The following is a 72,089-nucleotide window of genomic DNA, read 5'->3' as shown; positions in this document are numbered from 1 at the left end:
TGACAGAAAAAAAATTCAGTACTTACCTTAAAAAAGACTCTACTTAAGTAATACCAATAAAAATTGAAGTTTGTTTTTTTTTTTAAGGGGAGGGAGAAGCTATTCTGTTTTGTTGAAGTAAAATACAATATGACATTTACAAAATCCTCTTATTTTAAATAAAAGGATACTTTTTTAAAACTAGTCATTGAAAGGGGAGGAATGTTGTATTCTAATGAGATTAAGCTTTTAAGGAGGGGCGGGTGGCTGACAGCTCTGGAAGACCTGTCCAAAAGGGGTAGGATGGATGTGACTTGCTGCGTGGCTTTGAGACAGCACTGCTTCATTTCTGCACTTCAGAAGTATGTTCCTTGCTCGGTCTTTGGTTTCAGTCTGGAAAGAGATGATACAAGCAGCAGTGTCACTCATAGTTTCACAAAACATTGTATAAAAAAAATCTGTCTGTAAAATATCTCGCTGTAAGATGTCTTTTCTTCTGTTAGCTGACTTATACAAGAGCTGGAAGAGAACAAATTGTTTTACTGCTCGTCAGTTCCTGACATTTATTGTAGTTGTATATGAAGAGTGATAACGAAAGGAGAGAAAAAACTTTACATACTGGGACAAGAGGAAGGTCAGATTAATATTGTCTGCCATGTGGTTCCTGCCCAAGAAACAGAAAGACCTGAGGGAAAAAGGGACGAATGTGATTTGTTGTGTCAGAAACACAAGTCTGAAATAGATTTATTGGTATTGTTCAGCACATAGATGAGTTGTGACACTGAAACATTTACTTTCTGAAGGAAATCTGGGGTGTTTGTTGCGGGTTTTCTTGGAGCCAGGAGGCACCTTGCTTCTGTCCTGCCCTGATTATCTAGAAAATCAGCTGTTGATTTTTTTTTTTTTAAAGTATGTTCTTGAAAAGTGACTTTGCTCTACAATATGGTATGACTGTATGCTTTTAGTATTTAATGCAACCAACAAAATCTGTTTGTATGGTTAAAAAGGACAATTCAGCAGCAGTTGCAGGAAGGCCTGAACACCTCTAATCCGCACCCTCTCTCAAAGCGTGTCTCTCATCCCTGTGCATCCGTCATGGGCACAGCAACTGCAGCACAAAGCCCACTGGATGCTAACGTGCCTATTGGGAGAAAACTTTCTAAGCGCCGGTCCCCATCGAAGGCGTGTTCCCCAACGCCGTGCGGTCCTGCGACCTCTTTACTCCTCTGCAGCCCCCGAAGCTGCCAGCGGCTGCTACTGGCGCTGCTGGTGGCAGAGCAGAAAAGACACCGAAATATTATGTTGTGAATGCACGGGAGGCAATCTCCACAGCGAAAGGGCGGAAGGCTGGCACCAAAATATACGTCTTGCGGTAGGTGTAAAAATGTGCGCTCCCCAAGCGGCGTGGTGAGGTGCGGGGGTGCCAGAGGAGGGGGAGGCAGGAGCAGAGCAGAAGGTGGCATCGCCGTGTACGGCTGCCTTGCGTCCGCCTGGGGCGAGCGGGGAAAGCGATGGAGCTGGTTTCCAGGCACCTGAGCTCTCGGTATTGCCTTATCTCATTTAGGCATCTAAAATTTACTTCATCGTTAAGGAAGATAAACAGCTGCAGAAGCACCTCTGACCTATCTTTTGCATCTTTCCGAGCATTAGATGCTTATTAGAGAAACAAGGATCTAATGCTCGTAAGAGTCCAGGGCGACTAGCTGCAGTGTAGACAATTCCCTTCCAGACTTTCACGTCTGGGGTGCATATCGACCAGGCACAGAGCCGTAACCCCTGCTATTTCTCAGTAAATAACGTAAGTGGCAATCCCAGCAGGTCCCTCTGAATGCAGGGCCTCAGTGAGCCACACCAATCAAACCTGGTTAAATCTGTCTCTGGTTTGTGCTTTCAAATTTCCTCAGGTACTTTCACTCCTAAATGCAGCAGTTCAAACTGCAGTTTTACAAGTACACTAGAATGCTTTGTATCTCTGGAAAGCTGGGAAAAAAATGAGATAATGAGAAGTTTGTCCTGTGATGAGCAGTTTGGATAAATATTACCTGCCTTTTCCTCCAGTCTTTTAGCTTCCTTTTCTCAGTTCATGGACAGAATGAAAAAATATGATTTTTTTTTTTTTTTCAGATCAGTTAATGAAATGAAGTGGGAATATGCATGTAGTGTTTCTGTCATATAAATAGTCACTGCTTTTCTGCATCGTTTCAGTCTTACAGCTACCGTGCAACCAAGGCACTTATTTTTTTTTATCATGTTTATTATTTCACTCAGATGTAACATACAAGAACTCAGTTTCAAATGACATCTTACCACTATCCATGTGTGTTAGTTTACCTTTAAATTCGTTGAAGAAAATTAATGTATTATTAGTACGAAATGGATCAAATTGTAACTCTGATGCTCTGGAGTCATAAGAGATTTGATCCTGCACCACTGAAGTCAATATGACTGCTGCCATGTACTTAAATCAGAACAGGAGTCTGGTCTTTTGGGGCTTCAGTAGAAAGAGAAATTAGAATAAGGTTAATTAAATACAACATAAATCATTGAACAAAAACATAAAGGTAGACAAGAGAGAGCCTAGAGAAACACAAACTGTGAGAACAGGATTAAGACAAGTAAAAAAAAAAAAGGAAAAAAACCATTTTCTACTATTCTGAATTTTAAATAAAAAATACAGATGTGTAATACATATGTATTTATTGTATACCTGAACTACAAATGGTTTTCTTTTGAAACTCTTTGGTCAGAAAGAAATGAAGTGGTAAGTATAAAAATCTCAGGCATTCCCACTTCCCCAAATCGGTGACATAAGTGAAGACATTAACCAGAGTGCTAAAAGGCAAGGTTCTCCTCCTCCTCAACCTCAGTTGGTTTTTTTTTGGTTTTTTTTTTTTTTTTTTTGATAACGTGATATCCTGAAATTTTGGGGGAAAGAAATACTGAGTGTCATTTAGTAAACCAGGCTCAAGGCCCTTTTCTAATCAATGGTCCATCACAAATACAAAGGGGAAGGTTGTTCCACTGTCCCCTGAACAGGCCAGAATGAGGAAGACCAGCATCAGAGTATGCCATGGGCTGCAGTCAGGGCAGAGCTGTGCAATGTGAAAGAACAGAAAGCAAGAACTCAAATCAAGTGATCTGTCATAGAAATGCCACGCTAAAATTACCAATATCATGTCTGTTGTCCTTCCTGTCTCTGTCTCTCTCTGACTTAAAAAAAAATCCCCACTAATCCTGGACCTGCAGTAAACTTATGGTCGCTCAGATTTTTGTACTAAGCCATTTCAGGTAGTTTTTGGTGGATTTTCATTTTTCAGTGAAAAAAAATTCTTATTGGAAAATGCCTGGCCAGTGGCAGCCTTTATAGGAAAAGCTTCTCCCTGGAACTTGTGAGTAAAGATTGGAATAGATTTATCAGGTGAGAGCAAGACTTAAGCTTTTTTGTTCAGTAGATTTCCTGCAAACTCTTCATGTAAGAGGACACAAACAGGGAATCGTGTCTTCCCCTGACAGAGAAATATCCTGTTGCTCCTTATTCCTATGTCTGAGCAAACACACACAGATGTACACCCTCCTCCCGCCACACATGTTTTTCTATCTATTAATCTAACCAGATCTATCTATCTATCTATCTAGATTAGCCTGTATGCCTATTATCTAGTCCTAGGAAAACAATTTTTTTTTTTTTTATAAAAAGGAGAGTTAGGACTCCTAACTGTATCAGGTGTCCATCCTAGAGGCATTGAACCCATCTGCATATTTGTCGCACTTTTCTGATCAGTTTTCCACTCTGTGCTTTGTCGTTGGTGCTCTGGTTCTGTTCTTCTGGCCCCACTGGAATGTCTTCGCTTCACAACCTGGGAAATAGCACAAGCTCTATCAATACATTTGTCATGTTTAACCCCGGCTGACAACTAAGCACCATGCACCAGCCATGATACAGAAGTATAGGAGGTATGATTAGATGGACTGAGGATAGAATAATAGAAAATAAGGATGGAAAAGAGGTCAAGAGATGATCTACCCTGCAGAAAGACCAGAGCAGTCTACCTCTTGCTAGACCTTAGAAGGTGATCTAACTTGTTCCAGCCATCTTTCAAGGAGAAAAAAAAAAAAAACACACCACCACCAAAAAAAAAAAACCAAAACCCACAACCAATTCTCCATACAGCATTTCATTGTTTAACTATTCTGTCTGCTATAATGAATTTCCTAATCCCTAATCATTTTGCAAATTAAGCCTATTGCTGCTTATTCTAGCTAAAGTGAATATGACAAGACAGTTTATCATCATAATCTTTGAAACTAACCTTCCATGTATTTAAAATCTGCTGTCATGACTTCTTTACTCTAAACTAGATAACTCAGGTCCTTTAGATTTTCTTCAGAGATCATGTTATTTAGTTCTCTGTTCTTGTTCTTGTTGTTTTTCTCCAACTGGATCTTGTGTTACTGGCTTGCCCCCCTGCATTTGTATCGGATCCAAATAAGAGGTTTATTCCAAATCGTAAAGTATAGATATTGTACATACTAGTGTAATATTCATAGCTTGGTTCTCTCTTGCTTTGGTTTTGTTGTTTGGGGGTTTTTTTTTTGTTGGTTTTTTTTTTGTTTTTTGTTTTTAGACATGTTCAGTCTGTCATCCACTATACCTCCCAGATCCTAGACAGATGCTCCCCATTCTCTGTTTGTACAGATGATTATTCTTACCTTGTTTAAAACTCCACATTTATCTTCATTGAATTACATCTATTTTCCCAGGCCACTTCTCTAATTTGTCAAAATTATTTTGACTTCTAATCCTGTCCTTCAAAGTGTTTGCAACCCTTCCCAGCACGGAGTGATCTGCAAGTTTTAAAAGCTGTGTTGCTACTCCACTATCCAAGGTCACTAATTAAAGCACTGAATAGTAATGGCCCCAGAACATTTGCTTCAGTTTGGGAACATAGTATCGACATGACTCCTTAAATACATTTTTCCAAACGGATATCTGGAGAGTTTACTTTCCCCCTTTAACCAGTACCTGCTGCGTATCACATGGTTGTCCTACTATTTACTGAGAAGCCTTGCTTTCCTAATGCTCCTGACTGGGTGAACCATAGTACATCTTCACCAGGCAATGTTCCTTTTTGCTTTCATCATGGCTGTAAAATCACTGAATTTTGCAATCTGTGGGTCCTCCCCCAGTATTTTTTCTAATTGATAAAGTTTAGTCTGTAGATGAGATTAAGGCAGGAACTAGGAGATAACCATTGATTACAGCAGGGGGTTATTTATTTATAAAAAGGGGTGTTAAAACCAGGGGAAGGAGAAGAAGTTCCTAAGAAGTCAGGTGATCTCTTCTAAACTTCAGGCTTAATATACTGCCAGTGTGCCAAATTTTTTATCCCATTTTTTATCTGTTGCTCCTCCTGACAGGATAGTTGTGCCCTTATGCTTGGGAAGTACCAATCACCCCATGGGTGCTAGTATAATGTAATCATTAACAATAATATCAAAGATGCATTATGTGATAGATTCATTAATTTATTTTCTGCATGACATCAATAGATTTTAATGTTTGGTAAATACAGGCAGTCAAATTCTTCATTTAGACAGCATCTTTTTTTCATATTTTAATTCACAATATGTTACTTGTACAGAGAAAGATGGAGAGATCTGTCATCTGGAAAACTAAAAAATTTAAAGACAGCCAACCCTGGAACTGAATTTCTTTGGTTGCCTTGTTTATGATCCGTTGTATCATGAGCATGTCAGATAAAAATAACAGAATATTTCAGTTTTTTTGTCAGGAGTAATTTCTTTAAAGTAGTCTTTGTTTTGAGTTTGTTTTCATTCCACATATATATTTCAAACAGAAAATCATAAATAACACTTCTTATCATAAAAGCACTGTTACGTACAAAAGGAGAAATCAAAATGAAACAGGTGGCTATATCAGGCATGAGATTCTGATCAGTGTCTGTGTCTTACTCTGTATTTCTTATAGTAAATTGATCACCTTTGGCAATAAGTAGGTAGAAGGCCACTGAAAATGGTGGACATATTTATAATTTTAAAAACACATTCTGCTTATGCAGAAGCATAAAGCAGCACAGGCTACTGACCAGTATAAATGCAGGGTTTTATTATTGCTTCCTTCAGTGTCTCAGCCCCTTCACCCTCTGGTATTTGCAACAGTCGCTTTATTGTAACTTGTTATAAATTAACTTGAAGGCACTTCTCTGCAGAGAAGACTTTTTTTCTCTCTATTCATACAGCAGTTAACACAATGTAGACAGAACCTAAAATGGAGCCAGCTGGGAATCAGAACTAGTGAAATAACAATATCAGTAATAATAATATTTTCAGTTATTACCACTAGAAGTTAGATATTGCACACTCAAGGTTTAGGACCAGAGGAATTCTGTGCCAAAAAAGGCTTTGCATAAAGAATGACCCAAATTCAGCAGTGAGTCAGATATGGTTATACAGAATTCAGAAAATCTAAAGGGCTTTGGGTTTGGCACATGGCTCAGTTTGCACTAGTTAATCTCACCACTTAATATAAATCTCCATCTACTTCTTATACACTGACGGTACTGAATGCTAATTATGACTTCTCTTTCATGGGAACCTTATGTTTTGCAAAAGAAATTAGACTTCGGTTTGTAATTTTTTATTATTATTTCCTCACTGTGTCTCAGACTATTTCTGTGGACATATGAATAATTTTGCTAAAAGAGTTGGATGAGTGGAAGACTGTAAAATATATCTCATTCTGTAATACTTATTTTGTCTATACCAGCTGGACTGATGGAAAGAATCTCTGTTAAACTCTGAATGAATTCACTAACAGTTATCATAGCTATTAACAAGATAACTGGTTCCAGCTTTTGCACAGAAATAGCTACTACAGTTTTTTTTCTTCCCAGAAAAGTTTCCTCATCACAGCAGTGAAAGGGGTAAATGGCTTTTTTGAACATCTCTGGTCACACACACAGGGTACCTCTAGCTCTCTGTCTAATAAGACCAATTTTCATGGTGGTGTGCTTCCAAACCTCATAAATATGGCCAGAAAGGATGCTTGTTTAATCACTAAACGGTAGAGGATACCATATACCTGTCCACATATTTTAACAGCTTTCCAGTTCACAGCTGGCTTTCTTGTCATTCTTTCTAGGATATCACCCCAAAATTGCTGTGGTAATTGTGAGTATTGTTACAAGGAGACTGTCTAGCTAGGTGCTGCTTAACTCTCATGTGCTTCCAGAAGACAAAACCCCATATTAAAATGTTTTGGGCTTTCCCCCCCTGCCCCTCAAAAAAAAAAAAAAAAAATTCAGCTGTGATTGCTTAGACAACCAATACAGGAGTAATCCAGTAGTGTGAGATACGAGACCAAAACGTACTATAACATTTTGTAAAGACTTTAGCATTTTGTGTTGATAGGTCCTCCATATGACAGCTCTTTGTTTGCAGTACGTGACCTCCGTTATGAAATGTTGGTTCTGAAGAGCCATTGTACAGCAAGCCTTTCAGCTCACAAAGAGGGATGGCACAGGCCACAGGGAGCTGCAACCTACTCCTGCATTTTATAAAAGCAATTTCATTACTGTTACGTCCTTCCCTACATGGTGTTCAAATTCTGAAACAGTGAAAACTATCCCTATTTTGCTCAACTTAGTAGTCTGATATTTCAGAAGATGCTAAACTTCCTCAAGTTGAATATGTTGTGAAAATTTATTTTCCCATTTTCTTAGTGAAAATAAAACCTTTTTAATAATTTCTAAGAAATGCTGCTTATCTTTGCCAAGTTTTAGTCTCTTTGGTGGATCAGTGTGCATACTGTTTTCTCTTATGTGAAATGAGAAATATTACTGGCACTAGTTTATATCTGTCAGAGTTAAAAATACTATATTTATGTCTCATTATAATCCATTCACCAGCTTCCAGACCCTGGGTGCCCTGGGAATGTCAAAACTCCACATGTTGTCTCTGAATGGTGGATTTTGCATTTGGATATCTGGAATAGCTGAAAAAGTGTTAAAGCACATGTGCTATAACAAGAGAACTCCCTGTTGACTGTGTAGCTGCAGGGGTTAGCTCAGAAAAACACATTTTTCCCAAATGCATGGCATAAATTAAACTCAGCAAATTACTTCTGTACCTGCTTTTCTATTTATTTGATTTTTTTTTTCCTTCTCCCAAAGAGAAGTGAAATGTACTCATTGTCTAAAATATCAGGTTTTGGCTGAATCACAAGCCCCCATGACAGAGGATGAACCACTGCCAATAGGTCTTGCACGTCTCAGGATCTGAGCTTTGTGAAAGAGGAAAGATTAGAAGAAATGCATAGACTGGCGGTTGATAACAGCGCCTCAATTACAGTTCAGGTTGCATTCAAAGTTTTTGCAAATCTTGATGCTCAAAAAATAAGAGTTTAGAGTTTAGAATTCAAAAGTTTTTTTCTTCTTGGAAGCCAGGATTTTGCTTTGGGAATATCTGATCTGTTTTCATATGCCTGAGATGACATACTATTTTAATCCTGAACTCATTCAGATAATGACAAATAAAATAAGGGTAAATATCTTTGTCAATAGTTACAAAGACAATTTTCTGGCAAACTTCTTACTAACACGTGCATTGAATAGGACTATGAACTAAATTTAGGTTCATAAGTGCTATTGAATAGAGTAAGATTAGAATTTTGCAACCTGTATAAGTTATTGAAAGTCATCAAATGTTCTGTATGTATACTACTAGAAATCAGAAATAATTACATTTGCATTGGGGGGGAGGAAGGGAGCAATACATTACAGAAACATAGCTAAGAATTTAGAAATGCATATGCTTTTAGCAGTGGAGATGATGAATCACTGGATGAAACCACACACGGGAGAGGACGGCTTCTTTTCTGAGTGGGTCAAGAATGGATGCAGTTATAGAAACTCTCTTTGCGATGCAGCATAAATCCAAATTACTGAGCTCAGCACTGGTGTAACTGGATGAAATTCCAGGGCTAGCAACAGAGCAAGTGTCTGACTACGTGGTGAATTGGTGCCTTCCAGATAGAGAATCTAAAAATTTAAGAAATCCACAAGCCACATACTCTCACAGGAAATGCATGCCATTTACCCAGCATGTGCATGGGTATCTAGAAGTTACCCCCCATAAGTAAAGGCTAAAGGTTTCTATTTCATTTTGTTTACAGTCAAATCCATTGTGAGTCAAAAGCCCATTCAGGAATGATCTTCATTCTCAAATAAGTTGTACTATCTCTCTGAATGAGATGAACATTTTAGGTGCATGCAAACACTAAAGGACAAATTGCGATCCATAATTTGTCCTACTGAAGATAAGGGAAAGTGGCAGCAGATTATCTACTGCCACTTGATAGTGCTAAAGACTACTGCAAATGTAGCTCTTTGTTTGATTAGAAAGGTGGTTTTAGTTTTATGTTTTGTACATCTTGCACAGAAGCCCAATACTGTGTAAATGTAACAAGGATAATCATATAATGTGAGGGGTAGACAGTGGAATACATTAATGTTTTACATGCTGCATGGTGATAGCTCCAAAAAGCAAGACTTTCTGTTAAAAGCAATGAAGTAAGGAAAAAAAAAAAAAAATATGTGGAGATATTTTTATGCAGCAGTTGGTGTTTTAAGATATTTAATACAAATGCACAACAATGTATTTTGAAGTGACTCAGACATCTCCTCAAAACTTACAGTGCTGCCAGCTGTCTTCAGAACACTGCGAACGTACAGAATGTAAAAAGCTTTTTTTATAAATAACCCTAAATCTGAAAACCTATCTATTTTCATTTTAGAAAACTGTTTTTCCAGACTGAAAGATTAGTCCCAAATGGAGAGAAGTCTTCAATTCCTCTCACAGAGTGTATTTCACATCACTCACCCATACACATTTCTGAAGAGAATCTAGGTGACAAACTCTTACCCTGTGAGACTGTCAATTCTAATCTATCACCCGAAATACATATATACTTTATAAAGAGAGATTCAGAAACCTTTTGCTTACTTTTTTTTTTTTTTCCTTTAAACTCTGGAGTTACACTGGAGTTTAGTGAAACTTAAATCTATTAGGTTTTCTCAGTGTGAATCTGTTTCTTAGGGCCAAGATGAAACAGATTTCTCTCTCCACAATCCTAAATGCTAATTCATTAAACGGGAAGACCACACAGTTTCGAAAGTAAGGAATGGAAATTGCAATATCCATTTTATATCATAGAGCAGGTATTTGTGCTATGTTAAATTTTAGTTAAATTTGGAGGGAGGGGGGAAAAAAATAAAAGTAAACTGACCTTGATACCTCATCATTGAAACCTAGCTCTACTGAAGTCAATGGAAAAAATTCAGCCAAGTCTCCAGAGACCTAAGGGTCCTTGTGTCCATTTCACAGTAGATACGGTAGAAATTCACAAATAATGATATTCAACTTCTCCAGAATTCTGGAGCCAATTCCATGCCATGCTAAAATTACCTTAAATCTTAATTTGAAATTTGATAAAACTGTGTGAGCATTTCCCATAGAATTCTGTGAACACTTTCATATTCTCATTCTAGAAAAAGCAGATTTCTCATAACTTTGAGGATCATAAAATATTCCAGTTTTTGTGTTGACGTTCAGTGCATGTTCTTGCATGTGAGATTAGCAACGGAGTAAATCATATGAACAAAAGCAGAGTATTTTCAAAAAGAAATTATCTTTATTTCTGACATAGTATTCCTGACTATTTTCATTGGAACCCTGATGGAAAGAAGAATGAGCTTCAATCAGGGATAGTCATTCTTGAAGCATCTTCAGAGCCAACCACTGCCCACAATGGACTTGACATGAGGAGGTGGCCAGAAAAGCAAGGGAAGATAGATCTCTGCATGTTCCCTGCTCAGTTGCTGAAGTTGATAAGCAGTGGAAGAAGCAAGTCACTTACAGAAGAGAAAGATCGGTCTTTAGTAGGCAAAGGCAGTCTTGGAGAACTGTGTTCAGTCTTTGGTTTTATGGAAAAGCTTCTATGTCCTGATGAGTGGGCTCCAGAGTTTTGCACAGGTAGCCGCTGCTTCTATGTGTCTCCTACCCCATACCATCTCTCCCAGCACCTTTGGGTTCACAAGCATCGAGGCAGAATTAACTACTTGTTACCTGGAGCAGAATGATGGGGGCAATAAAATGATAGCAGAAGAGGAGCCTAACTACTTTGCCCATCGCTGGCATAGAAGGCAGGACTGGGGATCTGGCAATGGGGACACAGAGTGTCCCCTTCCAGGTCAAGGACTTCTAAGGTACTCTGCACCCCATCAAGTCCCCTTCGAGCATAACACAGAAATAGCAAGAAGGGATACTCAGCGGTGCTTGTGTGGTGGTCAGCAAATCATCCCCTCTACAAGTTCATTCATTTTGCCCTTCCTTTTCTCTTCTCTTGCATTTTGAACTCTGTGGATCCTTTTTTAACAAGCCGCTACTCTAACTGCGAAGGATGTAAACAATTGCAGCCAGCCCTGTTATTTTGAATGGAGAAGACTCGAAGGCACAGACGAGGTTAAAGACTGACCTCAAGCAGAGGAGGAGGGATATGCTGTTTGGAGAGCATGGGAGAGTGAGGATGAGGCAGCATCTCTCCTAGGAAAGGGGAGTGGGATAGTTAGCACTGCTGTTCTGCGAGCTGGTGGCATGGGCTCTGCTTCTCCTTGTGACTTTAGGGCTGCCTTTTCCCACCTTCCTGAAGGAGTCAAGGTATCTGCTGACACAAACCATTGCTGATAAGCAGGGAGGCAGAAAAAAGGGAGACGATGCCACCGTTGACAGGAAATCAGAGTGCTTGGCATTGCCTCTCAAGAATTGCCACTGAGCCCTCAAGGGAGGGTTGTGCGACAGCACCGTGAGCCAAATAATTTGGTCTATGGTCAGAGGGAGCCTGAGCCAGCTCTGATCACTCCCATCAACAACTGACAGTGATGCAAAGCGGTGTCAGGGACTGCAGATAGCATATTGGTGAGCACCGTACCCCAGCCAAAAAGAAATGAAGAATTCTGACTCGGGCATGGGCTTGGACCAGGCATTGTAAAAAATCCTGGGTACTAATACAGAACAAAAGAAAACACTGAGCTAAGAGCCAAGTGTTAACACTTCTATGCACTGAACAGGGGAGAGTTCTGGTGGAGAGCAAAGCATGATCACCATCATGCAGCTGAAGAATAACATAGGGAGAGGCAGTGAGGATGAGGTTATACTAAGGCTGCAAAAGCAAATTTAATTCTAGCATTTTGCTTCTTTAGGGAGATTGATTTTGCAAGCTTAGTGATGTTCTTTGAATGTAGTTGTTCATAGTAGTGTTGTATGATAATAAAACATGGGATAGTGTGAAATACTACCTTGCTAATGAGTATCTGCTTATAGCAAGTACTTAGCTCAGTGACCCATTTTCTCATTAATTTCCCAACAGGCTCAGCCACTACACCCATACTAGTGTGATTTATTGTAGAGACAAGTCTTATTGTGCAGGACCTTTTTCCAGGGCAATTTTGATAAGTGATTTTATTTGATATCATTAAATTTATTTAACTCCCAGCATAGCAGGAACTCTTCATACCTTGTAGAACTGCTACTGTATTTTGGATGGTTTTATCTTCTGAATAAAAGACACACCAAACTGATACTCTCTCATCTGTGTTTCAGACTATGGCTGGGTAGGTATGTCCATACCTGAAGTTGGTATATCTGCTGCAGGGGTCCATACTTACTACTGTGATGTTATGATGACAATATATAAGCATCATGACCCAGAACTCTAGTGCTGTTTGAGTGACAGTTTGACCATGGCAGGTTGGCCCACAGATTTCTAGTGTTGATTTATTTAATTCTAGGAAAAACTCAATGAAAGCAGGTGTATTTAATTAATCATCTATGTTTCAAACATTCAACAGTTTTCATTTTGCCTGTCTCTTGCTGCTGCACTAATAAAAGCAAGCTGCTGTTCTGTAGTTTACTTATTAAAAAAAATGGGAGACAGTGCGTATTTAACTAATTTCCCTCAGCCTCTTGTTTTCTGCTTTGTGTTTTCCCCTGCTTTTCTCATCATGCTGGTCCCCATGGTGAATGTGCTTGTAGTCAAAGCAGTGAACTCAGTGCTACAAGGATCATGAATTCCTCAGTGGATAAATGCAAACTGTTGTTCTCACTTTTGTCTCTATTTCCCTGTTTTATTATAAAACCATATTTTCATGTAGAAGTTCAGCACAGGCTTGTATGCAGAGATTAGATCGAATCCAATTTGGTTTGGTAGCATTCTGCATACAACATTTGAATATCAAGGATTTGTTTGAATGCTAGCTGTTTAAATATAGTCAATATCTGTGCAACATTTCAGAAAAATTCTGATCTATCTAGGGGCATGTGTAAACCTACTACTGAATTATTATTTTTTCAGCTGCTGATTTTCAGGCAGGATGTAATTAACTCTTAAGAGGAAAACTGTGTAAGAGAACAAAACCCAAGGAGTTTTAAAATTAACAGAAATACTTCTGACTTTTCATTTATATCTTGTAACACTTCCTAGAAAATGTTTGCAGGGGGAATTGTCAAGAAGTAGTCACAAAGGGGTCTATTAAGTGAAAAAATATAATGACTTCAGAACTTTAGGATCTCAATGACTGAAATTAACTTTCAAACATTTTATTAAAATTCCTTTAAAATTGACTTGAGTTATATGCTCCACTGCAGGTACAACTAACCTTTTTGCTGCCAAAACTTGTCATTCTTTAGTTCTGTGAGGTGTGGGGAGCTCAACAGTGTTCTTAACTCAGGCTTACCAGGCCTTCATTTCCAGGGAAAAAATGAAGAATTGAAGGGAAAAGTTCAGAAATAATTGCTGCTTTGAAAAGGCAACAGACTGAGATACTTCATACCACAAAAAACATCAGTTAATAGAGCCCAGTGGTAAATATTTCAAAATTTCCACTCAAGCTCCTGCAAAATGATTGTATATCAAATTTGTCAGCAATATTACACTCTCCAAAATACATATATGAGTTTATTGAGACCACCTTAAAAGGATGTCCATGTGTACATCCGGTCCTACATTTTTGTGAGCCATCTGATATTAACATTATTGTCCCTTGTATCTTTTTATCTGAAAAATAACACCATCTTGAAGGTAGGAAAATAGCCTTGCAATAGCCAACACAAGTCCAGTTTTGGGAAAGCTGGGATCTGCTCTTGGCTCTGTGATTGACTCAGGTTTTGTTGCTTAAAGTCTTTGTTTCCCAATCTATAGTAAAGGAAAATCAATACGTCCTTACCTCACAGGGGTGTTGCAAACCTAAATTCATTCGTATGTGGCAACTGGTACAACATGATGGAAACTCAATATAAATTGTTACATATATTCTGTTACCCCCAATGGAAGGCTTTGGTCCATGAAATTGCTGCCGTACAAGCGGAGCTGGACAAATAGCAATGGGGAAAGAAAAAAAAAAAAAGCTTAAGATAAAAAGTTTTAGGCCTGAAAATGGAAGCTAAATCATGAATGTTACAAAAACTATGACATTTTAAAAACCTGACCTCTCTCCAAAGGAGATGGGTGGTTTCCATAGGCATGGTGACAACTGAAAAGTAACGTAAGTAGGAAAAAGATACGCAATATTTACTTCTGGATAATTTACTCAGACTAATTTCATATTAGTTGTTAGAAAAACATGAATGCTTAGCTGAGGATTATTATCAGCTTGGCATGGGTAAGCTACATCTGTGAAAGGAGCCCATTTTGCGAAGTTCATGTCTATATAGCATTCACCCCAAGAGCCGACTTAGCTGAGCCCTTCCCCTGCGGAAAAGCGCTGCAGTTTCCATCGTAACAGACGGGAAGATTTTCTGGCCCATTTCCATAGAGTTTTCTTCTTGGTTACATCTGCCAGGGTCTCTCTACAGATGCCCTCCTAGCTTTGATACAGGTCTTTCTCCTTGAAATTGTCTGTGCTTCTTATCCATGCTTTTTAGGAGGATATTCTTGTCCAAACATCTTGCTTGTTTATTGAGATTTGCTTTGAAAGTTGTGGAGAGCAAGTTTTGGAGGTGTGGGCAGGGGGTGTTCCTGTCAGGGTTATGGGCTAGCTGTTCAAAGGAGACAATGTTTTATATATATCTATGAATGCCCTTGGTGGGTTTTCAGAAGAGCTAATAAAACTGGCTGGCAGGTGAGCTCTACCTCTTCCATCTATTGCCTGCCAACCTGTTCCAGCTATTGCTTGCTAGAGCCCTTTGAATCTCATGTATTTTCCTCTCATTTTGAGCCTGTCCTAAAGGTGGATCCATATCCCTGTAATTTTTTTCCCTCTGCAACATTTTGTTGTGGCTGCGCGTACCGATGCCTTTTAAAGTTCTGTGCATCTTGAGATGGCCGTTGATCCTTTGGCCACGTGGTTTTGGCAAGGGGATACTTTACAGGACCTGCGAGAGAAGAGTGGTTTTCCATGTGGCGATGAGCGGCTGTACGTGCCCGTTGGGGACACGTGTCCTTCAGCTGGGGACATGTCCTTCAGCGCTGTTGTGAAGTGCTGACAGTGGGGCACTGCGGTTGTCTGAAGGCTCTGCACGGAGTCATACCGACGTGGTGGCCTTTGGTCCACGCAGACATCGCGAGGTACGCTTGGGCTTGCAGTGTCTACGCCTGGGTCGAGAGTCCGACGCAGAGGCCACAGGGTCTATCCCAACCCTTACCAGCTCTTAAGAAGCCATGGCAAATTATTTCAATGGATTTCATTGTGGACATGCCCACATTCCAAGGACGTGAGGCAGTGCTTGTGGTGCTGAACACGTTTACAAAGGTGGCTATTTTTGTTCCACTAAAGAGGTTGTCCCTAGCCCCTTGGACCCCGCGGTTGTTTTTGCAGCGTGCATTTCACTGCCGTGGGCTGCGTGGGGATGGACCAAGGGATCTAGCTCACTTCCCAGGTCTGGAAGCAGCTTTTGGGTCCGCTGGGGGTGCAACGTAGTCTTTACAGCCCGTATCACCCACAGTCCAATGGCCAGACCAAACAGGCGAAGCAGATCCTGGAGCAGTATCTCTGTTATTATATTAACTGCCATCAAGATGACTGGGTTTGTCTGCTACCACCGGCAGAATTTGCCTACAACAGCAGTGTCTGCTCTTCCAAGTAGCAGACCCCTTTTTATGTGCAGCATGGTTTCCAGCCCCATGACCACCAAGCTATGCTGGGGTGGCTGCCCAGGGGTTTTCCCTTGAGGATGCCCTTCAGCAGCTGCAGTGTAGACATTTTTTTTCCTCAGGAGCAGCTGGAAAAAGCATAGGCTGCTTACAAAGACTATGTAGATAGGCACCTGCAACCAGCTCTGGACTTTGCAGCTGGGGACTGTGTTTGGTTGTCCAGCTGACACGTTGTTTGGTGGATCCTTGTTCTAGGTTGGACCACTGTTACTTGGGGCCATGTAAAATTGTGGACCAGGTTAGGCCAGTTGTGTTTCTTCTGCAGCTTCCACATGCTTTCAGAAGTCACCACCTTCTTCGCACCTCCCTGCTAAAACCTGTTCACCCAAATCCCTTCCAGCAGCAACCTTGACCTCCACCTCCAGCGGTGGTGGTCAGAGGGAATATCACATATGGACTATTTTGGATTCCAGGGTATTGTGGGGTAGCCTACAGCATTTATTGATTGCACAGGGTATGACCATAGTGGGAATTGTATGTAAATGTATAAGCAGGAATTATCCAAAACTGAAAGCTAGCTGTAATTAGAAACTATAAAAGTTTAAGATGTAATTAACCCTTGAAATAATGTGACAATTTATGTATTTCAAATCTCACCAGCTATGCTGCGGAGAACCACCATGTTACATTAGGCATGCAAAGAAAATTCTTGCATTTCAAGGGACAAGTGGCAACCCTCTCTGGCAGAACTATCAGTAGTTATTACAATAGTAAATGCTATGGAAATAGAAGGAAATTATCCATATGTTGCACAACAGAAATTAACAAGAGCGTTGCATCCAAATGGTAATTGGCAAGCAGGGAAAGGCTGAAAAAGTGATGTATATTATCCTGTTTAAGGTGTATTTTTTAGTGTTATGAGCAAATTCTGTGTCAAGTAAAGAACACAGAAATAAAGGGAAAAAAAAAAGACCAAAGAGTAACAAGCAACGAGGTGTTGTAATTACTGTAATTTAAACATCTGAAGATGACATTGCATCTTTGAGCTATCCCAAAGTTAATTTTCAACTGGCAAAAAGCTGCAGAGAAAATAAATATGTACTATTTGTAATATTGTACAGATCATTCTGAAAAGGAAAAAAGAATACCCAGACATAAGTATAGATGTGAGCTATTATTTTAGAAAGATTTTAAAAAGCATTGCTCTACAGTAGTTTAATATTCTCATTCTAAGTACTATTTGTGGAGGTTGGTTCTTAAAAAAACCCACAACTTGCACCGAAAGGCCTGATTCTTCTGTCACACCCACTTATTTGAGCTTCTGTGAAATAAAGAAAGAGAACAACTTTTCCCTCACTTGAATTATCTTGCTAGGTGAAAAAGCCTCCCTTGGTTATGATTTACAATGCCAAAAAGGGGAAATGCTCATCTAATAAAGGCAGCACAGAGCTGGGCTCTTACATGTTGGCTTTCTCATCTCCCATCACCGACTTTTGCAATACATATTGGAATGTGAAAATAATTTCACATTCTTCATTTTGAGCCATGGAAGCCACTATTGAGATGCGAGCTTCATTTGGGGACTGTTTGAATCCTGCATGGATGTTGTTGACAGAAGATGGTCTCTTTCGCTGTCATCTCTTGTTGATTCCAAAGCCATCTCTAACAGAGACATGTTTGTCATTCCTACATTTTCAGAGGGTAAAATTTATTCCAGTCCCACCAAATAGTTCAATATTAAATACTGGGCTCAAGGCTATTTCCCTTATCTATCTAGTACATTGTTACAAAGATGGGCGTAGTAAATATCTAATAACTTCCTTTTCTTTATAAAATACCTTAGAATTTTTAACATCCCATACAGATTTTGGGAAAAATAACTTAAAAGATTTAATCTTCTCTTTATGTTACATATGCAAAGTTAAAAAGTGCAGGTCCAGAATAAATGTGTTGACCTATTTGTACACACATGAAAGCTCATGAGTCATTCTTTAACAATTTTTTCCTCACTTGTTCTTCAGTTTTTTGAAAACTTTTACTAGTGCAGTATTTAATCTAAGAGGCTGAGTTTTCGCTCCCTTTTTAATTTTTCACAGCTGATCTTAAAGAAAGAGTTGATCAGTTAAAGATATTAGTATTTGGAGGGATATTGAAGATTACTTTGATTTCCTTTCCTATTTTAACCATTCATTATCTCATTTTTTAATTTTTTTATAAGCCCTTCTCATCTCTAATGTTTTTACCTATACAGCAGACATGATGCTGTCAGAGCTATCGATAATCATCACAATACCCAAAGCCTAACTGATTCCAGAACAGATGACTCAAAAATAGTAGAGGTGTTATTTTTCCATTGTCAAAAACAGATTACAAGAATATTTGTTTGGATTCCAATTTCAGATTCCTCTTCTCAGGTGATCTGAAAAGCAGGCAGCGACTCCTGCTTTTCCTCTGAGCCATGTTGCTTTCCTCACCGCAGCAGTTTGCTGCTCTTTCACCTCATGTGTCCTTCGTTTGTGTCCCCTCTCTCATGCCTGGATCTATTTCTTTTGCTGCTGTACAGTAACTCGCGCAACTGGCCCTTCATAGTCCTTAGGACATCCTGCAACACTAAATAAGTACAAAACAAATTACCAAATCCAGCAAGTTTCATTTTTATCTTTGAGATGCACATTTGGAAAGCTCTATTTGGCATTTATAGGGGTAAAAGTGTAATAAATTATTTCTACCATCCGTATTGATGTTTGTGTGGAAAACTGCAATCATGTTAGAATCAGGTGAATTTTTTTCATCAAAACTGTGTTTTGGTAGGGGTTTAGGTTTCAGAATAAGTGATACTTTTTTCTAAAAATTGTAAAGCCCAAAGCAAAGAAATATGTAGTTGTTTCTGCTTTTTCTGTCTCTTTTTTTTTTTTTTTTTAATTTCTTGGTTAAGAAAATGCAGTAAAGGCAAACAGTTTTTCTATAAAAATTCAGTATTTTTGTAGTGGAAGCAAATTCACAACATTTTCCGTTCATCGCTGAAAACAGTCGCTTGGATGAGCCTAGTTAAGGTTATGGATTCATTTCTTGCCTACCATTTCCTCGCTAAATCTTTTGTCCACACCTTGCTCTTAACTGCAGTCTGACAGTCTTTGAGAGGCTCATATAAACAGGGTCTGCATGTGAATGGTAAGCTGAGGACATCATGGAAACCTTTTCCTTGATTTTCAGCTAGCTGAATATCCTGCAGAGTTTCAGGAGCAAGGACTGCGGAAAAGGAAAATACACAGAATATTGACGGAAACAAGTTTACAGGTGAAAGGACTTAGCTGGATTCAGGTGTTTGGGATGAGCCACCTCCTTAGTCTTTCAGAGGAGTTGTGGGGACATTTTCTGCCTTTGCTATCTAATTCCTGGGGGTGCACATACCTGCTTCAGAGATACTGGACAAGAATGATGTAACCTGCCTTTATCTTGGCTGTTTTGCTGCTGTCACCTGGAAATAAATACATGTTTTCAAAATGAAAGGGAGTCACAGTTCAGTATGAGAGTAGAAACTAGGAAGAATAAAATCTGCCTCTGAAATGTACTGTTTATCATCAGAAAGATTTTATGTCCAAATTTTCAGATTCATAAGCTGTGAATTTTAAAAAAAAATTCTAGACATTGTCTATGGCTATTATAAATTCAGTAGAAGCATTTATTTTGTGTTTATATTAACATATGTGCAATAAAAAATAATGACACCACAAGTGCAGTTAATCCTGCATTTCGCAAAATAGGGTCCTTTGTGAGCTGAATGAAGAAGAAATTAGACATAGTAAGAATAAGTTTCTGGTTTGTCTCTTAGGCACAACTGTATGTTTTCAACCCTTTCAGTCACTTGCATAGAAACAGCGGAGACCATGTTGAATATGCAACCTTAACTTTGGCAAATTTTTATTGCCATGTTCGTAACTGCCAGCTTATGAAATATTTTTAAGATGTTGGAATGGTAAAATAACCACTGTTAATGAAAGACTGTTTTTTATTTCATGTTGTGGTGGCCATGCTGATTTCAGTTTGTGAAGTGAGGCTTGCAAATATGTGATAAACTCCTAGACTAGTGGAAAGTAGGCAATCTCTCAGACACATAAGCCTTTCCTGTGATCTACTTACAAACCTTCATTTACTTGTGCTCCAAGTCTGTAACACATGTCCTTCTGAGTGTGAAATACATCCTTTATAATGCATTCCTCCAACCTCCTCCCCAGCCCTTTTCTGCAGATATGTGGTGATCTCTTTGAGCTTTAAAAAACATTTCCCATTTAAATCAACATCCATCAGTGGTTTGGAACCCCTTTCTGCCGTGGGATTTTGTCCTTTCCTTTTGGTTAGTGCTATGTACAGACGAAGAACAGAACAAGGACACTGTGTTAGATTTATAAGGAAATAATGTCAAAATGGTTAATGCAATTCACCAGTTCAATAAACTGGATTACATTTTAGTAGGACAAAAGATCAACGAAAGCCTATTTATATTCATTGGGTGAAGGCTGTAACAGCAACCACATAATGCATTCCCCGTCTTTGGGCTCATTAGCTGTGCCTATTAGATTTGTTAGGTATCATAACATCCAGATGTTTCTGGACAGCTCAGCTGACATTTTATCCATGTGCAGATTAAATATTAATGGATAACAGGTGAAGAAGTGCAATAACTAGTCTTGGGTTTGGAGTATTTTCAACACTGTCAGGGTTTGGGGTTGGGTTTTTTTCTCCCTTTACATTTCTCAGATTGCATGAAAAGACAGCAAATCACCTTTAGGAAGTACAATTCTTGTGGAAGTAAGTGGCAGAGAGCAGTTTGCCTTCTCTCTATGTACAGTGTCTTCGTATGCTGAGAAGAATTCACACCCAGGGTCCACATTATCCAACAAAAAAGCTGCCAGCTTTTACCTAGAAACCTCACTAAGCTCAGGTTGAGCTTCCATTTAAGCAATTGAACTTTTACTGGTCCTTCAAGGTTCCTTTTTGAACCTTTAATGCAGGATGTGTGCTTGTAGACAGGTGATTTTGAATGATGACATGGTGTTGCCATTCTTCATCGGGAGGATTTGAAAGGAGTTTGGGATTCCTCTCACCATTCCTTCTCTGCCGAGTACCAAACACTCTGTTACTGCAATTCTGCTCTTCCTTTCTCTTCCAAAGCACCGTACTTAGTGAAAGGCTATGGGAAGTGTGAGATCTCACCTATACTGGTATTCTTACTACTGTAGAATAAATGTTATACACAAGGCACATTTTAAGCCTTGATGAGTCTCTTGCCTGTTTTCTTCAAATGTTTCTACCAGAAAAACTCTGATCTTAAGTCATTAACATAGAAAGAGATTTTGTCGTCTTTTCTGTCTTCTGCAATATTTTACTCTTCACAGTTCCTCTCTGGGACATACCTGCAATTCTTATGCACTCATACTTTTTCAGTGAAACTATTCCAGTATACACCAGTTATAGAGTTATTCCATTAATTCACTGTAAGAGGGAAGAATCAATTAAGGCAATTACTGGTGGCAGAATCTTTTCATTAGTATCTTGTGGTTCTTACAACTCCTCTGCAGTAACAATTTCCTTCTGAATAGTCCAAAGGAAATGTAAGAAAAATGGCAGAATCCGTCCCAGTAATTATTTCAGCCTTCTCCAAAGTAAAAATGGTGCTGCCCATGTTTAATAGATGATGTTTTACTGTCAGACATGCCCCAAGACATTTTCTGAAAGACAAAGAATTGCAGCTCCATCAGACCAAAAGAAAAGAGCCAGAAAATTCGTAAGAGAGTTCAAGTGAATTTCTTTGAATTCCCAAGCCTTAATTAGTGCATTTACATAAGTTTGTTGTCATGTGGGTTCTGTGTAGACTTTTTTTTCCCCTTGTCAGATGTGAGAGCCTGGGGAGTGAGCGTTGTTGTACTGATGAGGGCTGCCACACTTCGACGCTCACATTTTATGAGAAGGTATGAGTCAGAGATGAGAGTTGGTGCATCATGGTTTAAACATTTTACTGGGTGCCCATGGTCAATATTCACAGTAAATGTCACCCAGGTGTCTGCTTTGAGTGACAGTATAAATCCACAGATGTACCAAAAATAACATCTCAGACTGAGGAAAGCGGTGGTGTAGCCCCAGCTAAAGCAAAATGAAGTCACTGCACTCCCCAAAACCAGTCAGCCTTGGACACTCAGGGACGAGCAACGTGTTCAGCTGATCATCGCTCTGCTGGCTGGGCCAATAAATGAATTTTGAGATCGTCAGCCACTCAGAGCTATAAAAGCAGCTAAAGTAACTTTTGTCTGATTTTGAAACCTACTCAAATATCATAGTTTTGACATTTTGTCTTGAATGCTAACATTTTGGCTTTTCAGTCCATTGAGGAGTGATTTGCTTTGCTTTGCTTCGTTGTTGTTTTCCCCTGCTAGGCAAGTGAATAGAGAATAAAAAGAAATAATCCAGTGGGGGTGAGAAAGAGCAGAGTGAAAAACAGAATGGAAAAACCTACAGAAAAAGGATCAGTGATATAAGGAACAAATTTGAATATAAAAAGATACTTTTTTATCTATCCTGTGGGTTTTTTTTCCCAAATCAAAACTGAATATGCTTCTAAAACATAAATTGCAGCTCCAACAGAAGTTATAGATATGACACAGAAATAAACAGGCAATATTCTTTGTGGTTTATATTGTGTAACGAGAACCAAACTTTATGATCATAAAGATGCTTTTATCTGTGACCCCACAGAAAGTACACAAAAGATAACACTTGCTCCAACTTGACTCTTGGGGTACTTCTACCCTAAATCCATAACAAAGGCTTTCTTTAACAGTGTAAACGTCTTTGAAACAGAACTGCCATGATGGCAGAAAGACAGATTTCAGTCAAATAAACAAGATGTTTTCATTTTTATTTGAATTATTTTTGACACTGTAAGCAAGAGTTGAAAAATTTGAAAACTTGATGAAGTCTTTTTCTGACCAGGCTCTCTGAAACAGGTTATATCAGCCTGACAAAATATTTTCCTCTCAGACAGGTAAAATATTTCACAACCTTTTAACCTGTCCTTGCTTAAACTACTAGAATTACATTGAAGATCATTTTAAGTTTTCAGAAGAAGAGCAGCTTCTTTCCCAATATAAATTATTCCAAATTTCCTTATAGCTCATATATGGAGGTGAAAAAAAAGAAAGAAAAAAAAAAAAAAGAAAAAAGTAACATGTGGGTTATTATTAACATGTGGTCAGTGAATGTGTGTTCTAATAGGTCAGTATTTCCAAATGCAGCTCAAATCTGGATCAGATGGTAGTACTACGGACAGCAACATGTAGTGAATTTTATTTTTAGCTATTCTCTTCTGACCACATTTAAGATCAGTCTGTCCTTTGCTGTTCTAAAATCTTCTTGATGTTTTTTGACATTCTAAATCTCAAACCTTTGAGGGAGAGGAGGTGCAAAACGATAAAAGCTGACAAAATTAATTACACTCTATTACTCATCTAAAATGTTTAATTAGTCACATTGTACCTGATCAGATGTAACGTCTTCAGCATCCTCTCAACCAATAAAAACTGTAGTGCAAAGTGACTTTTAACACAGCAGACAATTTCAGTTGCAGTGATTTTTTTGCTCCTTTTATAGAAATCAGCTGCCTCTGTAAATGCTACCTCCCAGTAACCATAGGAACAATGTCCACTGTAATTTCTTAAAGTGGAAGTGCAGACAAAGTAATTTCATCTATAGGAAAATATATGAACAAAGTTATATCCTACTTATCGTGTATGATGTCTCACATTGCCTCTTACATTTTAATATTCCCTGTGCCTGAATGAAGAATTAGACCAGTGACCTTTTCTTCCACTGGTGATTGTGATACATAAAACTGCAAGTGGGTTCAAGAATATTTTTTTTTTTTTAAACAGAAACTGATATTGGCCATGAAGCCTTTCAATCCTCATCACACAGCAGACTGCAAACTTCAGCACTTCCACTGATCCTGCTTTCTATGTATCTCTTTACCTTTGCAAAGCCCGTCATCTGGCCCATTGGTCTGGTGGTGAGAAATTCCTGGGAACTGGGGCAGGGTCTGTCCTTGAACTTGCACCTCTTCACTCTTCCACCTGCTGCTTCTCCACTTTCCTCTTGTGATACTGTCTAGAAAGAGCCAGACATACCCATCCCTCTCATAGCATCTCCAGTAGATGAGGTTTGATTTACTTTCTTATCAGACAATTGGAGAGCAGCATTCGGTAAATAAAATGTCACAAAGATTCAGCCTGAAGATTCACCTAAATTGGCTCTCAATGGACAGAAGTCATACACCTTGCTTAACCGTAAGCTTCCTTTCAGGTCTCCTTTGGTTTCATTATTTCTCTCGCAGTCCAGTAATGTATAGAGGATGGGGAAAAGGAGCTATTTCCCCACTGGACTTCTGAGTCTCTTCTCTGGTCCCTTTTTCCCTGTTCCCCCTTTTAAATTCTCAGTAATTCCTCTGAGCCTCGAAGTACAGTTTCTAGTATATAAGCCAAGGAGAGCTTGATGAGAATTGATTTTTAGCCAGCAAATGTCACTCCTTAAATGCCCAAAGGCTGTTTAAACTCAGACTTAGACAGAATGTTAGTAATGGCAGAAAAATCTGACCCAACTTACCTTAAAGTACTGTATCTAGTTTCTGCTCCAGAAGTTAGCGCAGATAAATGCATGGCAGGTTTTCTCAAAATCAAAAAAGGCTTTAAAGAACTTCAGTTGTCTCCTCATAATGCATAGGCACTTGTGGCCCTCCCACAAAACTGTAACGATTTATTCTTTTGCAGTGTATTGGCACCATATTCTGTTCTATTTCCTAACCATAAACTGATAGCTTTTTTTTTTTCTCTGCTTCTTTCCCAAACTGTCAGAGTGCTTTTTAGTTCCTCTTGTTACCAGTGAGACATATGTTACTTTGTTTGAACTGCCCTCCCAAAATTAAAATATTTTCATTACTGTAAACTATTTGAACACATTTGCAATAACATCCTACAATGGGATGGTCATAACTGAAGTGTTTCCAGCTTTAAAAATACAGAATATTCCTGCATGCTGGATTTTCAGCATTAGAAAGATGTGCATATCCTCCCTCTGTTCTCATTCAGAGCATAAAATCAAGAAAAGATGTAACAAACTTGAGAAAGACTGAGTGGGCACATATAAATGACAAAAAGGAATACTTCAGCTTAGAGAATATTTCTAAAAAAGAAAGGATACATGAACCATTGCAAAACTGTAAGGTAGATCTGAGGAGCGATGCATCCGTTTTTTTTTCTGTGGTTCAGCAGTCACCAGTTGCCCCAGCACTCGGGGACAGCAGAGATCTTGTTTTTCCCCTGTGGCTGCACAATGTCCTTTTGGAGGCTGGCCCACACCGTTGCAAACCAGCCCGTTCGCAGCCCAGGAGGCCGTGAGTAACGCAGGGCAGCACGGCACAGAGCTGTGCTCCTCTTAGGCTGTCTCAGTAGGGCAGCTGGAAGGAGCCTCACTACTAGAAATACCCCATGCTCTGTCAGGTTATTCACCAATCTGGCAAGAGGAGATTTAAGGGTAATAGAATAAACAGCTTGCTTAAAATCATAGCACTGAAGTATTGGACCAATCATCAAAAAACAAAACAAATTGTTAACATTAGCAATTACACTACCTATTGACTGTCTCAGTGTCTCCGTGGATTTCCACCTCACCGTCTCTCCCATTCTTTCTTAAGATGAAGTCTCTTTTGCCTTGATCATCTGAAATGGCTTTTGGCACTGCTTTCGCTTCGCAAACAGTCAGCAAAAGTCACGGAGATCAAATGCCTTAGTGTTACCTGAACTCCTCCTGGAAGAATGTACTTCCATGTTTCTGGTGACCAGCCATGGGGACACCTCCAAGGAAGAATATCTTTTTCTGCCACACATTTTTTTAAGGGTGGATTAATACTTCCATTGAATGCTTTAATGGGCACATACGTGGCTTCAGGTTGCTTTACTTTGTAACAGTCTTCTGTTAATACATTTGTGAAAACTCATACCTCCTATTATGAGAAATAAAAAGTACAGAGTCACCTGATTCATTTTTTAAGTATTTTTTCTCTCTGAGTATTACAAAAAGTACAAAAATATGAATAGTATTATAATGCTGTCTTTCAAAAAAAGGGGGGGGGAATGAGATGCTTAGCCTGAGTCTTTCCTCCCCTGCCCAGTTTACAGGGGATCATTTTCTGGAGACTTCATCATGGCAGCCTCATGATGGAAGGACCTGAAACCCCAATGTGCAGGTCTCCAAAATTTTCACAGCAGGGTGTCTGTGCGAGTATTATGTTTTGCAGAAAGCAAATGCCTTTTATGAAAACTTTTGTTTAGTCAAAATCCCAGATTCTTTGAAAATTCTTTCTAAATGGGAAAAATAATTCACAGCAGTTATAAACTCAAAAGATTAAAATGTTTACCGGTCCCCTTTCTTTTCCTTACACAGCCTCATCTGTCATGTCACAGATTTCTCTGGTGATAGGAGACACAACTTTACCTGCAAGTGGTTTTTTTTTTTTTTCCTTCCAGCTTTGCTCTATTAGCATTTCAGCTTAAAGAGTGAAAGAAGGAGCAAAAGTCTGCCCCTGTACCTGTTAAGTAACCACATTTGTCTGGTAGCTGAGCTTTTGCTTTACACCTAGCTTCATTGGCCGGCCATTCTCCTTCCTCCTGCCAGCATCTCCTCCTCCCATTTTCTTAGAAACTAATGACAACAGTCACAATGAAAGTGTTATTTGCAGTTATTATGTCTTGAAGGATACAGACCCGAAATGACTAGTTCGAAGACAGCTACACGTGTTGTAGCACCGATATCTTTGCAAGCTCCTTAGAGGGTACACGTGACATTTGATCCTCTTACTTTCTTTATGTGGGAGTTTTCATTACTAAAGCCACTTGCCTTTTATGTTTGAGCATGTGCTCTGCAATATGCATATCCCCTAAGCCAAACAACCCTGCCGTATTTCCTCTCCAGAGGCAGGGAATTCTGTTTGCAAGGTGTCCTTATTTTTTGTGCTGTTTCTTCATTTACTGGTTTAATAACCTCCTCTCACTCCTGGTTGTACTATTCATTCAGGTTTTTTATCCACAGCGGAATAGGACTCTGCAAAGCAAATCTGTAGAGTACAGAAGACAGCAGAGATTAAGAAAAACATTGAAAAATACTTTCTTTTCTTCACTACCTTTTTAATTAGTTATGCAAATGCATTTATTTTATTTTCATGTAGACAAACATAAGAAGGGGAAAACAGTCTAATTCTCTAGATGCCCTTGATGTAATTTATAGGAAAACAAAAAAGATTCAGATCTGATTTTGTTTCATCAGCCAGTTAATAGATACTTCTGTTCTAAAATATTTTTGACAAATGTAGAAGACCAGATTATTCTTTCCTTTGCAGGGCTCTTATTTTCCATCTCCTTGGTTTAGGTCATGCTAGCAAGAGCCATTTGTTGCATTATTCTTCTTCTTGCCTGCCTGACAATTTTAATTTGAAGATGGATTTTTTTCCTTCCATTCAAATAAAAGTTTATAATCGATCTTTTGTTTTGCCAGAGGATACATAACTAAATCTAATTTGTATTATTTCTGCTATCTGTAGCTGTACAGATAGTTCTTAATGGTTTTCCTCAGCTCTATTTTTTAGAGTTTTGGCCATATTGGTACAAAACAACACTATCCTAAAAATTGTAATTTATTGATAATGAAGGAAAACGTCAGATTGAATCAATAAAATATTTTATTTAGCTCTTTTAATGGGCTTTTTTTTTTGTTCCAATGTTTCATTCTTTGAATATAAATTGATGAGACTTTTGAAATGAAAGCCATTTGAATTAAAACCAATCTTCTTGAGTAGAAACATATGTGAAAATAGTCTCTCTTTAAACCTGGAAGTCTTTGTACAAAAGTGGCAAAAATATTGAAGTGGGCTCTTTCCTTGGGATTGTTTTGTGCATACAGCCATACACAGAAAGGCACTGACTATTATCGTTGCTCTGTTGCAGGACAGAGCCCCCTCTAAGGTGCCAAATGTCTTCACCACATCTGAAGGCCGGCAGGAACTGAGCCTATTCCTAGCACTGAATTCCATTTACATTTGATTTTTGTCGGCTAAAGGTTTCCTTCAGTGTTTTTACAGTTTATAGCTCACCAGCAAAATTACTTAGTTAACTGTTGTCAATGAACACAGCCTTAAAACCTTGAACTTCTTGCCATTTTTTTGCACTGGTGTCTCCAGGTCCGCTTCCCAGAGGTGCGGATGGAAAGCGCTAGTGCCATCCCTGTACGCAGCTGCTCTCTGGTGGGGACGTTCACCCGGACCCGGGGGCTGGCAGGGGGGCTCTGGACCAGTGCCACCATCGAGATCTCGTTCCCGGCATGCCTGCCAGCTCTGCGGTGGGGTGGGACACTCCGCCGTTCTCCGTACCCTCTCTGCCCTCACTCCTGTCAAAAGGGAGGCAGTTGCTAGGACAAGATCTGCCACACAGGAGCTAATTCTCGAGCTGTTGACACTAGAAAGCCTCTCTTTACTCCGGCTGAGAGTTAGGGACAAAATCCTCCCAAGAGGTGTAGGGCTGCGTTTGTTGGCCAGTTCAAGCTTTTTGATAAAACCCTCCCACGCTTTATAAAGAAGGGTCAGGGGAGGCCGTAACCCATCTCACCAGGCTGGGCTAGCAACGTTAGTGCCTCAGTCCAGAGAGCTGTTTTCAGAGTTATCTGCCGTGCTGCAAACGGCTGCGCCCTCCGCGGACGTCCTCAGCTCTCACACAGCCTGCCCTGCCACGGCGCGGGTGAGAGCATCCGGCAGAAGCGAGCCCAGTACCAAGCCCTCTAAAAACATTGCAGGCTTTTCCGAGTTCCACCATCCCCCAAAACAATGTTTCACCCAGAAATTATCAGTAGCAACCTGGTTTCTTTGTTACGACCACCAAAATGACATACTAAAAGCTACCAAGCATGCCTGAAGGAGGCAAGTGATGCACGTTCCCTCTGTCGATGGGCAGCAAGCATCCAGCTGGTCTCTGTGGTAATCTGAAGTGACTACCACCCAGGAGAGTCGTCTTCATTAACTCATCCTGACAAACGATATTAACCCAAAGGCCAGTTTCCAAACTTGGATATTATAAATCAAGATCTCCAGGTTGTTTCCAGGCATCAACAGCATCGCTTGGATGCCAGACTACCAGCTTTAGACTCTAAAGTGGTTCAGTTTTTGTGCGGGGCATCATGATTTAAGTGTTCATGATGTTTGAAAATTATATTGGATTTTTCCCAAATTGCTATCAGCCGTTGGGGCTGTGATGGTCAAAACTCATCTCGAAAGCAACCTCGTTAAATTATCTCATTTAACAGGGACAAGTCAGGTCTGATACTGGTTACCTTTAGACTGTTGGCTTGTCAAACTGTATTTGTTATCCCTTCTCCCTGTTCCAAAGGCAGCTGCTGCCGTTGTCGCTCCCCTTAGCTGGTAACAGCAGCAGTGTGGGACAGGAGAGAACCATAGAGGACAGGCTAATAACGTGTCGTGTCCTCTCCCTTCCTTCCCACTTCTTCAGGTACTTAAGTTTGTCTAGCTTTTAGTATTATATTTATTCAGCAAAGAGCATATGCACATGCTTATTCCTAAATGCTATTGAAATTAGTAAGATTTTAACATGTGTTTGAGTGCTTTGTTCAGCTGAAGAAACTCCCTTCATAATCAGTGACTTTTCTTTACCCCTTCCGTCCGGACACACCTACATGTACATACACAGAAATGCAGATACTTTTAAGAAATACCATTGTCAGATTGCCCCATCTTCCCAAGAACATGGAAAAGGAGTCTGGCATGGAGGAGAGTAGGAGAGCAGAAATGGAATTGAAGTCTCAAAAGCTAGAAGAAAGCATATGAACAGGCTAGCCACATTAGCTAAGTGGTCCTTGGAAGAATAAGGCAAGAAATATATTCCTATAAGAGGACAAAAATTAATGAGGAGAGAAAATACATAGGCTTCGGAAGACATGAGAAGAGGGAGATGCTCATGGGTTTGTCTGTACCTGCTGTACCATAGCAAATTTGCCTGCCCACTCAAAAACGTGTTCACTAGCACATCCTGGTACCACTGTTACTCTATCGGGAAATGTTCAGGTTTAAGGAAACTATAGACTGAGCTCCCCTTAGTTTTGCTAGTGCTGTCTTCAGCAAATTCCATCGTAAAATCTTGCATGGTTTTGGGTTTTTTTTTTTAAATGAACTTCCCATTTCTTTAACAAAACCAAATGTACCCCTAGAATATTTATTGGAATAAAATAAAGTTCAGGACATCCAGCAGAGATCATCCACAGGAAGTGATAATAACGATTCAGTCCTGCTTCTACCAAGAAGCATTATGGCCCAACAAGGAGAGGAAATAAAGCCAGGCAAAGTGAAGAAAGGGATTAAATAAGGTGGCTAGAGATTAAGATAATTCAATATAATGCCAAGACAGCCTTTCCATAAGGCCCCCTGGTGAAAGCAATGTTAGGTAGTTTGAAAGTATAATCTTCAAGGAACAACAGCAAGAAAAACAATGAGCATTCTCCTTTAGGGATCATTTTACCCTGAGGGATAAGCCATTTTGCTAGCACAGGAAAGCGGAATCTGTACTTAGTACTACCAGCCAGCGGAAACTTAGAATATTACCTGTCAAATATTTATCCAGCTAACAGAATAAAAATAACTGAAAAGATTCAAATTCCAATTCAGATTATTAAGTTATTTTAACTTATAATGATAAGCCAAGATTTTGAAGCTGTTTCAGTAATTGTCTCCAGAGAGATTTGATCATCCACCTTCTCCAAGTGCAATATTTTTCAGAGGTCAAAGCACAAAAAGCACCTGACCATGACGGCAAGATTCAGCTGATGAAAATAGGTAGCCAGCAGCAATATGTAGCCTTCAACCTTCAGCTGGCTGTAGCACAGTGAATAGGATCAGCTGGCCAATTTTGCTGTTGGTAAAATTGAGATATATTTTTATGAACCCTATCATGTGACTCTAGACATAAGCTGTAGATGTGAAGCTGCAAGACTACTCAAGTTCCATTATAAGAACATTTGTAAACTATTGTGTCAGCACTAGTTTTCATTTCTCAATAGCAGAACAAGCCTTGAATTAACCTGGAAGAGTCTTCTTGCAGACCTGTATGGAAAACTTCAGTTTGCAGAGGGGCTGGGGGCTTCTGCGTGCTCCCCCCAGAGGGGTTCCCTGTCCAGGTGAAGCAGCCCCGCTCCCTCTGCCCGTCCTCACAGGGCACACCTCCATCCCCAGCCGCGGCGGTGGCCTCGCTCCAGTTGATCAGCGCCTTTCCCGGACCGGGGAGCCCCAACCTGGACGCGGTGCTCTAGCTGTGCTCTAAGAGTCGCTGAGCACAGGCAATGATCGCTTTCCTTGACCTGCTGGCCGCGCTCCCGCTGACGTAGCCTGGGGCACCGTTGCCCTTCGGCGCTGCCCACCGGCGCTGCCGGGACCTCCTCCGTGGAGCTGCTCCCCAGCTATAACATAAGGTGCATACAGTCAAAGATCACAGAGGCTTCTTTGACCCAGTGCTGAACAGAGCTGAAGAGGGAACGCGTGCTATTTCTTTCCTTCCTGAGCTACTGGATGAGTAGTCCTACTTGGAGGTAATGACTTGGGCAAATACTACTCTTCTAGATAATACCCGAGGAACTGGCACTGTGATATGTGGGTGAAAGATTGAATATTATGAAGATGCTAATCTGTTTTGTAGGCTAGAATGTTAAGGATTAAATAAAAATATCATCACTCAAGAAGGTATCACTTAGAACCTAGATCAGTGATTTTTAGATCTTTTTTTAGTTTGAAGATCCCTTTTTATTTTTTCCCGAGGAGTGCAGGAAACTTTGAGTAGGGAATTTAAGTCCACTGAGAGTGGGTTTTGTTTTCTTAGCTATCACTCACAGACCCCAAGTTTGAAAACCAGTGGTAGATAGCTCAGCAATCAAATACTCACGTAAGGCCAGTAAGTCAGGAAGCAGCTGGAGGTAAAGAGAGAGGTAACAGATGATGTGGGCTCATGTACTTTTTTGTGTATTTCTTGACCAGTGAACTCAAATCTGAGTTGTTAAACTTAGATCTCTAGTCTTATTTATAAAACCTGACAACACTCTGCAGAGAATAAAATATGCTTCAGTGCTGGATCCAAGTGCCAAATGAATATGGGGATGGAAATGGGATGTGCAGGTCCATCTGTGCACATAATCCATTCGCAGCATTAATGCAGAGAGAAGGAGGCTACAGCTCTCTATTGCCCCCTTGTCTGTCTGAAATCTGTTCCCAGCCAGCTTTTTCTCTGTTGTGGGAGATAAGCACCTCCTGAAAGGTAAAACCTGAAGAAACTTATTTCCCAAAAGTAGAGAGGAAAAAAAAAACCACCACCTTCTCAGAAAAATGATGAAATATTGGATGAGACATTAACAGCTCAAAACCATGAAAAAAATATTTGAATAAGATCAATGAAAATATTATACCTTGCCATTTTTTTCAACTTTTATATCTCTAAGGTGTTTTTGCTTGGTTGCTCTAGTGAGCAATACAAAGAAAATAATTTCTTTCTGTAAGCCAAAATAGAGTATTTTGTTTTACAATTGCAGAAAAGGAACATTTCAACAACTGCAAACTTCTCACTATTGCAGGGCCCCAGGCTTTGGCACTCACACAATTTTGAAATCTTTTCCCTGCTTTGTATACCAGTCAGAAACATCTCTTAAAAACAGCACGTAAGGTGATAAATTAATAATTTCTAACCTGTGAATAACAGAGATTTTGTCAAGAAGTATAACCTTACATATGCCTACGTAGCACAAATACATTTACATATCCAAACAGTCCATAATCTGTTGAAAGGCACAAACCCAGAAAAATGATGCATCGAAACAACGTTTTATTAACAATGAAATTCAAAGTAAGCTTAAAATGTGTTCCCTTCCTGAGGCTGAGTAATCAGATTTTGTTTCCCCTTTCTCTGAGCTTAATGTCACTCACATCGCTCCTGCGCTCACGTTTTCACTTCCCCAGCATCCCTAAGAGGAGTCCTGTTGTTGCCTGCAGTCAGAAGACTCAAGCTTGAGTGCAAGAACTACAAGTTCCTCTGCCTTGAACTGCCTCACTGAAGCGAAACATACAGGGAGAGGGCAGATGCTTCTTCAAACTTCCCTCAAGCAGGAAAAACCGTAACTGTCCCCCCTCCCCAAGAAAATATAACAACAAACAACACAAAGCGTATTTGAAGCACTTTTCACAATTACTGGAGCTTATCACTCTAATTCCCCATTTCAACCCAAAGTTCCTCCAGTCTCTACCACTGTGAAGACCAGGCACACAAAAAGGAACAGGCTCATACCTAGCACGTTATTCTTCAAAACACATGTTCTGCTGCCACCTGACTCTAGTAAAGCTTGGACTCTAATAGCCAGTGGAGTAGGGGTTAGATCTGCAGCTTAAGCCCTCTGCTTCTGATCTAACCACTACAGGCTCCTTTTATAGCGAAAGGAGAGAATCAGACTCTTTTTAGGGCAGCTTTCATCCCATCCTAAGCCAGATATCTAAAATAGGCCAGATGAAGCATGTTTTAAAGGTCCCCCTGCTTTTCCTGAGCACGCAGTGAGCCATACGCAGCAGGGACAGGTATATCACAGCTCTTATCAAGCTACACCTGTAGTGCATTGGCCAGCTGAGCAGATGGCTTATCACTGGTTTTTCAAGGCTTTTGAAGTTCGTAGGAAAATAGAGCATGCTCTGTCGGGATAAGACCAAAATAAGATGGGTAAATAATTGTGGTAGGATTGACTGGATCAAAAGGGAAACACCTTCCTCTGTGCTGGTCACCTGGGGTTCCCTCTATTGTCACTTTGCAGCAAACAGGAAACCTAGGGCATCTGTCCCCACTAAAATCCATGCCTAAAAGAGATGAGATGAATCACACCCTAACCACCGGTTCCTTTCAGTGGCTATAAAAAGTTAAGTGAAATGAATCCCCCCCCTCCCCAGGGACAGATTGGAAGCACTGCACTAATAACTGTAAAGGTTTCCCACATCAAGAATCAGAGCATCCATCTAAGAGCAATATGGCTCAAAATTTACAAGGAGCTATTTGGTGTGAAATATGTTCACTTGAGCATCTTGATAATGCTGACCCCAGAAACTGAACTCAAAGAATTCTGAATGTATAAGTTATTAAAAGGCATAAGTGGGCTTATGTTTGAACTTCAGAATGTGCTCTGCAGAAAATCTTCAAAGTCATACAGTGAAAATTATGCAATATTTGGAATGACTTACAAGGAAAGATTATGGGACTCTAATTGCTTAATGGAAGAGCTTATACCTAAAGAGGCTGTTAGCATGAAAACTAGTGTAGCAATGGCATACAGAAAAAAATAAACAGTTAGTGGATGTTGGAAATCTTTTGGGAAAAGAAACAGGTAAGTGTGCATAGTAGAACTGCTACAGACTTCCTAGGTCATCAGGATTATTCCCCTGCCATCTTAGTCAACTATGTCAGAGGAACATCTTAGTAAACTCATCTTAAAACAAGGCAAATTTCCTGTCAATTGAAAGAGCATCCCAAATCCCCACTTCCCTAATGAAGAGAAAACTTTTCTTAATTTCTACATTAAATTCATCTATGGCCCTCTTGTTCCCCTGCATTTTTCTGAAACATTATTCTTTGGCTTATTTTCAAGTTAAATGATGATACCCTTGATTTGACTGGGCATAGCTATCATGCCTGTGGTTTCATGTGCCATTTGTTTTCTAAATTATGGACATATTGAGCATTAAAGCCCCTTTCATTTCTTCTCCCATTTTGACTGCATAGCCATTTGCATTTCCACAAATTCCTTCTCATCAGTCCTCCAAGTGCTTGACAACTGCAAACCAAGATACGGTATGTATTTAGCTTCAACCCGTAGCTGCATTTTAATCGCTATCCATCATACCATGCTGCTGTCCCATGTCATCTCTCTTCCTTTCTTTTGTTATTTGTTCAATATCCTTGAAAGTTCTAACCCAGGTTGATTTTTGCCATGCTTCATTTTCTCTGTATGTTTCCTGGCCTCTGAGAAAAAACTTTCCTTGCTTTATAGTATTACAGATAGTAATGTCTAACCATGGAACCCAGACCATCTCAGACCACCAAGCCACAGATCCTTCTTTAAGGCTGAATATTCTAACAGAGGTGGCCTTCTTAACACAGTTACGGTTTCTAAAAGCATTCAAGAAGGCTTTCCTTTCACTGCAACGCAGAGCAAAACCTATTTGAAATCTTAAAAATTACCATAGTATTAATTATTGTCTGCTCACCCACAAACCTTGTCAAAAGAAAGAAATTTAAACAAAAAAAGGCTAGCTTTTGATGGATAGAATGAGATACATCTATTAGTAAAACCAATGTGAGAAGGGATTCATGGGATGCATTTAAGGAAAGGCCCGTTGTGGAAAGGGACTAACGTCCTGTGTGGTCCTGCCTGGTGAAGCAGTCAGAACATTATGGTCTAAGGGATGCACCTCACCTTTGTGTCTGAGCAGGTCAGAAACTTAATGAGGATTTTTTCATGACTTCCATTTCATGATGAAGAAGTTTTCCACAAGGAAATGATGGAATAATTATTTCAGCTTTCTGAGTTTCTTTCAGAAAAGCGAGAATAATTTTGTTCCAATCAAGTAATAATGTTTCATAATTATTTTCTTGTTTTGTTTAATTTCATTTCAGTTTTAACAATATACATTTGAATATGAGCATTATATCACAGTACACATACACACATCTATAGGATATTTATTGCAACATTCCACATCACTGAAACTAGTTTTATCTGAAATGAAATTGTACGTACATATTTCTGTATGAATTACTTTAAAGTTTCCTTTCCTCATACATTTTTATTGTTATCTTTGTTCCAGTTGAGAATGAAAATAAGTTCAGAAATGTCAGAATTTCCCCTCTGAGACAAAGTCTGGTTTTCAACAATCTCTTCACTTGCTAGCAGTCTAGAAACTACCAGCAGTCTCTCAAGCCAAGAAAAATTATCAGAAGCACCATTTAAAGACATGGATGGGTATTTAATCAGTAAATGGATAAATTCAGGTTGTAATCAACACAGTGCTTCCATGAAGTCCTTTTGCATTCAATAGTATTTGTACCGTTAATTAATACTGTTGTAAAAAAAGACATTAAAACATAAATTAAACACTTAGGATTCAATTTTGCTCCAGGATATTCAAATCATTCCTGTTGCTTTCAACAGGAATTGCATGTGCATAACTGAGGAAAGACTTTGGCTATTAAGCAGCACCATAAATAAAAAAAAAATAACAGATTGTAAATGGGTACTTGTATTAATTTTGCTAATTGTTTGCAAACAGCCCAAGCATTATTTAACATGATAAATATTATATGTTCTATGTGTGTGGATAACTCAGAGCCAGCAACATTGCTTGATAATTCTCTCAGGATTAGTGATGGGGAAGCCTCAGCAAAATTGCGTTTCAGTTCAGGTGTTTATTCAAAATAGGTTTCATCTTCTCTCATAGAGTACCTGTGTGTGTGTACAGAAGTTAGGCTTGAAATAAGGCAGCTTCTCCTCTTCTTTCTGAGAAATAGGAAAACAGGTCAGAAATGTCCTGAAGACTGCCTCTCTGTCTTTCCTTTATATTTTGGCTTCACTAAATCAAACCCAAAGGTCTCATTTCCCTTGGCTTAAGAAGAGGAAGCTACAATCGAAATAAATTTGAACAGGAACATGTTACTGCCCAACACAAAGGTTCATGCTCATCTGGAATAGTGTATTACCATTGGTAACCCATTTTAACTATGAGACATGAGAGGAAAATGACGTTTGAAGAAAGATTACAGGGGCTTTAGGCACAGAAGCAAATAAAAAGTTGCACTTTGTTTTTCTCTGAAAATCAAATACAAACACCTAATGAATGGCACACAAAAGATTTTTAAAAGTTAGAACTGATACAAACGTCTTGACAAAAACAGCTTGCGGGACCGACTAGTCTTCGGGGCTCAATTCCACACATAAGCACCTGGACAACCCGTGGTGCCCCAGGGCTTCTGGGGCACACGCACAGGGCTGGCAGGTATGACCAGGCACCTACGGGTGCTCCAGGCCAGGCAGAACACCTAAGGGGGCTTGGTTGGCACCAGAGCCCTCTGTTTAGGTAACTCAGTCCAGCCCTGGCTCTGAGCTAGGTCAGTCTGGATGGAGGATAGTTCTTCTTTACCTTCCATCTGTACAGATTTGTCTTGTGGCCAGCTACTATGACCTAATGTTGTTCCCACAAAATCCTCTAGAGCCATACTGTTCTGAAAGACGCTCCTCAGGCAAACAAATGTATTTTAGCTGCTCTCATCCCTTGATTCATGTGTCTGCCCCTGAACACCGCCAAAAGCAACCATACCCTGCGGCCTCTCTTTTACACAGGTATTAGCTAGGCAAAACTCAATTAGCCCTACAACAAAGTTGTAAGTTAGATGTGATTTTCCTAATTAAACTAGTGGGTTGATACCCACTATCATTCTTCCTGTATGTGCTGCCGTTGCATTACGTGTGTCATTCTTTAATGGTTTCACTAAATGAGAAAAGTCTGGAAGTTCTTTGAATGATGTATGTTTCAATAAGACAAAATGAAATTAGGGAGTTAAGATTAGATAATTTTCCTAGTTTCATTTTTTGAACTTCTTGATAAAGAATTGTTGCCTATATGGTTCAATACTGATCCGATAATAATGATCACAATTAATATTGTATTAAGAATGTTGAATTTATGAACTACAAAATTAGGTTCATTCCCAGTTACTAGCCGTGGTGACAAACCATGCTGACCGAGCATTTCTCAGGGTGCTTCAACAGAACATTGAATAAATGCATCATTCTTCACATACCAACTCTGACTATTTCAAATTATCATGTATAGCCGCCAGCACATGTCCTTCAAAAGAAAAAGATCAACAAAACTCTAGTAAAATATATGCACCATTTTAATACGGCAAGAGTAGGTCTGTTCCATCCTACCATTGAAATCTGATGTTGAAGTAGCTTTTGTTCAATTTTCTCTGGCACAATTTAGACCAAGTCACCAGAAGTAACTTCGGTCAATTTTTCCACATGCTCTACATGGATATATCAACACCGAAAATAATTTGAGAGCTGTAAGCATTTGAACTCTTCTGGAAACTCTCCACCACCTGAAATGCTAGAAAACTACCAAACTAGATCTTCCTTGTATTTCCTCATGTAACCTTAGGTCACAAGACTGAACTGAATTAATAGTTTCTCAGAAATCTTGAAATATCAGAATTCATCAGAGGTAAAGGATATGACAGTTGTTAAAATCTCTATAGAATACAGAATTGGAAATTATTTCTCCTTCTCTTTCTCTGCAAGCATAATGTGGGTTGTGCCTCTTCCTGGACAATGCAATGATGAATTGGAAACCTCAAGAAACAAGGGTAGTTGTAATTAAATGTTATTAAATAACTTCTTTGTTAAATTAAACACCTAGATCAGAACATGAATCCTTTAGAACTAATAAAGCTTGAAAAAAGTGTTGATGTGCTTGTGAGATTGGGACATATTGTTATGGACTCTAAACCAAATTTTTTTCCTTACATTTTGGAGAAGGTGAAAAATATATTCTCTAAATAAAGTAAGTAAATCTCTTTGCATTTTAAACATAAACCTGGCTTTAATGAAATTACCTTTCAACTTCCAAGCCTCATTGTGGCCTGTTTTTAAATGAAAAAGAACATGTTAAATGTCCTGCAAGACTGACCTCCACCATAATCCTTTAACTGTGTATCAGCCATAGATTATATAAGCTCCAGAAGCAGTGTTTCACAACAGCACATTTATATGCCAGCAAAGCTTTACCACTGAATGAGAAAGTCCTTCACATGAACATCAAATTGAATTGTCTTCCTTCATATGTTAGGTGTTGCAGCACACTATACAGTCAGCATACTTGAGTTACAATTTCCCTCTTCTAAATTTGGACACTGGCAATCAAATAAATATTATGATGAATGCCCTGGAATGGCTTCTCTAGCTGGATTCCTGAGTGTTTGGGACAAAATGAAAACACAGCCCAGTCAAAAGAAGAGCCTCAGACATTTCATCTGTGACAGCTGAAGGCTCACCAGACAGGTTTTTGAAAAGAGGTGGCCTTGACCTTCTCTGAGTCTCCTGTCAAAATAACTGATTGGTTTTCATATAGACTGTCCATCACATTTAACCCAGCAGGATGGAGTAGAGTCCACAGTAGGGAGCCAGTTGGAACAAATAGGCAGTACAGAAAAAGAGAGCATGAAATTGAGGGGTTTAGGGCAGCAATCTAACACTCAGCAATTCCCGGGAACCTCTTATCTCGGCAAGCTGTGAAGAATTTAGTTTCTCATTTGTTTCAGCCTTCCAAAGACATCTTGTTGGCAGAAAGAGTTTCAGGATGAGGCTGCCAGGTCCATATCAGTACTGGATAGTTTTCAACTGTGAACAGTACAGTACGGTATAATACAACAGCTTGTGAACGCACAGACTGTCTTTCACCAAAGGCTTTTACTGAACCAGAAGATTTTCTGTTAGATCAATTTGGACTTGCTTTGCCCTCTTGTCCCAGAAGTAAGTGGAACAGCTGCAGTAAAGGAAGCATTTTGCTCACTCAGCTTGTTGTGAACACTTTTTTGGCACACTTTGTTGTTTTCTCTGTTCTTACTTGCCAAATTCAAAGTGTTTTGAAACTGTTATACTCTTTCTGTTGTTCTGCAACTTCGTCCACTTAGTTTTTGTTATTATCTACAAAAAGAAAAATGACTGCAGGCATAAAGAGCCTATAACATAACTCTGAGATTCTCTATAACATCAGTCTGGCCTGGTATCATACAAACGAATGTCACATTATTAAAAGAAAATTTAAAATCACTAATATTGTAATTCATACAGACCTTACAAAGAAATCTGTGATTAACATGGTAAAAAATACCTGTTTTCTTGAGAAGTAGAGATCATTTCAAGAAGCATAAAATAACAGCTGTAAGTATGCAGTTTTACTTTTTTCATATATTCCTTTGTTACCTTCAAATAAAAGCACGTTAGAGTTCTTACTATGTGTTTTATTATACATCATATAGCATAACAAGGGAATTACTGTACAGAATCATTTTCACAATTCCCACACACCCTTCTGTATATGTAAGCTAATCTCTGTAGGTAAAGACCCCTCATACATTCATGAAACGTATGACAAACAAAACTCAGCCTGCCATGTCAGACTGAAGGCGTGTTGCCTGGAACTGTGAAAATTACACCTATTCACACCATCCTTGTACAGCCAACCCTTTTGCCTTCAATTGTTCAAAAGATGTTAATAACCATAAAGCATGCTTTCTGATCTCGGAAAGCATCCTTCTTTTGGATTCTGGCATGGCCATGTGCAAACGTGGCTCATTTGTGTCACTTTCCTTTACTGACAGTTCTCTACCCTTTGCCAAAGGAAAGGCAAACAACATTTCCAAAGGTTTCTTACTCGTCGGGTCATCTAGAAACACAAAGCTGTAGAATGAAGTCAAACCAATTGGGATGTACTGCTCACAATCCCATACTGGTGCCCCTGTCATCACTGCTCTGGCTGTTCCCAAACATCTGAACCCCTGAAACGACTCTCAGGGGTTGCTGATAGAGTTGTCAACCGTGTTGTTGAATAGATGACCTGCATTCTTCCCTGTTGCATATCCATTAGAAAGAGTTGATTAAGATCCAGGTAATCCACTTTGTGAATTCACAGTGCCCTACAATTCCCATAATTATCCAGCTGTTCAGATATTTGAATAAAATCCTACAGTCTGCATCCTCTGTAACCATATGACGTGAGACACTGTTTCAGCACTCTGGTTCTTGCTATCAGGAAGCACAAGCAAAACTTAATTCCCAGGGAGAAGTGCTTATGGTTACTAAACTCACCAGAAAGATACCCGAGGGCCTCAGAAGCTCATTATCTCAGCCTAACTGGACAGTTACGCCAGATCACTACAGACTTTTTACATTTTAGGAAGCTGTTGTTGCATAAAGAACGTATTTAAAAGATTTGCCACTATATTGTTGAGGGGCTCCGAAAACAGTATCGTGCAAACAGATGGGATAGAGAACATTAAAGACCAAAAGCCTTCATATTACAGAGTCAACATGCTAATATCAGAACTGGAGCAGACAGAGAAATTCAGGTTCAAATTAAAGGCCTTTTTAGATAAAATGTTCAAAGCCAAATAGTCTAGTTGCTGTCTCAATACGTTTGACATGCACATACGGAAAAACAAACGCATATTGTATGTTGCATTACACACATAAAATAGAAGACCTTGTTTCCAGATATCTGTTCCTTTTTGTTCTCCAGTGACTGTGACCCTTCCTCTCCAAATACAAGCAGGATCTGTACTAAAGTTATGAATCATGGGTAGTCTAAGGGGATGTAAATAAGTTGCTTAGAACCCAGTATCACAAAATTATCAATTTCTGAAACTTGTTAAAAGACCCGAGAATGAGTACAAAGGACGACAGGTTGTAAGAGAAATTTTTCAGTCCTTTGTAAAGCACATAAAATGCTGTCCTGAAATGCATCACAGAAGACATCTTTAGTATCTGAAATGAAAAATTTATGGAATGGGTGGGTGAATGAATGCTGCAGTTCACTGCCAGCCACTCAGATATGATGGTGATAAAGGTCCTGTAAGTGTCAAGACAGATACTTAGCACTTAATTGTGGGGATAATTCAAATTTGGGGAAGAGGTGTGGGTCAGTTCTTTTATTCCAAAGTGAATGGCTTACTTCTAATTGAAAGCAACACTAATTAAGATAAAGGGCAGGACATTAGCACTCAGTATTAACATTATGAGCCGCAGCAGCAATATGCTTTACCTCTGATGTGAGATATTTATGGTGTCTCTGGTGCAGCAGAGCTCTCCCTCGCATATCAGGCTCCAATATACACATCTTCAATAAGGAAATTAAAGAAGAAAATATGAGCTGGGGAGTGGTCTATGTGCAGTGGAAACAAACTGACCAGAAACCAACAGGGGAGGTTTATCTGCCATGCATGAAGCTAAACACTCCTTTCCTCATGTCTCAAAGCTTTCAGATTTGTACGAATTTCACAGGTTACGTCTAAATGGAGAAGGTGGCACCTCACCCCGCCACTCCATGGCGAGATCCAAGCACGCCTCAGCCTCGCTCGTGCTAGCACAGAGAAAACCTGGGTAGGCGAGCCAGGCGGCCACAGCAGCTCTCAGTCAGAGCCCTGGTGTGGGCGAGACGGTGGAAGCGTCCCGGGAGCTCTGCCGCAGTCACCCACAGGCCACCTGAGACAACCAGGATCTACCTGGCCTATTGTCCAATTGAAACTTAGAAGTGGAAAAAGTCTCCAAGCCTCCAGAGATCAGCCAAATTATATTTTGAAGTATAAAGGCTGACAGCTTTTATTAAGACCAATAGGCTTTCTAGTGCTAGCTAGTATAGCTCAGCTTTTTTCATATATTGGGCTGGCCAAGTGAGGCATAGCCCAGTGCAATCAATGTAGTGCTCCAACAAAACACGAGCAGTTCACTGCTTCTAAACCCTATTAACAAAGATCTCACCTCTCGCTTAACCAGGTACAACAGCAACCATAGGGTAACATTTCCACAAATGAAAATTAACTTAAAAGCTATGCTAATTATAAATAAAGTATTTTAACTTGATTGAATATCTCTTTGTAGTAACAGGGCATCCCGCTGGTGTCCCAGATTGTGTCCCAAATGCTATTTCTTTTTCCCCTCTTTCAGTTTGAAGGATGTTTCACTCATCTCCACTTGAAAGCTATTCTTCCTTCCCTTATGTTCACATCTACTTCTGTAGCTGTATGTCTTATTCAGTGATGGCGAACAAACTTTAGATTTGTTCTCAAATAAAAGGTTCTTGGAAGATAATAAAGCAAACAAGAAGCTGTGCATAATGATGCAGGTTGCATTAATATGCCCTTTGAGCACAATCATCTCAGCAGAGATGATTTTTCAAATTCCAGGATCACCAGAGGCAAACCCAGGCAACCATTTTTATTGAGAATTCTGTTGTTCTTAATCCCATCTCTGATCTGAGATGGGGTTTCACAACAATTAGACAAGCCGTGTGAATTTGCTTCCTCAGCTCTTTCACCACAAGGCAGGAAAACCTGAATCTTTTGTGATTCTCTCCGCTGAGCTTGACTCTTTAAGAGGCATAAAAGGACGGACTTGATATCTTTTTTACTATTTTCAAGTATATTCCTTTGCACGACAAAGACAAATACAATCTTAGCTGGAATCTCTTGATATAATAATAGCAAAGTAGTAGCAATATTTTGTGTAAGTTTTCTAGTAGAGGCATTAGGAAAATCCAGCCAAAATGTTTTCCATCACTATTAATGTTCCCAGCTGCCTGGCAGCAATTTTCTTGTACATTGATATATACTACTTAAGATACTGACTTTAACATCCACATTTGCTTAGGTCTGGGGTAATGAAGCTGTTCTAGGAATCATTTTTGAAATAAAAAAATCTGTTCAGTTCCCAGAAAATACAGACACTCCTGTGCTGTCACATGCGGCTGTGCTTTGATGTGCTGTTTGATGCAATAGTAAACTTTCGTGTCCATATTTTGTGGTGGTGTAAAGTTGAATAGATCACCAGAAGAACGAGTGCAAAAAGTTCAGCTCATATGTACAAATAGTCAGAGCACATATATTCAATTTTCTGAAAGGGATTTTCTAGCTTTATCTGAGCCAGTAGTCTTAATGCAGGAATCACTGGGGTATTTTTACAGTGTGTGTTAGAAAGGGAGTGAAATAGATCCTTATTATTGTCCCTTCTGGCCATGAACATCTACCTGCATATGATAAAATCCCTAATATAGAAGTACTCACAGAAATACCCCTCTACTGCTCAGATCTGAAAACATACACTGAAATAAAAAATTAAAGCAGTTGATCAAGCTTTTTTCAAGCATTTTTCTACTCACTGCACTCTTTTCTGCTGTGTAGCACTGCTCTAACAGGAAGGATGGAGGCTTCCCTACCAGTAAGGCCATATAACCTAGTATGTATGAGACTCCTCTGGAAAAAAAAAGGGTGTTTTTTAGATTTAAATTTTCTCCAGCAGAGGAGAGAATTGAACTTTGGCATCCCACTTCTTTAGATGAATGCTTTAACTCTCCTAGGGTGTTACACAAATAACAGGATGGATTGGAAGTGTCAACAGCACCCAAATAATTGCTGGTGGTTTCTCTTAACCAAGGTTCCCAAGTGAATTTAGGTACTTTCTTGACATCCTCGGAGAAGAGTCCAGGACAGGGAGGAAAGTAGGAGCCGGCTTTATCACTCACCACCACAGACCTGATCCTGAGGAGGAGGTGTGGGTCCTGAGCTCCCGCCTGCTGATTGCTGCACAGCGCTTAACTCCTGGCTGACCAAAATCCTCCTTGTACTACATCCCACAGAGATGCAGTGGGTCTGCCCAGACTGGACATAGCTCAGGCCGGCTGTCTTTACTCACAGTCTTTCTTCCTGGTGGGGAAAAGCAAGGTTTTTCTGCATCGCCTGTCCTGGTTATAAGTGTAGCCAGAAATGTAAGACAGACCAGGTCTCCTCCCTGCGGTGACCCATGCTAGATGTCTCTCCCAGCACTCTTCCAGTTTTATCGCAATTCCTGAAGCTGCATCAATCCTCTTGCAAAATTACTGCTATTACCTACAGAGCATTATAATGTATGCTTTTATAATACGTGTTTTATAGAAAAGTAGTTAATATTTCAAAACACACCAAAAGTAAGATAAGCATAAATAATCAAAGCTAGTATGTTTTATTGTCATGATTCTATTCTCATATACTTTTCCTGAAATCCATTTCTGATCAGTGACCACCCAGATGGAGATACAGCTTTTTTTCTCTTCAGATAATTATTAATTTCTGACTAATGATGTTAGCTCTATGTCATAGAAGACTGCCTCAGGGAAGAGAGGGATACCATCACAAAGTTTGAGTAAGTAGCCTCAAAGATTATTGAGGACAACTGAAATACTTTGTCTAGCCTAATAAATTGCTGGATAAGAAAGAAAATGTACAAAATAACCCTGAAGATTTACACAAGATCTGGACTGAATGGAAACACTTCCATTGACTTGAACAGGTTTTGTATTCGGCCAATTTGCTACTATTTGCTTTTAGTAAAATAATACAATGTGGCGGTGATTCCTGTGGGATTTTCCTTTTCATACCTTCCACAAATCTCCTAAAAAACAGTTTTGCAAAGCTGTTCAGTGATATTATGCCTGTCTGATCTATATTATCCGTCCTAAATTAGATGACCTTACCATCTCTATTTGTCACTCATTAAAGCACTCTCAGATAACTCAGTATGTAATATTACTGTGAGCTGAATACACTCAGAAATATACTTTTTATCTCTTGTGGAATGAATTCTAATTGGTAAGCAAAATTTAAATTTCAGGATTGCAATATTTTGCCAATCAAGAAGAGAGCTAATTTCTTCTATCAATTGTATCTGATTGTGTCTCTCAGCTGAAACGAGGAAAGAAGTCATTCTGAACATTTTGATAATAAGTAATATCAATCAAGGAGGAATAATTACAAAGAAATTGAAGTAAATTAGCATTGCCTCCTGACAGCACTGAAGTGAGAAATGAGTACACAGGAAAGGGTGTGCAATAGGTATGAGGAGTGTATTTGAGTGGAACGCAAGTGTACTTGGAATGTAAAAGGGAAACAAGAGTTCAGGGGAAAGTTTTAAGAAAAAAAGGTTTTTTTTCTGGTTACCCAGAAGAGAGGGGGCATCACATGATTTTAGAAGAAATTACATTTACTTTTGAAATTCTTTTTTTCAGCGGAGCTTTGTTGTCTTTAGTATTTGCCCTCTGTTTCTCAGTATGGCTGGTGTGAAGCTTAAAAATCTGTGCCCTGTTTCAAAGATTGTTAGGCAATTTAAGGATTTTAAAGTCAGGTGAAATGCTATTGTACTCCCAGTTAGTAATAAATAACTTCCACAGCTCTACCTATGACATGACTGCCTATTCAAATCATCTATCTAACATTAGCAGGTTATTGATGTGTTGATAGAAAGGATGTGAGAGGAATAATCCTGGGCCTGCTGAAGTCAATAAATATTTTAGCACTGAGATCAGTGGAATCGTTTCTGCAGACTGAGACGAGATTGTGGAGACTTTGGTCTGACCTACTTCTAAAAACCAGACCTGGCGCTAAGGTACTAGAGTTGCTTCTCCAAAAATATCTTGGGCTATCCTGCAAAATGTTATATTTTAGCAGATTAATGAATTTCAGGAGTAGTTGCAAATACATTTTGTTCACCAACAAGCTCCACTTCTCTGAGAAAGCAGACGCCTCCCTCATATAAGATGCATGTCACACCTTCTATAACAAATTGCCTGTGCTGATTTTTCTAAAGAGACTGGGAAAGGTAGGATTTGAAATCCTCAGATGGATGGAAATGGAAGGAAAGTAGCTATCTCCCAGGAAAACTGTTAACAGAAAATCTGCATGAACAGATGAAATGAATTAGGATAAGAGCCTCACTTGATATAAGTAACTACTTTGATTTACACCATCTAAAGCATATAACCTCAAATTTCAGTCAACAGGATTTGAGCTGGTTATTTCTCACAGAAAATGTTATACACCTCTTTGAATTTTTATGCATCCAGTTTAAAAGCACTATACCACATATAAAATAATATAAAAAATGGATAAATGATACCATCATTGTCAGAAAGAAATTCAGACAAGTACAGAAGGTAAAAACCACAGATAAATTCCAGGATCAGATCAATTTTCTGCATACTAAAAATGGTTTTCAAAACCAGAATCTATCTCTACTGAAACACTTAGTAAATAAGTTTTTTTGAAAGCCTACTGCTGTTAAAAATGTCAAAGTGGTAACTGTTTCAATCATTTTAGGGAATTTTAAAGATAACTATTAATAAAATTTGTCTTGTGGAATTAAGGAAGGGGAGCTTCTTGGGTTAATGCTTTCTGAAGTTTGTGACTTCAGAACCTTAGAGATGAATTTACTAAGCATTTAAAAATAGGACTTATAAAATGCTGAATAGATCAGACAACCCCCCTTCCATCAATATTCACTGAAATAAAGTTCCATTAACTTCAGAAAAAAAGCTCCTAGATCAATTAGGTATTTTTTGAAAATAGTGCATTTTGTCTCATCAGCAGTTCACAGCTTGACAGGATAAAATATTGCCATGTGCATCTTCTCTTATCTTGTCAGAATCTTCTTCCAGAAACTATGACCTTCAATCCCATAATGGCATCTATTCACATGGCCCCAAGCCACATTTACAGTCTAAACTGCAAGCTGTAGGTCCAGGATAATAATATTTCATTTTCTCTGATGGTTCAGTTTCCTTCAAAAAAAGGAAAAAATAAATTTCTTGAGTCTCATCATTGCTTAATACAGATAAAGGTTACTAATAGATTTGGAATATACAGTCAAAAAATACCTTAATAAAAATATTATTTGTAAAGTCGTTTATGTTAGAAACAGTGTAGATTTTTTCAGTGTATTCAGCAGAGACAGAAAAACATCTGCCTAATTACTTTCTCTCCTTTTAGTTAGAAAAAGATCAAAGAAATAAGTGAAGTAATGTAACTAGCAAACAACTAGTTTGGCACAACCAGTGCTTTAAATACACATCCAAATATAACTAAAAGATGTGAGACACATTAGACAAGCAAAAAGCAACAATCAGGCTGCTTGGGTACTGGTAAACATTCTAATTTCACAGAAATATATAATTTGTTGCAAAGGCAGTACTGTTTAACAATTAAAACAATCTTTTTTCTAAAAAATAAGTATGCAAGAATATCTCACCCTCTTTCAAACAAGCAGCAAATCACCAAGTGGGTATAAAAATATATTAATCCAAGATGCAGAATTGAGTATTAAAGCAACTCACTATTTAAAGTTGTCTGAATCCATGTGAAGTTAGTAATATGTTAACATGGATTACTCTCTACTCTCTATATCCACCCTATCACCATTGCCCATCCACTTTTCACTTTTTAAAGCACTAGCTCGCTTTACCTTGACAACTCCATTTCTTTCCAATGTGATTAATGGAATATTAACTTGAGATAATTGAGTTCTGTAATTAACATTCCAGACCTCTGTGCTAACATGAACTTGAAATTTAGGAGAAAACAGGTTTTTTTTCTCTCTGCTAATCACTTCTGGCAAATGATAGTCCAAAAGTGAAGGGGGGGGGGGGGGGGGGGGGGAGAAGAGGGAAAGGGTGAAAGGAAGAGTAGAGAGAATGGAAATCCTAGCTCTTAGCCTGCATAAACTTATTTTGTCTTTATTAAAAGCTATGATGTTCTTCAGATTGGTCCTACTTATTTCACATTGTCTTTAAACCTCCACAGAGATAAATGTCATTTAGGTTTGATAATTTGAGGGTTTTCCTAAATCTAGAAAAGTGTTTTTATTTATCTTCTACTATATTTTTTTTTCATAGAAGTAGGAAAGCATTTTAACAGACATTTTACTTTATAAGATAAATAAACAAAAATATTTAGGTTTGCATTAACTGCTAAAATATTGAGACAGAGATAATATTAGTAAAAAAGTTATCTTTAAATAGAAATATTACATTTTTGTACTTTCTTATAATGGGAAAAACATTAGATCTTTTGGGAAGCCCTGTTTTCTGTCAATATAAAAAATAATCCCCTCCAAATTCGTTATTCTTTTTTGTTAGCCACAGTATCCTGCATAAAATAGAATTCATTATCTTGCTAGATAATTTACTTTTTGGGTTGTTTTTTTGGTTTTAGGACTTTATTCTTGCTTTACTTAGTGTTAGAATCATTTACTACTGCCATAAAAATATATAGGCAGACACTCGAATTGCCTTATCATTAAGTCTTGGACTTAGATATCCTTCAGCCCACAAAATGGTAATGTGCAACTCCTCCACGATGAGTACAAGTCAGATGCAATCACGTATTTGTTTGTGCAGCTACTCTGATTTTGCAGCCCAGTGACTCATGCAAGCAGAAGGGTTGCCTGTAGCTCAGCTATTCACCCATTAGCATTTCAGCAGAGACGAGGGGTCCTTCCCATACCTGCACTCGGGTCTCCTACAGCACTCTGCTCCTCTACTACACACAGGCGCTCGCTGAGCTTCAGCCAGCACAAAACCTGAAAGCAAATCCTCAGCCTGCAGAGGCTGTGACTCTCAAACACGCCTCTTCAACCAACAGAGCAGCTCCTCCAGTTCTTGATCATACCTAGTTCTGTGACCACTTAATGGGCTTAGTCCATTTAAATAGTGCTGGTGCAGAATTTCAGACCCTGTAACAGCATTGCTGGTTTTGGAGGAAGATTATCTCTGTCTTGGGAGCTCCTGCACCCTAGTCTCTGGATCGCCCAGCCTCTGTGGAAATGCAGGTGACTGTTCAGCAGCCAGGGAGTATCTACCGGTCCCACCACCTCTTCCTTGTGATCCTTTGTCAAGGTGACATAAAACAAACTAAAACTTCTCATAAAGTCCCTGAAAGGCTTCCAAATCAGAGAAAGAAAGTAAACAGTAAACAACTAGCAAAAATTATGTTGCCAGAGTCATCGTTAGCCAGAGACGTCATTGTGTGTAGGACTAAGGCAGCCAGTCCCTCCCATGGTACCAGGCGTGACACTTCCACACCGGTGGCAGAGGGACCCTCCGTAGCACCTCATCACTGCCCCGCACAAATTTAAGTTGCACCTGGTTCTGTAACCTCTGAGTTTCTGTGAGACACGCGTTTTACCCTCTCCTCCAGGTCTGAAGAGGGTTTTTTGCCTTCCTACCTGCAAGTCCTGACTGACATGGGAAGTGCAGGCAGAGTGCTCCACTAGCCCAACCCAACAGAAGGCAGGTCTCCTACCCTTTCAAAACCCTTAAAAACAAGGGCCTGCTATCACCCGGCTCCTGTCACAACCCGGGCTGGACAGGCCAGGGAAGAGTCATGGTGAGTTTGGAATTCCCTCGGGCTAAATTAAAATGAAACAACACCAAACGATCGATTAAACATTTATGGCAGAAGCAGCCTGAAGTTGGGAGATGTAACAGCAGACGGCGTGGTTTATCTCAAGAATTAGCATGAAACCACCTCAGTGAACCATGTAACCCGTGGCAACCACATAAACATCAATTCAAGGAAAAAAAAAAATAAGGCGAGCCTTCCCGTTGGGTCAGGAGGTTCAGAGCTGGCCCCGTTGCTTTCTAGACTTCTTGTTAGAGAGGAGCTGAGGGGCGGCTGGATCCGCTCCTAGTCCCAGACTTGGTCAACGGTTTATGTCTAAAGGGGTGAGGTGTAGGGATTGTGGAAAAGAAAGAGAAAAGAGAAGAAAAAGATCTCACCAGCCCTGCGTCCAGCGTTGCTGCCCCCCCACTGAGAAACCCAGATCCGGAGGGCGCACACACACACAGGGTTTCAATTCGTGCCCTTTTACCTTCTCCTTGACCTCCTTTGGGCAGGCGCTGGAACTCGTTAGGCTAATGAGGTGTCACGGGCGGTTTGTGCTTTCAGAACCTTCTGGAAACGGGTCAGTGGGGAGTAACTTCTCCCTCCCTGCAGGCACGACCAGGGAACTAACTGTGCGCGCTCTGGCCAGGTCCACCTCCCGCTCCCTGCTGCCGAAGTCCTGAGGTGATGATGGGTGCGAAGTCCTGAGGTGATGGGTGCGAAGTCCTGAGGTGATGATGGGTGCAAAGTCCTGAGGTGATGGGTGCTGAGTGGCTGCCTCTCACTGCGGTTCCTTGGTACACAGGTTCGTTGTTAATGTGGAAATTGCCCCGCCGCAGCGTTTGAGACATTAACTCTTCCAGTCCCTCACGTGTGGTGTTGCCTTGCAAGCAAGTTCCTTCCCTCAGAAAAGCCAGGACCCAGCCTCTGTCTGTCCGGGCGGGTGTTTGAGGCATTAACTCCATCCAGTCTCTCACAGCTCCCTGGCTTGTAATTACTGAAAATGTTTATCTCTAAATATATCGGAATGATTGGCAAAGGAGCAGGTTTCCTTTCTCCTCTCTCTCCAACGAACATTCTTTCCCAAGCATAAATACACACCTGAGTCTTAGTCTATAAAAAACAGATGTGCCGAACAGAGAGATATTACTCAGCCTGCTTTATCAAACTGCCATTTGCCCATGTGTTATTGCCGCTCTGTGGATAGCTTTCTCACTTTGGGATTGAAAGAATGTGAGTTCAGTCCCAGAGTGCTATTCAGTTAAAATACACAACCCTGGCCAATATTTACATCTCTAAATTAACACACATCACAGACTAACCAGCACTGATACAAACCCAAATGCCTATGGAAGACATCATTGAGCACATAACGACCAGGTCACTACCTTGAATAAAATTGCTACAGCACAAATGAGCAATTTGTTGCTGCATAAAGACCTCTGAGATTCAGAGAAAGGAAATTGCTGGTTCACAAATTACCGTGACTGTTAAAGCTAGAGAGCTAATATTGTGCTCATCCATGTCAGTTACAAGTGAAGTTAGCAATGTGGCTCATTAAAAAAACAACAAAAAAAATGTTAGAGCTAACAAAATTTTGACCAATAACTTTTGCATTGCACCCAAAGAAATTGTGAGTCAGGGTATTTGGGGCTGATTAACCAGACGTGTTACTGGGCAGACACACGGGGGAAGGTAAGAGTAATCGTTCACCCTCACCTTAGCCCAGTGATTAGAAAAACCCTGAAGTGCCTTAGCATGCGCCTGGATATGCCTGCAGATATATATCTGTAGAATTCGGAGGCTGCACTTACTTTTGTGTGTATATAAAGATACATAGATAAATACACACATTTAAGTTAAAATAATGATTTGTGACTATTTTTATCCATCTTTATTTACAAAAATAACTTTTCCAAGTTTTTAGCTTTGTATTAGGGAACATGACTCCTGCTGAGCTTTCTTTAATTCTGAATAAAGATAGAGCATTCCACCCTTTGGATCCAGTAGACCTGCATTCTGTCTAGTTTACTAGCGCTGGTACAAACAAGGACTCTCACAGTGACCAAATTCGCCACAGCTGCCTGACAGCACAGAGGTGTTGACCAGCATCCTCAGAGGACAGCGCTGGGGTGATGGGAATGTACTGCAACAAGGACAGGAGGCAATGGGCAGAACCGTTCAGTCACTAGTGCAATGGTCTCATACGTGGTCTTCCAGAACGGGAGAGGAGCAATTTTTCTGTGTCACATGCTCAACATAAAGGCAAAAAAGACTTTCTGTTGTTCTGGGTTTGTTTTATGTTTGGGGTTTTTTGGGTGGGGGGCTTGTTGGTTGGGGTTTTTTTTTCCAATGAAAAACATCCCAGATTATCCAATTCCCTAAAAAATACGGTGTTTGTCCTAATCTCTACTGCATTTTCTGCAGCTACTTGATCCGTATCTGCTGGATCTCTGACAAATCCTGCCTTGTTGGAGGATGCATGTCCTCCCCTTCTTACTTCTCTGTTTTTACTCCCAGCTCTGACGAGAGATTTCCTTCTCACTCTGCCAGACTACCAATTCCTTTCTGCTAACAGCTCGCGTTTCGGTGATAAAGTTTTGCATCTTAAACAGCAGCTGAAAAAAATTCTTGATTAGCTTTGGTACGTGCCACAGCTGCCAGAATCACTCGGAGAAGCACAGCCCCAGAAAGCTGTCCCTTGAGGAACAAGGGGTCCTGACTGCCTCTGTTGTGCTCTGTCACCTCTGTACCGTGCAAGACACGGGACATTTGGGGAGGGACTGTGCCTAGCAGAGCACTCGTCTTCCCTGTGGGCCCCATAGTCATCGTGTGCGGGAACAGCAACAATGATGACTCCCTTGCTGGTGTTAGCCGGTGGGAAGAAAGATCGTGGTGAGCAAAAGGAAAGAAAGGGATGCAGGATGACGAAGGGTGCTGAGAGGCAAAGGGAGGTGCAGCCGGAGGTTATGGGCTGGGAGGGACAGATGGAGCAGCTACCCTCTCTCCTTTGTGTGTGTAAAAGCTTGTGTGCCACCGGTGAGGGAATCGTTACAAACAGACAACTTCACCAGCAGGTTATGTTGTAATTACACATCGGAGCAATGGTGACATCAGCAACCAGCCAACACCAGCTGCTAATTACGGTGTCAATGGAGTCCCTCTGCAGGTATTTACAGCCTGCTTCTTCACAGGCACGGTATCTATGAATTATTCATTATACAGCTACCTCTGTTTGATTAGTCAAAATGCTCTCACAAAGTACAAACCCGAGCTTAAAAGTGGATTTTGCTAGACCTCATTTAAGCTGTCATATAAATCTACCTTTTCAATTTATGAATAAGCAACCCATCAGTTTATCTTTTCTTTTCATGATGTGCAAAGCAAAGAAATTGGCATAGGAAAGCTTTTCTTTCCTGATACCTTTCTGTCTTTGCAAGCTAGTCTCTGAAAAAAGTAAAAACCGTCAAAATGGATGCATCTTTTGCGCTTTTCAAATGCTATCTGCCTGCTGAATAAAGATTTTCTGATTTATTATAGAAACATATTGACACAAGGTAAGAGAAAAGAGAATAATGGGAGACATTTGTATGCTTTGGTAAAGTCAATTTAATTAGCATGTGAACCACACAGATAAGTATCATCACTTCCTAATGTACTCAGTCTGGACACAAATCAAACCAAACAAGGCAAGCTTTGCAAGCAAAACCATTTGTCACAAAGTGAATTAAAGAAAAACCCAAACCAATGCCAACTACAGCAAACTCAGCCCACTCTATTATTGTTCATTATAGCCATCGCTAAGGGCAAATGAAACCATTCAGTTTAATCGGCCTCTCACAAAAAAGTACTGATTCTTGTAACCACACTGAACAAATCATGTAATTTACATTACTGTCCTGAATACAAAACAAGTAACAAATTTACAAATTCTAAGCCATAAATCCATTTGCTTCTTTTTATTCTATGCATGTATAGAAAGAAAAGGTAAACTTTTTCATTAGCATAGAGAGCCACCTCATCATTTCTTCTTATCAATCAGACCTCTCTCCACAAACCTGTCTACTTTTAGTCTGTGAGATCCTCAGGGAAAAGAAAATCCTTTGTTACACATGCAGACATGGCCCAGGATTTAATTGAGTAATAATATGTTTCATTGAAAATGAAAAATTCCCTCTCAAGAGATCTGACATCAAGACATCTTTTTTTGGCCTGAAAAAAGGCAAATAGTCAAAAATATGATTTAAAAATATGCTAAAATTTACATAATTGTAGCTAAGCATTTAATTACAATATTATTCAAAAAGAAATGTTTTCATTACCAACACTTACTACATCATTTTTGAGCAGGTTGAAATCTCCTTCCTCACCTGAGCTTGAAGCGTGCCATATAGAGAGTGCTGCTTTAGCTAAACTGTGCCCCCAGTCCATTGGCCAGCCAGTTTACTTCTCCCACAATGCAGTCCGCTTACTTCCTACAGTATCATCATGTTCACTCAAGAAGATACAAATATTGATATTGATCTAAAACTAAACATTAATCTCAGACCAGGAAATGTAAAAGACTTGTTTGACTTCTATGTTCCCAGTAGAGGAATTATTCCAAGATTGTTTGTTTCCCATGAAAAAAAAAATTCAAGCTCAGTGTTCTATGGGGAAAATGTTTCATTAGTAATTTTCAGTCAACCTGCAATAACAGTAACGATGGTAACAAAAAGAATAAATAACATAAATCTTAAATAGTGTTATAAAACTATCACAAGACTTTTATTTTAGATAAAGAAACAATACTAAATGGGGAAAAAAAAAAAAGTCAGTATTCTAAACTTTGGAAAACTGTACATTTGATTTGCATAGGTTTTTACCAACAGAATAAAAAGAACATATCTTCCCTCCTAGAGGGAAGGCTGCAAGGAGATACGTGCTGAGGGCTGGTCACAACATAGTTCCAAAAGGAATAGGTCATTGAACAAAGCATTTGTAAGAGAATCAGTAGAACAGAGTGAGAAGCCTCACAGGGCTCTTTGTCCCCGCTAAGAGTCTCACTTGTAACTTCAGTAAGGGAGGTCCGGCAGATTTACAGAATTGAAGGGAAACTGAAGATCTACACAGTAGCTTGAAGGTAAAGGATATTTCATATTCCTAACCAAACACCTTGATTCTTCCTTCAAAACATTCTTGAAATCTCTTCTGCTGCGAAGATCACCTACCCCAAGTGTTTAGCTGTGATGTATGGGAAAGCTCAGACACAGAAGTGTGTCAACTGGCCTTTACACTTTACACCATCTGGCCCTCCACCCTTAGGCATGCACCTAACTTTTGATACCAGCAATTGCTATGGTCTATTTCTGTCCTATCCCTAAATGAATCAATATAAACCCTTGTGAAATGAAGCAATGTGCTACTAAATCAGGTTTGACCTTTTAACCCTTTAGAAAGTGTTAAGAGTTGGCTACATTTCTAAATTTAAACTGTCTGGAGTAATTATTCACATACTGGGACAAAGAGATGACCTAGAGTAAGAAGAGATATTTTAATTGCCTCAGAGAAAAAAGTGTTCCTGTTAAATTGACATCACTGTAAATACATTCGCTTGTAGATACATTTTTGTACAATTATTGTTAGCTAAAGGCAATAACTTTGTTTTCCAGGTATTGGAGAAAGGCATCTGTCTCAGTAGAGCATCTAATCGAAGTCCTAGGCCAAAGAGTTCCCATTTTAAAATACCTCCAGTATCATCATTTCTTCACCTGCAGAACCTCCCATTAAGAACACTCCAAAGATTGCCTGGTAAAATTAAATTAGGTACATTGATTCCTGCAGAGACCTCACATCTAGAGTTTATAAATGCATTAGTGATGCTTCTTTATGAAGAGAAAGAAGGTTAAAAATAAATAAATAGGAAGGAGCTGGTCAGAGAAAAGGAGCAGCACAGGACTTTATATCAGGCTGTGAAATCTCTTGACCTTCAGTGTGAAGACACAAAAATAAAAATCATTTATCAAAATATCTCCCAATTCTGTGCTGTGAAAAACCTCTGGTTTTTTTCAGGAGTCTTTCTCTTTCAGAATTTTCCTTCTACTGGGAAGCTATGGCTATTCTCTGGGAGTAATTTCAGGTAGGGTGTGATCCCTGCCCCATGCCCTGCCTGCACATCACTTGATCTAGTGAGGCAGGTCCACACTGCGCAGCCCCACGCCACCATGAAGGCACATGAGGACAGTCCACTCTCAAGCTGCCTCCAGAATCCCACCTGATTTTCTGGTCATTTTAGTGCCTGCCCCGTTCCTCGGAGTACAACTTTGCCTTTAAGACAGATGCCGTGCACAGGGGTATGTAGGTAACTACTAGGTGACACGAATCCAAACTTCTCTGTCCTGTTGTGTACTGCAAACTGTTGTAAATCCCCCGGAGAGCAGCCCTACGTCTGGTGATGAAAGTTGGGTCTGGAGTCAAGCACAACTGTGGCCCACGCCTGCAACACAGCAAGAACTGCCCTGTCCCTCCCAGCCGGGATGGCAGTTGTTTCTGGAACTCCACACTGCAGCCCGTGGAGGAACCCACGCTGGAGCAGGTGGATGTGACCCGAAGGAAGCTGCAGCCCGTGGAGAGCCCACGCCAGAGCAGGACCCGTGGCCCCATGGGTCCATGCTGGAACAGTCCGCTCCTGAAGGACTGTACCCCTTGGAAAGGACCTATGCTGGGGCAGTTCTTGAAGAACTTCAGGCCATAGGAAGGACCTATGTCGGAGATGTTCATGAAGGACTGTGTCCCATAGGAGGGAGCCCACACCGGAGAAGGGAAAGAGCGTGAGGAGGAAGGAGTGGTAGCGACAAAACATTATGAACTGACTGCACCCCCATTCCTTGTTCCCCTGTGAGCTTGGTGAACGGAGGGTAGAGAAGTCAGGAGTGAAGATGAGCCTGGGAAGAAGGGAAACGTGGGGGGAAAGTGGTGGTTTTTTTAGATTTTTTTCTTATTTCTTATTATCTTGCTCTGGTTAATTGTCAATAAAGTAAATTAATTTTCCCCAAGTCGAGTCTGTTTTGCCTGTGATGGTAACTGGTGAGTTATCTCCCTGCCCTTAGCTCGACCCATGAGCTTTTCATTGTATTTTTCTCCCCCTATCCTGTTGAGGAGGGGGAGTGATAGAGCAGCTTAGTGGGCACCTGGCAGCCAGCACAGGGACATTGCTTTCCTGTGGATTGCTTTACAGGGAAGAAAACCTTCTATTATACTTTTTTTTTGAGCTGTGCTAGCTCGAATGCCCTGAATGGGCAAAGAAACTACAATGACCTGTTTACAATTGCTGCAGGGTTCCCTGCCATGTACCCCAACACAGTTACGTGTCTTTAAATTCCAGGTACGTAAACTTCCCTTTTCAAGTCAAATATAAAAAAGGTTGGATAACAATATAACTGATGTACTGTTGTATTTGTTTTAATGGCATATTCTTCTCTTACACCTCCTTTCATTATTATTTTGCCAGTGTTATTTTTAGATTCTCATATACTTGAGGTTGTTTTCCTCCTATGTGTTTATTGCTTTGCAGAGCTGCACCTGAAATATTTAATGAAAACAGAAAGTACAAACACATAGCAGAAACTGCATGTTCCTCCAGTGCTAACTGACCTCTAGAATTGCTTTTCTTTTCATTAATGGTTAAAAGAATAATTAGGGTAGCAGAAGAGCATTGGCACCATTAATAGGACATTCCATTACTTTTAATCACAGGAGCAAACAGAAGATGGACCTGGGGTGAGGAAGACTCCACTGGAAATACTTTTCACAGGAGCCAAGATGCGTCTCCCTCAGAAGGAGATTTCAATTTGCAGAGAACACACCTGTAGAGGACAAAGATCTGATATGTATCTGAGCTGGATGGGATTGCAAATACATTCGGCTACTATCTACAGTCTGTGTTGTGTAAGACTTAATGAGCTTCATCTCAAAGCCCTTGAGAGAAAAGATGTGTCTGTTCATGGCCCCAAGCACTACTTCTGTAGCTCTCATCAGAATTCAAACATCATCTTTCTCAATATGCCATGGCCCAAATATAGACCTGGTATGTGACAAGGACCTGAGATCAATGAAAAAAAGTTGAAAGGCAAGCATTTTAATGCTTTGTTTAGACTCTGCCTCTTTAGTCTTGGATTCTGTTTTGCATTCCTTACAAGAACAGCAATACTGAGTGCAGTGGGAATCATACATGTGTGGGTCACTGAGAAGCCCAAGCCTGAATACAGAACGATGTTCTTCAGAACAAGGGACATTGGAAACACAGAGGAAGAAATGTTTCTGAAAGGCTAACAGCTGCTTGGTTGTCTTGCTTGTATTTGTGGAATGATGGAAAATAAAACTTGTTTTTAACAAAGAGAAAGAACATAATGCAAGACAAAATAAATATTGGTCAAAATAGGTCTGTCTTACAAAGATTTCTAGGTGAGTCCATCTTACCCTATGGTCTGAGAAATAGCATTTACATGCAGTTTCTCAGGAGCACTTCTCTTTACCACAAAGAAGATATAGTTTTGTTGCCCCAGAAGTTTTTGATTCATCTTTCCTGGATTTGGAACTTGTATATAAAACGACTGTGGTAACTCTGACAGGAGTCACACAAAAACCCTTCAGTTAATATCTATATTCCCAAGAATTTGCCATGAAGTGTCTATCTACTTCTACTCAGAGAGCTCCACCTTCCTGAATATTTCCAACCATGCATTCATTGAATAAACACACACATACATTTTTGACATGGCAGCAACCAGATTCATTTATTACACATAACTGCAAATCTTTTCAGTAGAAATACCTACATCCAAGTTAATTGACTTTGGCTCCCTTTACGATTAAGAGAGATAAACAGGTATCTATAGCATCCATACTGTTGACCTATTTTATTTTTACTCTACAATGAGTCACAATCTAGAAATGTCTATTTTTCTCCGCCAGCTACAAAAGGAGCACAAGACATATATGTGTCCATTGAAGCACCCTACCCATCCTATTGCTATATTATTATCCTTTTATGATGTTTTCTTGTACTCCTCTTTCAAAGGCTGCAGAACACCTGTCGTCTTTATTATTTATCACTCCAAGTGTTTTGTCATCCACCTACTGAAACTAAGATTTTAAATGTTTTTCTTCCAGGATACAGATGAAAAAATGTTAAACAGCACAGGGCAAGAGCTGATTTCCACAGAGCTTCACTAGAAACCCACCCATGTGATGATGAATCTTCATTGCCAGTGGCATTTGGAGACCTATCTGTCAGCCAGCTGTTAATACATTACAAGTATGTCATGTTGATTGTGTATCACTATTTTTTTTTAATCGAAATGTCAGGCAGTACTAAGTCAAAACCAATAAAGGATTATATTACATTGACACTAATACTTTTATCAATAGACATCAAATTAGTTTGACAAAATCTATTTTCCATGAACTGTTTTAATAGAAATTGATTATATTATGGTTCTATCATAGTTTAAGGATTCGAATCCTCTATCAGTCTTTTTATATTTTTTCCTGGGGAAGTTATCATGGGAACAGACATGTAACAGCTTGGGTCATTGTCACAGGCAGGATAGAATGAATGACAACCCACAGTGGATCTGGATACTGGAGTTCATTTAAGAACCTCCAAGATTAGAACTTTTGACCTACTTGATTATCTCACGCATGCACTGCGCTCACTCACTTGATCCCACGGCATTTTGCTAGGTATTGACTTCCTTTCCCATCAGGGACATTGCTGCTGCTCCATGAAAGTCAGGCAGAAAATCAAGCCGGTTCCCACTGTACTGCTGCTCACACTTAGCACTACCAGGGGTTATTGGCCGAGGTCCCTGGCTGTCTCCCAGCATTTGTCTCCATGCAGCTATCCCATATCAAGATCTTTCCCCACTTCCAGGATCTTCACCACCTCCTTTCTAGGTCCCCTTCTCCCCAAGACCATTTTTTCTGGGAACCCTTCTTTTCAGCACCACTTCTTCTTTGCAGCATCCTAAGCCCCTGGCTTTTCTCCAGTCTAAATAGTCTATGTGTCTAACAGTCTAGGCACATTGTGTGACCAGCCACCTAACTGGGTGGCTCTGTTTCATGTCTCCTTATTAACTTGAGGATTTGGGTCGTGCCACTTTTGTCTAGTCCGGGTATCATCAAAATTTACAACTAGCCTGTAACGGTTGCAGTGGTCAAGTAACGGGCTTCTGCCTTAGAGTTGAAAAGTTCAATTTTGGACACACACACACACACACACACATATATTTGATTATCTGCCACACAGTAGTGTTCACAGTGCAAGCTTTTGTTTTCACTTATGACATTCATTCTTTCTTTTTTTTTTTTTTCAATAAATATTGGTCCTGACTTCTTTCAGGCCTCTAAAACTTGTCTGCTACTTCATTATATGAATTAATTAGTATTAATGGCCCAGAGAGATCTTCAGTCAGTTATTTAAGAATACTAGTTATCTATATTTTCATAGACAAAAGCACTCAAATATAGTAACCTCTGTTCAACACTGGTTTTAGTCAATATTGGAGTAGAAAATACTGCATCGCTATGAAGTAATATTAAATTGTCTTCCTCCCCCTCCACACCTTAAAAACAGAGAAGAATTCAGTGATTCTCTCTCCTTTTTCCTATTATTTTTCAAAATCCAAATTCCAGCATTCCACCATTGTTATGTTTCTATAATATTTAAGATTCTTGTCCATTCGTGAGTATCCTTTATGGGCTTCCTGCAGGAATAGTTTACAGTTCTTAGCTTCTGATTGTATGTGCTACTCTGCATTCTGGTTTTTTTATCATTTCTTTCAGCACCGCTGGCAATGACCACAAGCAGAGGCTATCCCTTTTCACACTGCTACCACATTTACTGGTCACTGTTACTGGCTGTGGGGGCACTGAATGGACTGAGCATCTGTATTTGTTCCTTCTAAAACACCTCTTTACCTGCCTGAAGAGTTTAACCTTACCTACAGACTCCTGTGCTAACCTTCAATGTTCAATTTCTACTCTCCCTTATTACCATCCTTCACCCGCTCACCCAAAAAAAGATGATTTTAATGCTCAGATTTCTGATACTGTGGAGGACGGAGCCCGGGAGCACAACCACACAGTCTTTGCAGAGAAAGAGACACAGGGATCTCCTGTTAGATCTGTTCAAAGCCACAACGCCCCTTACCATAACCTTGCTGGAGAGGAAACAAACAGTCTTAGCACAAAAGTCCTTGAGGCCCACTACTGCCAAAACCAGAACCTGCAGCTACACGTTAGCAAAACTCTCCTGTTGCCACTCCTTATTTATGTCATAGCTTTGATTGTGAGTCGGAGTCTCACCTGCATGTTATTAGCAGTAACTGGAAGGCATTCCTACCAACAGTAGATCCTCTGTATTGTCACACCTTTTCAAACAAAAATGTTATGAAGTGGTGGATAATTGCCAATGCTGGTGGACCTTGAATGGGTGCTGACATGGTGACACCAGGATGCTCCATCTGCATGTCCTGGATTTTCTCCATTTATCCAGGGAAAGCACCGTGGTCCCCCATGTTCTCCTCACTGGGGAAGCAGGTTTCACTCATGCAACATGGTCTGAGCTTGAGTTATTGTCCTCGTGCAGCTGCAGCAATCAAGCCCTAGACAGCACTAGGCGCACCTGGTGTATGTACCTTATTACCCTTTTTCACAGTTCTTGACCCTCCTTTTCATTCTTGTACCTCCTTTTCTCTACCCCAGCCTCTTTTCAAATAAAAAACCTGCCCCAATTATGTTTTTCCCATTGGTGTCAGTTTTGCTGCCTCCATACCCACATTAAATATTTCTGTTATTACTGTTACCTGGATAATCTTGGCCCTGCAACGTATCGCTGTTTTAGTTATCCGGGTCCTGCTTGGCCTTGGAAGATTCTGCTCCCCTGCAGTTATCTGTCGGGTCTGGCCATCTCGTACAACTCCGCCTCAGCAACCTGTGAAATCCAGCCAGTGCTCATGGCATGATCTTCTCGCAGCTTCTCACACGGGTATCCAGCACATCCAGCAATTTCTCACATCTGGTAGTTTTTCACTGAACATCTTGTTCAGTTAGTTGAACCTCAGGGAAGCACCTAGTCCGTGGCCAAGACATTGGATTGTAACCCTAAGAAAAGACAAAGGAAAAAAAAATAGCTTCATTTCAGAAACAAAGAAACAAACAGCTATGTTAATAAGCATTTCACTCTTGCTAAATGAACTGAGAGTGAAGATGCTGTCACAGGACGGCGTTGGCCTACAGAGGTAGAGCTCAGCTACCCGTGTGGCATCATGGGACACGCTACCCTATACAAGTGCCTTGGCTGATAGGAAAATAAAGCTGAAGCCAAATGAGACTCCAAAGACTTTTACGTGACTGGCTTTGCATCTCAGTAGGAACTGGGCAAGCAGAACGGATGGATTGATTTGGGAAGAAGTTATGAGACCCACAGTGACAGTAAAGGAAAGAGGATTTAGTAGCAACGTGCAACACAAAATAGGTTTGCATATAGAATGATTATTTAAAGAGCCACAAATTATATTTTTTCTTACTGAAAACATAAAAAAAAAAAAAAAAAAAAAAAAGATTATGTGAGGAATGAAGGTTTTAAACTAAATTACACTATTACTTTACCTGATCATTATGGGATTGGAAATCTCAGAGGATTTTCAGAGTAGACTCCAAGGATAATTTACTTTCAAATAGACAAAACTAGGTATTAAATGCTTATGAATAAGTGTTACAATGTCCCTAGAGTCTTTGCTGTGAACCAGCTGAAAACTTGGTTTTATAAAACAAAAATTGGCTTTGCAAAAACAAGAGAAGTTTCTTCTTTTTTTAAGCAGGAGAACATTTTATAATTAAAGTGCTTTCATTCCTGAAAGGATATTTACTTTATGTATGACCATTAGCACCACACAAATCAATCTCAGAAAAGTTAAGCAGAGCGGATAAAGCCAGGCACGTACAGAGCAGGGGGAAGGAGGACCGTGAAAGACAAAAGGCTGAAAAAATATTTACACATGTTTACAATAGTTAAGTGATGCGTTGCTAACTGATGTTGCTAATTTCACATGGTCTTAAAAAAGTCCTTTACCTAACACAGACCTAGTTTATCAGACCATCCTAAACTGGACACCCAGCAGCCAGTCAGCTCCCGAGGCTCGCTCAGATGGACAGCCTGTGATGGGAGCTTGCTCAGGTGTGGGCACCTAGACACCGTTCCCGACGTTTAGGTGTGTTAGGGAGGGCTTCCTGCTGCAGACGTACAACCACTGGAATTCAAGTGGGATATCGCGGAGAGCCAGATCCATGGAGGACCTTTGGGAGACCTTCGCAGTCCCATGCTGGGAGCTGAAAACCACGTGGGACACCCAAGGACAACTCAGCGCAAGATACCTTATGCTAGGACAACTGAATCCTACCTCTGCTCTCCCAAACGGTTTGTCTAGGTACCGCTTTGTAATAAACAAGGTAATGTTGCATTATCCAGAAGTAAAATCTAAGTTGCCATTGGCCTTAATGGCATAACAAATCTAGGGACAGCATTTCGGATTTTGTCTCCCTTCAAATTAAATTTTAAGCGGAACACTGTCACATTTCCATATCAGAGGGAAAAATTGGGAGGAAATGAGTCCTGTGAGTCAAAAAAGATAAAAAGATCAGCTACATAAAGAGCAAGCATGTAACAGTGTAGGCTGTTGTGCAATTTGATAAAGCAGGAGTTCATTATCAATGACAATCTATTTATTAGTGAAACAGACGGGAAAATCATGAAAGGAAAGCCATAACAGAGATATTATTCTCCTAAGCAGAATCCTGAATGTGCTTTTCACTAGCGGAAGGTTATAGTTAATCAGTAGCTAACAACTTGTAATATCAGTAGGGACAGATGTTTTCTAAAATGTAAATAAAATGCATCTGAGAAGCCATCATCAACAGGAATTTATCTTTCCTGAATTAAGCATATTACTGATTTTGCTCTCTGTAATTATGCTATTTGCTATTAACTGCCCCAGCATTAAGGCAGAATTCACCATACAAATGTCAGTTTCCTATGAAGCACCATAAAAGCCTTTTTTTTTTAAAAAAAATTTATTTCATTTGGCAGCTTGGTGTATAATAGTAGAGATAAATATTGTTGACTTTGAATTTTAATTGTTTGGATTTCCTCTTCTTTCTCCTTGGCAATAACTCTTTGATGCCCAGTGGAAAAAGAGTTATATTTAAATAAATTCTCCAGCAGAATTTATTTTGTCATTTGTAGTAAATTTAATCACTTTTTTCCTCAAGGGGATCATCCTATGAGCTAATCTCACCTCTTTTAATTTCTTTTCTTCTTCTTTATTTGGCCCCAAAAGGACAATTTGTTGGAGGCTTTTTGTTTGGCAATACTTCACAGCTGGCCCTCTAACTGATGCAGAATTGAGTTGGAAATTTTTATTAACATATTTGTGCAATTCTAGCTTGTCCTTTTGCAGTAATAACAACAAAAAGATCATTTAATGGAGACGGCTTGAAATCTCTGGTTGCTTTATTTCTTAGTCTTAGGAAAAAAAAATCTTACTGATAACAGATAAGGCTGTGAAATCACCGTAATCATGAGTCATCCCCTGAGGTTAAGACATATTACTCAGGCTTCACGGTTACAAAAGACAAAGACCTCCATTTGATGGGGTGACCCTTCAGGCAGGTCCTCCTCATGGGGCTCAACACAAAAGCAAACCACCTTACTACTTTGTGCCAATAGCTCTGAGAGTGACTTTCAGGCCAAATCTGTCTCCTGCTTGAGTACCAGCCAGATGCCAGCGACCTCTGACCAGGGAAGGGGAAGCCTTGGGTCCTCCTCGCCCAGCAGAACCAAGGCATACAGACCTGCCACGTCAACTGTCCTGAAACCTTGCTCTGGTCCGGCAGCCTCCAGCTGCCCTGTCTGAAAAGACTCCTGTCACCAGCTGCAAAGGATGCAGGTTCAGAGTTCAAAGAGTAAAACGTCCTGAGAGGATCTCTCTGGAGAGCTGAGTTGTCAGTGTCTCTGCTCAAGAAGCTACTCCTCACCCAACGTCATATTTCCATATTAACTGAACTGTTTAATTCTCTGCCCCAAAGCCTTTGAACCGTATTTCTTTTCATGTCCCTGCCAGTCATTTCCTCTCAATGTACTTCTCTGTCTCCTTGGCCTTCAAGTATTCAAATGTTTTTAATGAGAATATGATCCATTCTTTTTCCAGTTACTGGTTAGCCATTCAGCGTGAGGTGCTCTTACCTGTGCAGAAAGAATTATTTCAGGAATGTTTAATGGAATCTTGGTGGCAATGTTAAACTCTGCTGATTATTTATATGTTTGAAAGATGGATGGTTTCAGAGAGTCTGTTACCATCATACACAGGTTTAAAACACCTGCAGGCGTCTTTGGGATCTACTGCCATTCTCACCCACGCTCTGGCAGGAAAAGAAACTATCATCGACTTCATCTTCCTGCTTCTGCTGCTGCCATTATAGCAAATAAAAATTAGTAACTTCAAAACACTGGGCCTGGTTTAGTCTAACATTAACATTAAATTACCGTGCTTTGCTGTTAGCTTTTTTAATTTTTACCTCTGGAGATTTTATGTTATTATGAAATTCATCCTGTTCCCAAATATGAATAAATTGTCCATGTCAGTCCTCTCAACACAGATGTCATAACTTGCATGTCATTTAACTGCAAGCCCCTAAGACAAAAAAAAAAAATAAGGTCACCTTTCTCAGAACTGCCTGGATCATCCCTTTTACAGCAAAGGAGCAAAATGCTAGGAAGAATTTAAAGCTTCTGTCCTATCAACTCATGGTTGAACACCTGAGCTAGAAGAGTGCACATGCTGTAACCTGTGTCACTGGCAGGTCAACGGACTGGGCTGTCCCCAGAGAAGCTGGATGGAGGCAGTCAGGAAAGACATTATTAGGGGGCTGATTCTCCATCATCATCAAATGTAGGATTACCCTGGCCCTGGTCTCCGGCAGACCCCCTCACACTGTGGATCATCACAGGTAAAAGTCTAAGATTTACCTATCTGAGAACAGAAAGAAATCACATCCTGGAAGAGACCCTAGCACACAATGTATGCGTTCACTGGATTTGTATCACACTAAATCTGTCTTCTCAAGATGGCAACACTGAGATCGTAAATGGCTCTTGCAGGAACCCAAACTTGGATTGCAATTTTTTAGCACAGTATGATTATCACTTCATACGAATTATCATCCTCTTTCTTTTGTGGGGTAATTTATATTCCACCAGTAGTAGACTGGCACATTTTTCTACTGGAACTATTTTAAGGTACACCTTATTTTTTTACAAGATCATGCACACTTAATTTGCAAAATGTTCATATTTTTATCTTAAAAAGTGATTTGTTATTCACCTGGATGAAAATATACTTAGTTTCACTGCATTGTGGCAAAGGATAAGTTATATTGTTTTATTTTTTTTCAAAGTTAGAAAGCACTTTGGTTTATGAGCTAAGTGGAAGTGTGTTATTTGGCAAATTTGTGAAATACAATGTGGCCTGCTAACTGTGTGCTGTTTACGACAGATAATAATAAAGAGCTCAATCCACTTTCTGCTGAAGTATTGGTACTCAGTAACCCACTTCCAGGTTAATAATAGATAATCATGACAAACACTTACCCAACAGAGATCTTCTGCACAGTAGCTAAGTTTACACCTCATTGAAGAGCCATCTCAGGAGTGGGGTCTGTTCCCAGTTTGCTTCCTTCCTGTCCAAATGAAGGATTTGCAGGATGCTGCATAGTGCTAGAGGATGACCTAGGAGATTCTTAAGATGGCACACCATGACCTCACTAGTAAATTATTAGTGTGCCACATACTTTGGATACTGCCCTTGAGGTATTATGTCTGGAACTGTGCTTCCTTCTCACTGTTTGGATGGCAATCTTTTCACGATGGTTGATTTTGGGATAGTCTCAGAAGGCAATTTGCATGTGCCCCACTTTTGATGGATACCTGCTGAACTGTAGTTTGATAGCTTGCCACAAGAACTGTCACTGAAATTAAATTATAGGCTTTCAGTGGCAGCTGAATATAGCTCCAGACAAAGTATCTCAAAAAAGATCTAGGACACATATCACTGAAACAAAGAACTGCACAGAAGAGTGTAAAAAGGGTGATCCAGCCTATAGGATGGCTTCCATCCAAGAGGAGCTCAGGTAATTTGATAATTTGGTTTAAAAGAGAGAATAAGGAAGAATAGGGATACATACATGAGAAGACTATCAGATCATTAATGACATGGAGATCGTGAAAGGGGAACGTCTGCTCGCTATTTCTCACAACACTAGGGAACATCCAGTCAAATGAAGAAACTTCATGAAATGAAGACTTAGAGCAAGACGAGGAAGTTGTTTTTCACATGGCATGACTAAAAGCTGGAACTTGTTGCCAGAGAGTATTGTGGAGGCCATTTAAAAGAGAAACAAATGTGTTCAGGAGACTTAACTGATGCTTATTAAACACAAGGATCTGGAGCTTAACTCTATCACAGTAAGACCCTCACCCATGAACTGCTGGAAGAAGGGAAGGTATGTACAAGGATTTAAGGATTTCTCATGTTTCATCCCCATTCTTGAACCCTTTCCTAAGCATCTGCTTGGGGACATTGTTGAAGAGAGGATGTTGGGTGAGATGGACCTAAGTTCTGATCCAATATAAAGTTACTTTGTCATTCATTGTGTATGTAAATCAATAATTGTAGTTAGATCATCTCCATCCATACAGCAGTCAGGATATTGTTTCTGATGGCTCAAGTTAGTAACCTACTGAAGTAACGCTTAAGCAATATAGGGCCTGGTATATCTGAAGTAGAACCGTGAAATGAGGTTGGGCTTGGCAGCCATCTGAACTTCTACTCTATCAAGTAAGTCAATTGTATCCTGCGCTAATGGGGAAAAGCCTCCTCACACTTTTAATCCTTTTCTCAGCATGAAAATTACCTGAAATGCAGATCTCCCACAAGTACACAATTTTTTTAATTCATATTTGAAGCAGTGCTGACAACAGCCATTGACAAAACGGAGCAAGCTCTGTGGAGGTTCACCAAGGTGGTCAGGGCTGGAGCACCTGCCCTGTGAGGAGGCTCTGAGGGACCAGGGCTTGCTCAGCCTGGAGAAGTGATGGCTTCGGGGGGAACTACCAGCAGCTGCTGAGCACCTCATGGGAGGTTAGTGAGAAGATGGAGCCAGGCTCTTTACTGAGGTGCATGGTGAGAGAACAAGAGACAGTATTCATAAACTGAAACAGGGGAGGTTCCATGTGAATGTAAGGAAAAAAAATTCCCCATGAGAAACGTCAAGCAGTGGAGCAGGTTGCCCAGACAGCAACCTACTGCAGAGCAGCCTGCGGCATCTCCGTCCTTGAAGTTTTTTAAGACCCATCTGGAAAAAGTTCTGAGCCACATAGGCTGAATTCAATGTTGTCCCTACTTTGCATAGGCAGTTGAACATGTGTTCAACTAGTTCTGGTCAAATGTTTTTTCCATTCCAGGAGACAAAATGTCAAAAAGTACTGTAACTTTTATTGCTCCACTATAATGTGTTCTTTAGAGAAAAACACCTGAGGTGGGTTGACCCTGGCTGTATGCCAGGTGCCCACCAAAGCTGTGCTATCACTCCTGCCCCCTCAGCTGGACAGGGGAGAGAAAATATAACAAAGGGCTCATGGGCCAAGATAAGGACAGGAGAGATCACTCACCGATTACCGTCATGGGCAAAACAGACTCAACTTGGGGAAAATTAACTTAATTTATTACCAATCGACCAGAGTAGGGTAATGAGAAATAAAACCAAATCTCAGAACACCTTCCCTCCACCCCTCCCTTCTTCCCAGGCACAGCTTCACTCCCGGATTCTCTACCTACCCCCTTCCAGTGGTGCAGGGCGACAGGGAATGGGGGTTGGGGTCAGTTCATCACATGTTATCTCTGCCGCTTCATCCTCTCCAGGGACAGGACTCATCACACTCTTCCCGTGCTCCAGCGTGGGGTCCCTCCCACGGGAGACAGTCCTCCACGAACTTCTCCAACGTGGATCCTTCCCCTAGGCACAGTTCTTCACGAACTGCTCCAGCGCGGGTCCCTTCCCCGGGCTGCAGTCCTTCAGGCACAGCCTGCTCCAGCGTGGGTCCCTACACAGGGTCCCAAGTCCTGCCAGAAAACCTGCTCCAGCGTGGGCTCCTCTCTCCACAGATCCGCAGGTCCTGCCAGGAGCCTGCTCCAGCGCCGGCTTCCCACGAGGTCCCAGCCTCCTTCGGGAACCCACCTGCTCCGGCATGGGGTCCTCCCCAGGCTGCAGGTGGAGATCTGCTCCACCGTGGACCTCCCTGGGCTGCAGGGGGACAGCCTGCCTCACCATGGTCTTCATCACCACGGGCTGCAGGGGAATCTCTGCTCCGGCGCCTGGAGCATCTCCTCCTCCTTCTGCACTGACCTGGGGGGTCTGCAGGGCTGGGGCTCTCACAGTTTCTTACTTCTGTCTCCGGCTGCAGTTTCTGTGTGTGTGCCAGCAACTTTTTTCCTTCTTAAATATGTTAACCCAGAGGCGCTACCACTATCGCTGATTGGCTCGGCCTTGGCCAGCGCTGGGTCCGTCTCGGAGCCGTCTGGCATGGGCTCTGTCGGACGTGGGGGAAGCTTCCAGCAGCTTCTCACAGAAGCCACCCCTGTAGCCCCCCCCCCCAAAAAAAACCCTTGCCACACAAACTGAATACAACAACATTATGAAATGTGTATTAAAATGATAAGAATACAAAAGCTGAAATGCAAAAAGTTTTTAGGAAGCCTTAATATAACTTAAGAGGTTCAGAAACCTCAAGTTCCACAAGTTTCTTATGCTCCATCTACAGCACTTCCACCTGTTTCAGCTCAAATTTCATCACCAGTGATTTCCAGAGATGACATTTCAAATGTAAAATCATATTGTAGATGAACTTGGCCTGCTGACTTTAAAGGGTTACAGCAGAGTCTCTCAAAGTATAAATAGATTCATTCTGAAGTGCTGCAGTGAATTAATACCCTATACTGATCTCATTCTCAAATCCCTAATTTACAGTCTTCTGGAGAGAGCTAACTCCCTAACTCAACTGAGAAAAATGTATAACTACAAATAATTATCGTTCAGAATTAATCATGTTACTTTGGGTTAGAGTAGATGACTTCAGAGCCCTCATTTATTCAGCATTACAGGCCTACAATTTTGCTAACGGAGAGATCCTGACCTTAATCCAAAGACCAATCAAACAAGCTGGTCTTCTGATGCTGTATAAACTGATCTGCAAAAGACCATTAGATCCTAGATTCCCAGTAGTCAGATAGACTGGGAATGTACTTGAAGTACACCATATGTCTTAACCAGATTATACTCACGAATTTATTTTTCATAAAAAAACAGAACATGGAAGTGATGCTGAAGGGAAAAGGGCACACATGGACAACGGTAGTTCTAAATCTCTTGTAATGCCTAAACCAGTGCACTCAAGAACAACAATTGTGATTCCACATAATGGAGACTCCTTTAATCTTGTATTTGTTGCGTATTTGGAGTACTTGAAACATACCGCTGCCTGCTTCATTTCCTTTAGAGGGGTGAGTATATGAAGGTTGTTCGAGTACCCCCTAAAACAAACATAGTATAAAATCTAAGTCCTCCCACTCTCCAGTCCATTTAGTTATAAATCACATTTGTTGGCTGTGAATTCAATGCACAAGCTGATTACTGTGGTATTAATGAGGTGTTTAGGTATTACTTGTGTTGCAAAATATGTGATTACTGAAATTCTGTAACAAGCTAAAGGAATTGTCTGGGCTGCAAAGAATAGGCCAGTTTAGCCAGCATGATGGATGTATGGGGTCTAATGAAAGAAATACCCTCTATGCGTTTGCATTAGAGACTAGGTATCAGTCAGAACCAGGCTGCCTGATCATGAAAACAAACTTGACAGTGTTTTCTTTGCAGTGCTACTGACACATATAACCAACAGATCACCTTTTCTGATTGAGATAGGAATGAAATCACTTGATACTGGAGTGCAATACTTTCTCCTAATTGAGTATCAGGAACAGAGAGCACTGGGGTACTGGCAGCTACCCACCTGTACCCCTGGTTATTTATTGAGCAATAGTATAAATAAGAATTTTAATCAAAAGAAACAATCAGTTCTCAATGATAACACTGTGACAGAGAAATTCTTGCTGGAAGTTCTCTTCAACCAAATATCTGAGTGATGCCTTGGAAAAGGATCCTAAAGAGAAACTGGAGAACAGAGCTATCACCTCAGGTCAGAATTGACAGGTACTTCATTATATTTTTTTCTTCTCTCCTCTCTTTTCTTCTTTTTTATTGTATTTCTTCTTTTTTCCCCCTTTTCCCCCCTTTTTTTTTGTTTGTTTTGTTTTTTATTTCCCCTTCTTTTCTCTCTTTTCTTTGTTTCCAATTCTGCAATCAATTACCTAGCCTGTGTTTTGCTGGGATAAATGTCATTTGTCTTTCTCCTCAAAGTTTGTTCAATAATTAGCCTGGTCTCAAAACGAACTGCCCAGTAAATAGCACTCTTGTTCCGACAGAAGTGGAGAAGCTGATCCTAGCGTAGTCTGATGTATTTTCAGGCTATGTCTAGATGAACAGTTTGTGCAGAAATGGCCTCAGTATTGTTCCCTTGTCATCTCAATCTGTTGCTTTGCAGCTCTGCAACTTGGTTTGATTCCAGTCAAAACTCAAGGACAGAAAATGTACATCCCACTCCCCAC

At 40.1% G+C, this 72,089-nt stretch overlaps 1 long non-coding RNA gene across 1 annotated transcript; it reads left to right on the top strand.

Moving 5' to 3' along the window:
- The first annotated feature begins 50,499 nt into the window (after window positions 1–50,499).
- LOC121232649 lies at window positions 50,500–68,991 on the top strand. Its single transcript, XR_005931499.1, has 4 exons — window positions 50,500–50,599; window positions 53,219–53,228; window positions 68,566–68,570; window positions 68,981–68,991. It is a non-coding gene; the product is annotated as an uncharacterized LOC121232649 (long non-coding RNA).
- Window positions 68,992–72,089: the final 3,098 nt, after the last annotated feature.

Source organism: Aquila chrysaetos, chromosome 26 (assembly GCF_900496995.4).
Source record: "Aquila chrysaetos chrysaetos chromosome 26, bAquChr1.4, whole genome shotgun sequence".
NCBI lineage: Eukaryota > Metazoa > Chordata > Aves > Accipitriformes > Accipitridae > Aquila > Aquila chrysaetos.
The sequence above is the reverse complement of the archived record's forward strand: the minus strand, read 5'-3'. Positions and strand labels throughout refer to the sequence as shown.